Source organism: Anopheles moucheti, chromosome 3, assembly GCF_943734755.1.
Source record: "Anopheles moucheti chromosome 3, idAnoMoucSN_F20_07, whole genome shotgun sequence".
Taxonomy (NCBI): domain Eukaryota; kingdom Metazoa; phylum Arthropoda; class Insecta; order Diptera; family Culicidae; genus Anopheles; species Anopheles moucheti.
Window position 1 is genome coordinate 6017249 of NC_069141.1, and position 69920 is coordinate 6087168.

The 69920-nt window shown below is 45.2% G+C and overlaps 6 protein-coding genes across 7 annotated transcripts; 3 read left to right on the top strand and 3 right to left on the bottom strand.

Annotated features, from left to right (window-relative positions):
- Nucleotides 1-919: 919 nt before the first annotated feature.
- On the top strand, nt 920-15521 carry LOC128302140 (dual specificity protein phosphatase 3). 2 transcript variants are annotated; one of them, XM_053038883.1, is made up of 5 exons: nt 920-1388; nt 14032-14213; nt 14286-14414; nt 14667-14776; nt 14845-15521. In XM_053038883.1, exons 1-5 carry the CDS (start codon nt 1371-1373, stop codon nt 15045-15047), a joined length of 642 nt encoding a protein of 213 aa, XP_052894843.1. In that variant the 5' UTR covers nt 920-1370; the 3' UTR covers nt 15048-15521. The 2 variants fall into 2 exon arrangements, with proteins under 2 accessions (XP_052894843.1, XP_052894845.1); XM_053038885.1 differs by having other exon boundaries at nt 14679-14776.
- A 3743-nt stretch (nt 15522-19264) lies between these two features.
- Nucleotides 19265-24354, top strand: LOC128305372 (uncharacterized). Its single transcript, XM_053042772.1, has 5 exons — nt 19265-19565; nt 21405-22829; nt 22903-23230; nt 23294-23587; nt 23649-24354. The coding sequence occupies exons 1-5, from the start codon at nt 19429-19431 to the stop codon at nt 23913-23915; spliced, it is 2451 nt and encodes an 816-aa protein (XP_052898732.1). The 5' UTR covers nt 19265-19428; the 3' UTR covers nt 23916-24354.
- A 525-nt stretch (nt 24355-24879) lies between these two features.
- On the bottom strand, nt 24880-26393 carry LOC128303774 (protein YIPF6). Its single transcript, XM_053040836.1, has 5 exons — nt 26267-26393; nt 26053-26187; nt 25731-25975; nt 25507-25664; nt 24880-25443 (listed from the first exon to the last, which is right to left on the bottom strand). Exons 1-5 carry the CDS (start codon nt 26291-26293, stop codon nt 25325-25327), a joined length of 684 nt encoding a protein of 227 aa, XP_052896796.1. The 5' UTR covers nt 26294-26393; the 3' UTR covers nt 24880-25324.
- A 108-nt stretch (nt 26394-26501) lies between these two features.
- Nucleotides 26502-28234, bottom strand: LOC128302962 (uncharacterized). Its single transcript, XM_053039814.1, has 3 exons — nt 27854-28234; nt 27458-27785; nt 26502-27392 (listed from the first exon to the last, which is right to left on the bottom strand). The coding sequence occupies exons 1-3, from the start codon at nt 27988-27990 to the stop codon at nt 26970-26972; spliced, it is 888 nt and encodes a 295-aa protein (XP_052895774.1). The 5' UTR covers nt 27991-28234; the 3' UTR covers nt 26502-26969.
- A 5878-nt stretch (nt 28235-34112) lies between these two features.
- Nucleotides 34113-43431, top strand: LOC128304439 (ras-related and estrogen-regulated growth inhibitor). The gene is made up of 5 exons (XM_053041626.1): nt 34113-34218; nt 40005-40141; nt 40274-40432; nt 41857-42214; nt 43129-43431. Exons 1-5 carry the CDS (start codon nt 34113-34115, stop codon nt 43344-43346), a joined length of 978 nt encoding a protein of 325 aa, XP_052897586.1. The 3' UTR covers nt 43347-43431.
- Nucleotides 43432-43508: 77 nt separating this feature from the next.
- Nucleotides 43509-46360, bottom strand: LOC128302453 (armadillo repeat-containing protein gudu). Its single transcript, XM_053039279.1, has 5 exons — nt 45641-46360; nt 45227-45575; nt 44625-45131; nt 44143-44538; nt 43509-44066 (listed from the first exon to the last, which is right to left on the bottom strand). The coding sequence occupies exons 1-5, from the start codon at nt 46348-46350 to the stop codon at nt 43932-43934; spliced, it is 2097 nt and encodes a 698-aa protein (XP_052895239.1). The 5' UTR covers nt 46351-46360; the 3' UTR covers nt 43509-43931.
- Between the last annotated feature and the right edge of the window lie 23560 nt (nt 46361-69920).

The window sequence follows — 69920 nt, forward strand, 5'->3', positions numbered from 1 at the left end:
AAAGTGTACAAAACACTCTGGTGCCGCCATACCCACCCACCGGCCAACCAAACCGTGCCACTATATTTGCAGCAACATCGCTTCACTCTCACTCTCGGTGAGCGGTGAGTTTATTTTTATCTCATCTCACATGCCCGACTGCAGGCCGCCATCGAATTTGGCCCTTCGTACGTGCTATGGGATTAAGTTTAAAATAAAGTAAATGTTTTCTATTTTAATGTGATTAAATTTTGCTAACAATTTCAAACACAAAAAGTGTGGAAGGAGTTTTTTTGCGGAGGTTTGCCGTATTTTGTTCATTCGTGAGTTCATCTCTCTGTCAGTCATCGCCCACATAAACGTTCAATCGCATGCGATACCAACAAGTGAGATATACCACGCAAAACATAAACTTAAACAGACCCACACACACACAATCACCCCCTCGTCTCATGTTTTTCCGTGCGGTGTGGAAAAATGAAAAACCCACCCCCTTACCCCCCCCCCCCCCTCCTTCCACAGACAGGTGTGGAAAATCGTAACCACGCATCATCTAATCGGGGGCGGGAACGGGGATTTGTTTTCGTTCCCCGTTTGACGCGCCGGAGGTCGCCAACCGGACAGGGTGACACGTACGCTCCGCTTCCTTCCTTTCATCCATCGTTTCCCAAAAATTTCCACACCCATCGGGTGGCAAACGCACCGCACGGTTGCAGGGCAAAACCAGCTTCAAACTTTTGTGTACACACGGAACACGCTGGTGCAAACGGCGTCATTACCTCGTTGGTATGGCTGTGTGTGTCTGTGGGTGTGCGGGAGATGGTGCATTCGGGCAAGAGGGATGGGAGGCGTGTTGCTTTGGCGTTTGGCCCTTCCGCCCGGTAGCTGTCAGCATGGTTCGCAGCGAGCAGGTTAGTTGAGCTCAAACCGCGACCGTTGCAGCACGTGTACGGTAGCGCAGCACCAAAACTGGTTGGCTCGGTTGATTCTTGTTGTTTCACAACGTTTCCCATTGCGTTTGTTCGGTTTCGGTACCGTACCTGTGAAGTTCCCAGCACGGAAAGCAGCGAAGCAAATTGTGCACGGCAAAGGTGCTCCTCGGTGTCAATTAATTGTGTCACGTAGTGTATTGAATTGGTGTTAGTTTCGGAAAAAATTGTGTAAAGAAAGTAAAATATCAAAACCAGGTGAAAATTATTCCCTTTCGCTTGTGTGAGCTTTTGAGAATCGAAAGTAGTGAGAAAAATATCAAACAAGCAAAACAACCCCTTAAAGGAGACAGCTCATCGAAAAGGAAAACACAGCGGAGTTTATTAAGCGGAAGCACCCACGGAAGCGTTTCAGTGATTTTGGGCATCGATTAAACAAAACCCAACCTACGACCACACAAAATGTCCTGGAGATACGCGGTACGTCTACGTGTAAGGGTGTATGCATGCAAAATAAGGAGTAAAAGGGTTTAATGGGTTAAAGCAGTTTCAAGCGGTAGGGGCGAGAAGTTTTCACATGACCCCGGGGTTTCGCTTTTCCGATTTATTGAGGTTTGATCGTGGACTACATTTAACGATAATTGAAGTTGAAAGTTCTGCTTTTTTTTTTTTTTTGAGCTCCACTTTGAAGCTTTGATGTTAGAGTAAATTAAAGAGAAAATCAAACATATTTACACTAGAAAGACCAAGTGTTTTAACCATACACATGTTTTGATTTTGTTTTTTGGAATTCTCACCATAGAATGGATGGATAAAAGTCATGCTTCAACCACGGTAGAATTGTTTATCCTCAAAATCTACTGTTAAACCGAGAGTTGGCAGAAGCGCCTAAATGTATGCAATACGTAACACTTTTATACTGTTTTATGCACAACATTAGTCACTTTTACTTTAATAAGTAACTATTAAAACGCATCTTGGAAATCAATTTATTTTACAAGTTTATTTCAAATTAACCAATAAAACCATAATGGTATGCACTGAAACAACCCAAATCGATGTCACAATGATCTGCACTAGGGTTGGATGAAACTAGCTGACTCCCCTTTTATATGATGCTCATTTATTCTGCTTCGGCACAAATCCAACTGATTGCTTCTGTCTGCTTCCTAATCCCATCATTTATCCGGTAATCGGATCGTTCGGGTCCTGTAACGCTGGCCCTGCTGCAACCTATCGGTTGGCACAAATTTTACCCCATCTCCGCCATGGTTAATGGCCCAATTGATTTAGTGTGCACACAAAGAAACCCCCATGTATTGTGCTGATCCCAATAGGTGAACCCGGTAAGGGTGTCTGATTCATAGGGTGATCTCGTGCAACGGTGTCTGCCCGGTAGCAGATAGTTATGAGTATACATTTAACCCGAAGCTCACCCATCGCCCCATTGATCGTGCACAGGTCAAATGACGCCGTACGGATTGGGTTCGCTAGGCAAGGGGGAGGAGGGGGGTTTATTTTGGATCTCCGCCACCATTGTTGTCCGTTCGGGTGAGTGTTCCGGGGAAGGGGTTTGGAGCTGAAGATGATTGCAAATCAGCTACAAAGCGAGCCGGAGATTTGCGACGAGCTGCTCTGCTAAATGGCTAATCTAACCTGGCAATGACATGCATGCCCAGTCGATTGGTAATGCCCAACCCCGAACTCACGACCGGAAATAGATTATCTCCCGGGCACTATCGATGACAATGTGTGTGGGAGGGAAAAACAACACAGCACCGACCATCGATGAGACTATTTGTCAATTTAAGCGGATGAGTCAATTGAAAGGAATTAAATGCATCGTGGGAGCGCTTTATCGAGATGATTCGATACGAGTTGATGATGGATTGGCGTTAGTGCAGTTGAAATTAAAAATAAAACCGATCGCTTCTCCTCGCTTTATGCAACAATGTGTCATTCCCGTTTTATCTCAAATTTGCAAATCTCAAATTTCTTTTAATTTGTAATTTGTTTTATATTTTTAAAAGTGCTGTTACAATTCCTTTCAAGTCATTGTTATTTTTTATGGCTATTTAAACTTTAAGTCTATATTAAAATATTTTGGATCTTCTAGACTTAGTTTATATACTTCTATAAAAAACATGATTATTCTTATCGTCTCTTTAGGTCGTCTTTTTCATCCATTAGTTTTTGCCCTTAAAAAAAGCCACATTATCATCATCCGCCACCCTTCTTTAGCTATGTGCTAACAATATCTAATTATAGCCATTATCACCTATGCACGGGGTAAATCCCACCGGTACGCGATGCGTGGAGAACTTGTCTCGACGCTGGAACATTGGCAACAGCTGTACACTTGACAGCTCCCGGATGAACCTGTCCGGTTTTGGGAAAACAGGCAGAAATCAATTAAACCACCGGACCCGGCCGGTGGCGTTGGCCGTGAATGGAATTGTGCAAAAATATGCTAAACCCGCGTACACGATGCCATTTTTAGACGCCACGCGTTTACCATTCCCGCACCGTACTTACGCGGACTCATCGTGCGAGCGAACTTCTTGGGCGTTGGCGTGTGGCATGGTGACGGTTTACGCGTTTGAACTTTGAGCGAGCGGTAGCACTGTGGTGAGCAGCAAGAGTACGTCTTGGTTGGACATAGAGTTCGGTGCGCACGTGCTAGGAATACCGGATCGAATGCACTCGAATGCAAATGCAACTTCTACACCGGTTCGCAATGGCGCGATGGTAAAGACCTTTTCGTTGCAGAATTGGGAGCTGAATCAGACCACACAGAAATAAACGAAGTATTTTTTGTTTGTTTGCAATTTGCAATGAGGCAAGTGCGATCCGGTCTCGAACGAATGCGCCCGTTCCGTGCCGGACGAAGGCAGTCGTAAAGTATGCCGGACAGGATGTGGACCCGGTTGAGGTCTAGGTTCTATTCTAGGCGCTAGCAGTGTTTTAAAGAGCAAGTGGTTTTTTGTTTCGAAAACAGGCTAACGTACCGTTTAATAATGCAACGAAATTAGCTTTTAATGTGCCCAATTCTATTTTGAGCATGGCGTAATGCACTTCAAGCAGGGAAAGGAAACGAAGTTTGGTCCAAGCGAGGGATTTTATGCACTTGTTATAAGTATCATAAGATATTTCTGTTATTTGGGTGGTTCATATATTTGTTTAGGATATATGGCCAATAGCTACCGGTACCAAAGCAAATCTATGTAGTTGAGCGCCTAATCGTCAGTCCAATTAAGCAACTAGGGAAGTTCTAGGAAGCTGAATTGCTTCGCAGAGAAGAAGAATATATTTATTTCAAATTAAATATTTTTGAACAATAGTGTTGAGTGAATTATTGCGCTGTGGAGCGGGAGAGAGAATAGATGAATTATTGCGTTTTTATAGCAACTGCTATCGAACTCGTCGACCAGCGAACTTAAACAGTCGACCAGCGAACTTAGTTGTATTTGTTAGAAATAAACGAGAGTAGTCATCGTTATACATACGAACCTGAAAGCACGTAGCACTCATTGAGGGTTATACGCCTGACAGTATACAACGATTTACGAAGGGTTGTTTGTCATGTTTCCTATCTAAACGACAAGCGTGCCATTTCATATTAATATACAGTGCAACATTTAAGACGAGCCCCGCCAATCGCAATTCACTACAATAATTCTAAACACAACACCATTTAGCCAAAAATATATGCTCTCATCTCAAATAATCGTAAATAATCTAGCTTTCCAGCTGCATTCATCCCCGGGGCATGCTGCTAACAAACGAATACCAGCTGCTTCGGACGCATCGTATGGCCACACACCCATGCTAACTTTATCCATAAATCCACCACACTAAACTTTCATCCACCCAGCCATTTTTTCCCACTCATCGGCACTAAGCCCACCCACCGCGTGCATTACAACGCGCGTAATCGTTCACGAGATGTGTGTTACGTACATTTTCGCACATATTACTCACGCCGGTGTCAGATTATGGGTATCACCACCACCACCACCACCATCACCCACCGATATTACACATCGACATCCCTTCCGAGGCCTCAGAGCGGGTGGAGAAAAGTGCTAAACCGGCGGTGCCACGATGGGAAGGTCAAACAACCGAACAAAGAAAAAAAGAATGCACAAAGCCAACTGTGCCGTTCTTACTACAGCTGAACGAGATCATAAATATTAACAAACGTTACGATTATATTTACGGCACACTCGATGTGACACCGTGTCCCTGCCGGTTCTGTCAGTTGCCAGTCGTGTGTTATTTTGGGGTCACAAAAATAGAACGCTTTATTGGCCGGTAAACGGACACTCGCCCGACAAAGCAATGGTGGGATGGAGGGATTACACAGAGATTTTTTTGTTCTTTCGTCTTTGAATAATCAGCTTTTGGCAAATAAGCAAAACAGAAGTTGGAGAGGAGAGCGAGGGACATAAAGGGGATTGTTGTCATCGCGATTATTGCAACCGTTACCTTTACGTTCGGTCACAAAAAAAGCTTGGGAGGGTAAGCAAGGTCTGCTTTCAATTGAAACTGACGACACGAAGACAACACCATGATCATGATGATGATGATGAAGATGATGATGCTTATGAGAAGAATGATTGGATTGATGCCAGCAAGGAGCGCGGATCGGAAAGTGTGTCAACCCGCAAAGGAGTGAAACCATTTGTCAGAATTAAAATAAACACTTGTTATCAATTGCAAATGATACAGCGGAACGGCATTTTAATGGCCACTTCGAGTTGATAAATAATGACACCGGGCTTCTGGTACAATGCCTCTTTACGTGCTATCGGGGGTGGTTGTTAATATAAATAATTAATTATTAAAATTCTATTTTATTGAGCTACAAATTTTCATTAAAATTTCTTATTTTCAAAGAAGAGGTTGGTTGTCTAGATTAATTTTACCATAATACCCTCTCAGACCATAAAATAATCGCCTAAAAAATATAAAAAAAAACCCTTAACAATACAACAGCCACCAGGCGTCTCCATGGGAAGCTGTTAAAATGAAATATACTCTCGAAACGGGCATCCAGATGCGATTTTAACGTCGGCCAGCATTGTGACAAATCATGCCAAGCCTCGTACTCTTCAACCCTCTACCCCTCTCGCCATCGCTATCCCGCCGGTACACTGTAAGAATGCCAGATTGGATTTATCACCGTTGTTTAATTTTCCTGAAATCCATTAATTTCCCTTGGTGCTTTATTTTTCCACCCACCCCCTTGATAGCACAAATCAGACACACTGCTACGGGATGCTTTCCAGCATTCCGATGGACACGTTTGTCCACAGCGTAGCGGTGGGATTCCGATTTCCTGGTGCGCAATAAAGCACCAGGAGCGATTGTGTGCTTGATATAAGAGGATCAATACTTCCCTCCTCCACGCTCGCGCTCCTGCGAAAGCCTTTTGAGGGGGGAGAGAGAGAGAGAGAACAGCAAGCAGCAAAAAATAATAGCCAAACGCTTAACTTTTACCGAGCTTTGCACATAAAATTGTGCCCCGCAGAAGGCAAACAACTTCTTCCCATTCACATCTCGGCAAAGAACGGTGCAGAGAGCTAGAAATGCAATAAAGAATTGTGTACCCACAAACACCGGTCCGGTGTGACCGCACTTGTTGTTCGGGAACGAGCGCCTCAAGCTGCACGGGGAACGCGTGAGAAAGAACACCACGCCAACCATCCTAATCCTGGACGTGTTCAGGGCGGAAGGCCGTGTTCTAATGGCGCGTAATTATTCCCGCAGGGGGAACATTTCAGCTGGGTGGAAAATGTGTTTCTTCCCAGTGGAACTTATGCAAGCAGGAGAAATTTTCTTTTCACTAGGCTTTCACGCCGGACGCTGGACGGCGCACACTTACTTTCATAACTGTATCCAATTAGGGCGTAATTTGTCGCTCACCCTTCGGTCCAATTAGTTTTGTGGTTGGGTATTCGTGCTTGCTGCACATGTTGCACTTGGCAAATGTAAACGAATGGTTTGTATTGGTTTAATATTTGCTAATTTTATATTTACGAAACTACTCATGTTGCCCGATGCTGCCTGATCTAAACCTTCAAATCTTGCAACCCAAGCAAAGTTAATTATAATCTATGCGGTGTGTGAAGCTTAGAGACGCAGACGCTCTCACCTTGTCCGCGTTATGCTCCACGGTTATGGATGTATGTCATCACACCCCATCCACGCCAGGTTCGGACGCATTCCGCGCGTGAAGTTTGGCACATTTGCACCGGTACGGCCACTTGGAACGGGAACTATTTTTATACTTCTCGAGCGTGGTTCAAAACCACGCGTCCCACGTTGAGAAATACGATCCACCACCACCGCAGCAAACACACGATCATGACATTGGAAAGCTGGATGGCAGGACTGGCGAACGGCGTACCAGCACTTCATCCGAACTAGATCATCATATTTGATGGTCGGAATGGTTGCCTTTTGCGAGTGGTTTTTACGGTGCTGAGCGATTGTTTTAACGATGCTCTAGACTTATGGCTTATTGGATAGTAAAAAACAGAGCAGACTCTCCACTTGCTTGGTGGTTTATATTCTTCCATGAAACTCGTTACAGAATTCGATTTAAAGCTCATCAATCGCACGTGGTTTAGTTACGTACAGTGGACTCCCAGTGCCCATCACCCCAATATTGACGATGGCAGTGAATTTTATTTCCTATTTTTCGTATTGATTATGTCAACCGCTCAAAGTGGTGCTCTTCGCAATTACTCCACCTTTAGTAAACTTTACGACTCAAGTTTGACCCACGGTGCCCACGTGCTCGTAAAGTACCGCCGAACAAAAATAGTACCCAATCAACTCCAGCAAAAACGCAACTCAAGTGGGGTGCATTCGCTCGGGTGCACTTTGCTCATCAACCTCGTGCGACAACTCGATAAATGGCCTGTTCAGGTCTTATATCCCAACATAACCACTGCATAAAACCAGGTAGCATGATAATAAGCCACTGGAAACATCAATAATTACATGATCCACTCGCGGCAGTCAGCGTACGATCCGCACAGGGTCGCATTGGTTTCCCTTTACTGGCGACGGGAGTAATCAATTATAATCCAATTAATAGTAACCCTTCCGGGAGGGATTCAATTCGCGGACGGGTTCCGGCGAGAACACGCTGGAAACACGTACGTATAATTAGTTTCCGTACCGATGGGAGTGCTGTTCGGAGAAGCGGATATGGTAGGTATGCCGGAATGCGGTCATGTGGCCATATTTCGCGAATCTATCTCACCACACTAACCTCCGCACACAGTATGGGTGTCCCATATACGAACCAAAAGTAAACACTTGCACCATGCACACGCTTATCTCGTTGTTTATATCGATCGATTAAGGTATTAAAAGGGACAGAATTTGCCTACGCTTCGTACAATCTTCCCCCGCGGGACGTCATTCTGTAACACGATCAATTTCAACTTCTCGCCGCTTCCACTCTCAGTTAATTCCCGTAAATGGTATTTATTATTTGCATCCTGCACCGCGGTGGGCTTCATCGTCACGAGAGCTCCAAAACGGGACACTGCGAAAAAGGTCACACAAGAAAAGGGACAAAATAACATCCCGGAATAATATTTGTCAGCCTCGGTCAACCGTACGCTGCTCCATTATGGTAGGAAATGCCCACACGAAGCACATGTGCTACCACGCTATATTGCGTTTTGATTGGTTGCAGTTTTTGTTTGCTCCACATGTAACCGTGGAACGTAAATGCACAACTTCATTCAACGATGCAGAAACGAAAAACATTTTGAACTATTTTTGAACGGGGCAACAGCTAGCGCAGAACAATTTTATTTGCAGGGTGGAATTCGGAAATAATTTATTTGTGCGCAAAACTTTTGATTTCAATGTTTTATACTCTACGGTTTAGTTATTTCGCAAGTTAAACAGAAGGGTGTGCTACATTTCACCAAATGGTTGAAGAAGTTCGTTACGTTGCACAGAGATGGTGTTAAGTTTTTAAAAGTGCAGATCCTGTCAAATGTGTTTAAAACCGACTCATTTTACATCATCAATCATAATTGTTGTAAAAGTAACGGCGAAAAAAGGTTTTGTCGGTTGTGCTAATCGTTAGCAACCACAAATTGGTCTTTATTGCCACTTAGTTTGGAAAAGAACGAAATCGTCCCTTTACCCCCTATTTATACAATTTTCCGCTCTCCTAACGGCCATCATCTTTCTCCAATGTCGACTCGCACACTGTTTCGTCATGATCCTATCTCGCTTGACATTTCCTCAAACGGTGAACTTATTACTGCAGTAAACTTACGCTGTCACCGCGTGCGCACCACTACATTGACGCGTTGTTTTCACAACAATAATATTAACGGTTTTTACAACAATAATAAGAAATCAGCACTCTTCAATACTTTGTATTACTTTGTGCACTTTATAATACTTTACCATAGTTTTAAATAATTAGTAAACATTAAAAATTAAATAACAATATTTGGTAAAGTTACACATTTAAGTAACATATTGTACCACTGTGCCCTAACATAGTAAATACCAATCGTCTATCGCCACCTTTAGCGAGCGTTACGCGACGTTACGTTGTTTACTTCCCACCCGTACAGGCGCGTGCACTACACACCGTTGCTACGTTACACGCGCACATTCCACGCGTCGCACAGTTCAAACATCGGGAAAATGAAACAAACAAATTCATTTCCCATTCTCCCGGACGTCATCGGGTACGTGGACTTCCGGGTGGCCTTGTCCTAATAATTTTCCTTCCCGTTTTTTTTCTTCGTGCCACAAAAACCCTTCAGCACCCCATTGTAAAGGGAATGCATCACTTATCGAGGGTTCAGGTGAAGGACAACGGCACAGTTTCAAAAGCAGAACAAAAAAAAACAGGCATTGAATACGAAGGATGATGAGTTGAGAGACCTTCGTACGGTCGCTGTCTGGCGAGGGCACTACAGGGTGAAACGATACTCCGGTTGTTTGGTTAGCGATGGAGTCAACACATGCAAATTCCGTTTTCCCCAACACGCTTTCCATTCGGCGGTGGTAGTACCTTTGAAATTGCTGGTTTACTGCTGCAGACGATAGTGGATGGAAGGAAATTACTCCGATAAAGAACCGGCCCAGTTGACCGACTCTTGCGTTTTTACCCCCGCCCGAGGATGGCTATGTAAAGGGGGCAAACAAACAAACGGTTTCATGTTTGTGGAGTTAAGTTCTTTTGTTGGGAATTCGTAGCCAGCGTTGATTGGAAGTTTTGCCAACAGCGAGATTTGAAGAGGGGCTTTATTTGATTGGAAATGATTAGCAAACTATGATGATGTGTATTGTGTTTGGCATCGAAACCGTAGGCTCGGAATTGCTTTTCAAACTGTTTAATTACTATTGATAAACTTTTTTTGGGGGGCACGATTTTACAACTCTTCAACAAACTTGTACAGCTTTTTTTTCGGGGAGAAGTTGATGGGCGATCAAGAAGCGATAAAACGTTCATTTATAGCATTCCCGGAAAAGCTTTTACACTCGTGCAGAATCGATTATTTTGTATCGATCGATTCATTGCAGTGTAGTAATTACGCCTGCATGCCACACTGAATCGACCACTTTGTTTGATGGAAACGATCATTCCCTTGGTAACGTCAGCAACTCTGACAGCAATGATACAAAGTAATTCTCGTGTACACTAAGTATAATTAATCCTTTCTGTTTTTTTGAGTGAATTATATGCCACATAGTAATGCTCCTATGCTGCAATATGCTTTTCCCGATTATCTTCACTAACTTTCGTGTCAATAGGCGGGAGTGACACTCACGCTTAACGATATGCTGACCTTGAACTAGGAGCTTATCCATGGGAACACGTGGTATGGTAGATCAGCAACTTTTGCCACCATTTGCCACTGGACACGGCCATTTCGAAAACATTTCGATCGATGACCTGCCACTACGACACAACTATTTCGGTGAAGGTTGACACTTGAATTCCGCCGAAGGTCATCTCACCCGTACTACAATATTTACTACAAAACGGACGACTGGGAGAAATGCCCCTCGATGGTGGCGAGGAAAGATTTTCTCCGAATATAGTTACAATCTGAATAAATTACAATCTGCCAGTGCTACTGGTGGAATGTCAATAGCAAAGGCGTGTTTTGACTGTGTGAGGTCGAGTCACGTCCGTGAGCTTGGCGTTCCGAAAATGAGTGTCCTGCCCAATTTGGAGAATGAACATCACGTACGGGATGAAGACGTTTGGTCAGCTTGGCGCCATTTCGTGTCGTACTTGAATTCGCAAAGTGTAACTTGCTTTTGCGTATCTGATTGCCTTCATAAAGCAATAAAATCACCACAAAAATTATATGGATAATGTCAATAGTGATATAAAAATGAGATAGTTTGAATTCTATTGCCTTGCGTACCTTTAGGATAATAGTACTATTTTAAAAATCCGTTTGAACTTAAGCACATAAATGCTTTACTGAATCCAGTCCAGTCTTGCAAAAAATTATTCATATCAGCAAATCTCCGTGGCTAAATATAGCGTCCTTAACACTTTCCCCGCGGGTGCGGGAGACCATTTGGCAGTGAGCCAGAAAAGTGGCACCAGTGGCCAGAAGGAGCTATTCACTCGCAGCTGTCGAAATGGACATTATTGTAACGAAAGGAAAGAGACGACCTAATTCAATCACACTTCACAGGAACAACCTGACCGGAATCTGAGTTTCCCATCATTTCCGTTTTGCACACTTCACGATAAGAGGCCACTTGCCCAACATGACTATCTCGCAAATCCCGTGTACTGGGTGCACCGAATGGGATTTGTGGACATCTGAATAACACTGGAAAAATTGAAAACTGTGTGTGCTCGTATGAAAGCTTATCTCTCGTAGAGTGTCCTGAGGCGAGGTACACTTTGACACATTAGCATTCTTCCACGGTGTGTGATATGGTTGGGAAATATCATTATGGCCATTTGCTTAAACTTGCACCGCAACGTACATCGACCCCAAAAATCTGTTTTGCCCAGGGCAGGGAATGTCCCCGACACAACAACAAAGGAAAGGAAATGTAGCGTGATGATGAACCGATATCATCAGCAGCTGTAGGTGACAATACCATAGCTCTTCCTTTATACACCTTGGGAAAAGCTCACCCAATCGCGTTGAGGAAAGATTCAAGCTTCAACCCGTGCATGAGTCGATTCGTCTGTATTATTCATTAGCTAAGGACGCTCGGAAATTCACGGGTTTGGTCTCATCCCAAAACCACCTACACCAACGCAAACCCCACCCCATATAGCGATGAAAATTGCCTTCAGCCAAATGGAGGGAAATAAAAACCCGTCGATACGGTGTTGGGACATGGGCGGAAGTACAACACCGGAGTAAAAAGCGACAACACGAAACCCGAATACCATTTGAATACGAATCGTGGATTTTGAATACAGTCGCTACCTGCCGAGGGAGTTTAGGACCTTACCTTTGGACATCCGTGCAGTCATTCGTTCCGTGACTTCGGTGCGAGTTGTCGTGTTTTGGACGCTTGGTGCAGGATTCGAATTTGGTTCAGTGATTTCCACACCCGAATACCCGAGTGTTCTAAGTTTGGTGCGGTTGTTTTCTGTGCGTTAAACCCGGCCAAAGAAGCGAAGTGCAATAAGTGAAGAAGGAATCTCCCATACAGCAGTGTGCAAAGTTTCATTTTTACGATCGGACAAAGCTTGTATCGACTATCAGCGGGTTTTCTTCTTTAGTCCAGGATATAAAATGGCTAAAACCCTCAAAAAGGTGAATGAACTAATCGAACGAGGAAATGGGTCACAATGTTTAAAAAGTTAAATAACTAGTAGTCAAAGTAGTATGTTGGGAATTTTTGAAAATTTTAAGATAATTTTACTTTTTCGATCTCAAAACCAGTTAATTTTATAAAACCGTGAATATCTTCATTTTTTGAAGTTTTCAATAGGAATGTTTTATCTAGTTTTACTAACAAACTTATAAGTTCCATTACTTTGCTGGAGGGTTTTCGTGATCTTAAACTCTCCCACAGGTTCAATCCTCAGATTTAAGATTTATTCAAAACAAAATATTCCCTTGTATTCGAATAGCTTACAAACATTACATGACATTGTTGCATTAGACGCTTGCTTTATCAAACATTCGGTAAACCGTCCATTTAACGTAATTATTCTTCCATCGCAAATCGATGTCTCCGCGATTTGAATATTTTATCTATAACAAAAAACACGCACAACATCAAACGACTGTACAACCGGAGACAATGCATCCTTCGGTGTTGTCGGATCGGGTCCAACACATCCAACGATCCTTTGTGAATCGTTCATTGTTATTCAAGCACCGAGTACGCGGCACACACTGGCTCAACCCAAACCCGAACAGTCTCTTGGAGCTGCATCCATCATGGTAATGGATTAGTTTTGTCATGTTTATCGATGGAAAAGAATCGAACTCACTGTTTGGGGTGGGATTAGCACGGTTGGATGCTTCCACTTTGAGTGCGCACCGAACCGACCGATTGCCACGTGCCGCTCGCTGTGTCGCGTCCGGTACAGGATGTGCACAGTGCATTGTAAATAAAGTATAAAACTATACCATACATAATTCAATGGCTTTATCAGCGATTTATGAAGTGCCAATATGGACACGCGGGCCCCGGTAAGAACACAGGCGCGTTCCAAGTCACTGCCGCAGGAAAGACGCAAATAGGGAAGGCTACACTAATCGATAATTGTGCCTTCCTTTGCCAGCGTGATACTACTCGAACGCGTGCCTTGATGGTTTGAGCTTATCGCCCGAGTAAAATCTCTGTCCACCGTCCATTTGGCCATTTTGATGATTCACTCGTGTCTGAAGGGGTGTATTGCGCCCACTGGCGTGTGGGGGTATCACGAATCCCGGTGGCATGTGACTTTGCGGAACTGATTTTGTGAAACTCGGCACGCAAACGCGAACACCGATGAGGATGGGATGGGGTGGGTTTTTATAATGTTTAATTAGCGCTTCCTGGGCACGATAATCTCATGCATTGTTTCGACGAGAGGTATTAATTTGCCGTCGTGGGCACTATTTTTTGCTGTTTCGTTTTCTAGTATTTGACACACTACCGTAACAACGACAAAATGGCGGAACAAACGACCGGCCGGCAGCTGCAACGGATCCTTCACTACTCGGTCACACCGTGCCGGCCCATGCTGGGCCTTCGACGATCCGAATGTGCATTATATGACGTTGACTGTGATGAAGTTTACCCCAGGCTGTACATCGGCGATGCGTAAGTTGGGCATGCAGGTTCCCCAAATGAAACACCCGAACTACAATACGGCGTGCAAATGTTTCGTTACAGCAATTCAGCTAAGAACAAACAGTATTTACGGTTGATCGGTGTAACGCATGTTCTGAACACGGCGGAAGGAACTCGTTTCGGCCAGGTTGACACGGGACACAGTTACTATCGAGATATGTCCGGTATCAGGTAAGCTTGGACTCTTGCACTACACTGCATCAGGAGTAACCCCCCGTTAAACTGATAGGCAAAATTAGCACCAACTGAAAACTCTCGCACTCACCTCGGTAAATGATCCCCAAGTCTGGAAGAAATCGGTCGTACAATCGAATTTCCGAAGGACCGAATGAAGGAGCCTACCCAAGAATAGACCCCTGCAATAACCGTTGGCTAGTAGTGTGCTAGAGTGTACAGTACTTCTACCATCACTCACAATTCAAGGTGTACCTTTAGGTATATGGGCTTTCCGATGATTGACCAGCCGACGACAGACATCAGCCGGTACTTCTACATCGCCTCCAAGTTCATCGAGAATGGTATCAACAGTGGCGGTAAGCATGAACTTGCGGAGAGTTCGTAACTCCTGACTGATTAATCTATTTTTCGACCCCCAAAACAGGCAAAGTGTTGGTCCACTGTATGATGGGTATGTCCCGATCGGCAACCTGCGTCCTGGCGTACCTAATGATCGCTCGCAAAATGACAGCCGCCGAAGCGATCCGCACCGTGCGGATGCATCGGGACATTCGTCCGAACGAGGGCTTCCTACAGCAGCTGGCCGATCTTGACAACGAGCTGAAGCGTGACCGGCTGTACTATTGACTCGAGTGTGGACAGCGCTTCAGAAAGAAATAATGCCGATTATATTAATCCAAACACGGTCGGACGGAGACGGGCAGGCGCAGAAATAGTGGGAACAGCTCTAACCAAACAGCACTCACGGACATAATCACGTTCGGTGTGAACTAATCTCTAACTCATCAGACACAACGCTATTTTAACTCTCATGTACTCAGCGTTCAGCGACCATAAACACAACACGGGTTGTGCGAAAGCTTGTTAAACATGTTGGTCCCTTTTTTTTACGTAAAATCAGCGCTCTAGCGTAGGTTTCCAAGGTGCTCGACAACGGATGGCAGCTAGTCGGTGGGCAATATTGTGATTTTTATCGGGGGGTGAATACTTATAGTGGGACACTCCAACATCCATTCCGAATTTCTGAGTAAAAGAACTATTTCGAGTACTACATCGCCCAGCTAAGAATTGCGGAGAGTTAAATAGCGACGCACACAAGATGCTCTGTATAACTTTATATTGTTTTGTTTGTTTGATTTAGTGTTTTTTTTGGAATACCCCATTCTACAACACTATTGCAAACAGATTAACTTCACCAGGATAAGGCATCAGGAGATGAAGGCTCTGCATAACTGGAGGATACGTCTAAAACATGTGGAGGAAAACCTCTATTGCAGGTTTTTAGAACTTTCTCTGTACAACAAGATATATCAGAATTTTGCTTTAAGACGAGTTTTAACCGATCGTTCAAAACCAATCAAATGATGGAAAGATACAACACCGCAATCCAGGGAAATACAAAACATACCAAACCTTACCCAGTAGCGATAGGAACGACTTTTTACGGGAAATTCTTGACCCTAGAGCTAGATCTGCTAGTCTGTCGGTAGCACAACACCATACAGCAATCCGATGGGAAAGAGTTTTTCCTTTCTTATGTACAGGAGATAGACAGGATTCCACCGTATGTCAGCTGGGCAATTTGATGAAAACTTATTCCTAACCTAACGAAGCTCTGAACAACAAATTGCAATGTAAAACCTCCGAATCTCAACGAGTCCAGCGAGTTGATAGAGGGAAAATGCTGGATCTGGAACCGAACGATCAGCTGTTGTAGCAGTAGAACCATTATTACTAAAAAATAATAGACCAGTAGATCAGTTGGGGAGGGTATCAACACATTTTTTGATAACAACCAGTAGTGCTAAATTATTCAAGAAACTACAGAAAGCATAAAAACCAAAGCCATATTCTAGCCGCCGGCGGTCGTACGAAGAACAAAACTAAAGGTTGGAAACCAAAAACAAAACAAAACAAAAATGTTGCCAAGGCAGAGCCTATGGAGTTTACAGTTCAGATAGAGTGGTAGGACGGAAATTAGCGTGTTGCAGATGGTAGAGATGGTTGAACGAATTATTGACAGTTTTAATGCAAATGATTGCCCATGATCGGTATGACGAAGGGAAGCAAGGTACAGAAGAGCGATAATCATGATGGATTGCCATATTAGGGTTTTGTCTTTTTGCCTGTATGCCAGCATCGTAGATGCAGGTGGCAGTATTAGAACACTATTTACAGATGCGAAGCAGACGTTGAGAGTGAGGTGCGATTAAAGCAAGTGCTATTAGGAATGGTTTTAAATCATTATGGAATATTGGACAGTTCTGAGGTTACAGATTACAGAAGAAGCAAACACCACACACAAATACACATCAAACACACACGTACAACAACAAGGCATCGAAATGGATGATCTAATAAAGGAAAAAAAAACACGAGAAGAAAATGGTTCTAAAACAGTACATCCACCCACCCGGTGTCTTTCTTAATTGCATTAACTATTCCATGCTGATTAGCGATCGTCTGAGGATAACGTGATCACGACATTACGTCAAACCTTGGGCAGGATGTCGTTAGCGAGTATATGTCCGGAGCAAAACAAAAACCAGAAACTCACGCCACTCAGATCTGACGCGGAACCGTTCGTTAGTAGCATGTCCTATCAAACGCTCCATCTATCAACGACATCCAGCGCCAATGTTATGGAAGCAGCAAGTAGAAACATTTCACGCGTCGCATGCTTCGACTGTCTATTCCGGGATCATCATCTGAATGCTTTGGCGCAATCTCGATCTGTTAAAAACTCTTCCTGCTGTTGGGCCAGCCACACGCTGTAATACAAGTATTGCGGGAGGCGTTCAATCGTTCCAGACTAAATACACCGATTACGGGGCAACAATACGTGTCTAACTACTCCGTAACGAACAACAGAATTCCTTACAATACGAGCAGTTTTCTTCCAGTTTTCTGAGCAGGATTTAGCTCTCAGCAACAGGAAATATTATTAATTTTCGGAAATCCATGTCAAAAGGTAGGTTTTTAATCTGACAAAGCCAGATGTATGTTGCCCAAATCCTAACAGCTGGAAGATTCTAGATAAGGTAGGTCTCCAATCCTATAAAATCTCATGTCAGATGTCAAGATCCTAGCAGCTGAGAACTTCTATTGTATTGTTAGTTAATTCTAGCCACATATTCTAAATAAGGCAGATCTCCAATCCGACAAAGCCACATGTATGATGGGCCGCTGGGAGCTTGTATTATCAACCTTGAATAATTCAAGTCACATATTCTAGACACGGTAGGTCTCTAATCGGACAAATCCACATGATGTATGATGTCCAGATCCTACCCAAAACATGAACATCACGCGTATTTGTTTGCTCAAAATCCAGGGTACGGAAAAAAGTAGTGCAACGTTCTTGAAGGGTGAAGGCCACCCAAAGAAACGTTTCGTAAGAATAAAATATTTTTTAGAAATAACAAGAAAGACCTCCCAATCGTCATCGGTCTGATAATTGCGGTCGTCCAGCATTCAGAATTAAGCAGATTGGCCCTCTTTTCTTGCTGCGCATAGCGTCCTAGTTCCTGGCAGCCGATAACCTCACCACACCCTGTCGAGGCACCTCGAGGCTGCAAGGGTGCCGCCGGCTGTGTAAAGTTCTTTGCCACGTCCAAAGACACTGCGTATGTGGGACCGAACCACACCCCGCTTTGTACCAGATTGGACCGGGCCGTGTGTGCAATCACGTCACGTCATATACCAGTACCGGTGGGTTCTGGCTGGCCGAGAATGCGGCAATTGACCGGGACAAAGTGCGCAAAATCGTGCCCATCTGCTGTGGAGCCGCGGTAGCTTATCGTCGAGCAGCACAAGTAAAGGTTTGCCGATTTGCTGTACACAGTGTGTTTGTGCGCGGTCCCGGGAAGGGGAGATTTTTGTAAACGATTAGCCACGATCGTTAATGGAACGGATCGAACGGAACGCTTTTCGGTAGCTTACCTCATTAGCGACGATAGTAGACCCGATTCGATTCCCAGCAAATCCGAAGCCCTTTTACACAGGTACGTCCAAGATAGGGCACATTTCACGGTACACGGCCCTGAAATAAACAATAACAACCAATCCGGGATGAGTACTTCCCTATCAAAATCCACGCTGATAAGCACTGCTCGTATGCACTCACAGACGATGCGGTGGAGGAAGTTGGCAGGCGAGGAAACCGAGCGATACGTCCTCTATCGGAACGCGCCCAAGCCACGGGCATGAGTGGTACATTTCCGCTTCTTTGGTGTAGGTAATTTTGGGCAATAGTGTACCAAATTCAACAGATTTCGATTTGTTGTGATTAAACAAAACACCCGCACGCACGCACAGCTGGGAAGGAATGGAACGAACACCACAAACGCGCGCCATCGGAATGTCGTCGCGGGGACACGCGTTGACAGATGATCTAGCGCAGGCAGGCAGTGGCCATGTGTTGGTGTCATTGCGAAGATGTTATTATTATTGTAACCGCGCGTTCTGGAACCACAGCGCGATTCGCATCCCACCACCCCACCGAACACCTCAACTGAGGCACGAGCTTGCAAGTGCTGCCTAGAGTGTCCTTTATCAGCTGGCAGCAGACTGTGGTCCGGGATCAGTTGAATCTCAACTGCACAGTGAATAGGCCAGTTCGCTCGCGGTACAGCGAGCAATTCCAATCGGTGGACCGTGCTGTGTTAAGATCGTGGTGTGTTTTCCACCGGAAGTTTACGGAAGAGCAGTGTTGTGTAGCAGCGTTGTGTACTTAGTACTACACACCAGGCTTACAGCTACTATTCCAGCGTGAAGAAGAGTCCAGTGCTTCCCAAGCCTTCCTGCCGTAATTTGGATGTGGTGTGTTTTGTTCTGATGCATAGTGTTATGAGTTAAAAGAAATCGAAGCCACGACCCACGCAAGCAGTGAACAGATCCGTGAAGATCTCGAGTTCCAACCGGAGGTAGTGAACAGTGTCAGGTGTTCTTTTTCTTCCATTTTCCACCCCGGGCGGCGAATAGTATCTCAAAGTGACAAGCGAGCAGGATGTCGGCAAACTGCGAAATTACCATCACTGGACCACTGGAGGCCCAAACCAAGAGCAGCCTGATTGTGGTATCCAATCGATTGCCGTTCGTGCTCAAGCGAGACGCCAAGACGGGCAAACTCAGTCGTCATGCTAGGTAGGCAGTATTTTCCCTGGTTTGTTTTTATAGACCCTTTCAGTGACCCATTACGACACGCACTTGCACGTCATCCCTGGTGGCCTTTGGGCAGACTTTTGTCTGTGGACAAATATTCCGAGATAAGCCGTTTACTTAACTTTGCTGCCGGGCTGTGAAGTGCTACTAACAGGTCCGTGTACCGGATTACAGACAATTCGGTGTTGCTTGCGCAAATGACCCTACGAAGAAGTTGTTTACAATGCTTTTTTGTGCACCGATTCTGTTTCGTTTGCTTCGCGATCGTTTTTTTTTATTTTCTTGGTAATCAAAAGTGTGTCACTGTTGGCTGACCTTTGGCAAACAAGACGCAACGTCATCTCCGTGCGAGGAGATTATGAGAGAAAAATGGAAAATAACGCAAAAACTGAAGAAGCTATGCGTAAACACCAACGAGTAAGCCAACGAACTTAGTACATTTGGGTCATTTGTGGAATTTTACCTGACTTGGGTATTGACATTTCAAATTTAGTAGACGGTATTAGTAAATTCCTAGAGATTACCTGATTGGAAGATTTTTAATGTATCAGTTGTTGAGGAATTGAATTCAGTTTGTCTAAATGTAAAATTATACGTTTCCGATGTCGTCAAGTTGAAGATTACAACCCTTTGTCGTTGAAAATGTCATGTAGCTCTTAGTAGTTCTCACGGCTTTGTCTCTAAATATATGTTGCAATTCCCACAGAACAACCACTTTATGTCTCCCATCGGTCAAAAATGAGACACGCCATTATGAATTTGTGGGAAATTTATTTTTAATTTCTACGATAAGATAACCACGTCGTAGTACGGCAAGCGACGTTATCCGCGTTATCATTTTATTGACAGAAATAAGACAGCTATACAAGATTAAATTAAAGTCACTTCAATTACATCGAACGATTAACAGCTGTCATCGATAGCTTTGTATTACCTTCGGGGAGTACGATTGTCTCGAAACTGATAGCGCTTATCAGAGACCCGCGCTCACGTTTAGTTCCGCGTGTACGACATGATGTACTTGCGTTGCTTACGAAGGTACCCCCCAGAGGGTGCTTATAGTAGGCTAGTAAAAAAATATGTACAGGAGTTACAGAGCTGTCTCGGGTGCAAGCGATCGAGTCTGGTCGATTGCCATAGCAACGACCTGGATTTAAAACCTTGCGCAAAGGTAGAATAAGGAACAAGTACCTGGTGGAATTCCGGATGGTGGAAAAGCAACACCCTTGTCCCTCGATGGTGGATCAACGGGACCTCGCCCACTGGCAGCATGGGTACTTCACGTGATCGATGGATAGGAGAGATTCGAGAATCCACTGGTAAACGCCTCTCAATAAACATGGTGTCGCTTCCTGTGCGCGCTTCTTATCAGTGAGGACGGTAGTGCGACATCGGCTTCGGGTGGACCGTAATCCACTGGGAAAGACCTTCAACATGAATGGTGGGGAAGAAAATGTGTACCTTTACGTGGTGAGGTAACCGCCCGCTCCGTTGCGCCCTTTTACCCCCTTCCTTGTACACTCTGCAGCAAGAATCAACAATTACGAGTGACTTTGACGACGTGTCTTTCGTATCGGTCAAGGGTTCCCTTGTTTACTGTACACACTTATTGGACCACTACTAGGATTAGCCGAGGTTAGCTCGCTTCCCGGCAGTATGCGCTATAGGCGGTGCTGTCATCCTACCAGCGTGTGATAGCGATAGGCACGGGCACGCGCGTGCTATACATTATTATCATCATGTTTCGGGCCCTATTTGCTGCACACAGCGAATCTATCTTTACAATCACGGTTCTTTCTTTACCTTGTACTTTTCCAACAGTGCCGGCGGATTAGTCACAGCAGTTGCGCCGGTCGTGATCAAGGGCAAGGGACTGTGGGTCGGTTGGTCCGGCATTACGCTAACCGATGAGAATGAACCCATCCCAGAGTCGGACCCGACCGATCACACACCAACGGCCGGGTTACTCTCAGAGCAGGTCGTTTCGGTGAACGTGGAGCCAAAGCTGTTCGACAGCTACTACAACGGATGCTGCAATGGCACGTTTTGGCCCCTGTTCCACTCGATGCCAGGCCGGGCAACGTTCTGTGCCGATCACTGGCGATCGTACTACGAGGTGAACAAGGAGTTCGCTGCCCGCACGATTGAAGCACTTGAGAAGGCGGTCAACAACAACACGCATCCGGGGGTGCCTCTGATCTGGATCCATGACTACCATCTTATGCTGGCGGCCAACTGGATCCGCGAAGCTGCCGACGAACGGAACCTCCCGTATCAGATGGCATTCTTCTTGCATATTCCCTTTCCACCGTGGGACATCTTCCGGCTGTATCCATGGTCCGATGAGATTCTGCAGGGTATGTTGGCCTGCGACATGATTGGCTTTCACATTCGCGACTACTGCCTCAACTTCGTCGACTGCTGTCAGCGTAATCTCGGTTGTCGCGTGGATCGAAAGAACTTGCTGGTGGAGCACGGTGGTCGTTCGGTCCGTGTGCGTCCCCTGCCGATCGGAATACCCTTCGATCGGTTTGTGGAGTTAGCTCACTCTGCTCGTAAGGTGATCAACACCAACCAGAAGATCATTCTCGGTGTGGATCGACTGGACTACACGAAGGGTTTGGTCAACCGGCTAAAGGCGTTCGAAGTGCTGCTGGAGAAGCATCCGGAACATCGGGAAAACGTTAGTCTGCTACAGATTTCCGTACCATCCCGCACGGACGTAAGAGAGTACCAGGAGCTGAAGGAGGAGATGGACCAGCTGGTGGGTCGGATAAATGGACGCTTCACGACGGCAAACTGGTCGCCGATTCGCTACATCTACGGATGTGTCGGACAGGAGGAACTCGCCGCCTTCTATCGTGAAGCATCCGTGTGTTTAGTCACGCCACTGCGCGATGGTATGAATCTGGTAGCGAAGGAATTCGTCGCCTGTCAGATCAATGAACCACCGGGTGTACTGATCGTGTCTCCATTTGCTGGTGCCGGTGAAACTATGCACGAGGCACTGTTGTGCAATCCGTACGAGCTGGATGCGGCAGCAGAGGTGATACATCGCGCCCTCACCATGCCGGAAGACGAACGTACCCTGCGAATGTCGCGAATGCGACGCCGTGAAATGCAGCATGACGTGAACAGCTGGATGAGACAGTTCCTGAAGGCAATGGGATCGCTGGAAGAGGATGACATCGGTACCACCACGATGCAACCGGTCACTGTGGATGATTTTGATGACTATTTGCTAAAGTAAGTCCCTTCGTTAGGAGGTTACAATTGAGATTGGAGAATTATAGATTCTTCTTACAACATTCATTTCCAGCTACATCGGATACAACCACAAGCTCGCACTGCTGCTCGACTACGACGGTACACTTGCCCCGATTGCTCCTCATCCTGATTTGGCCACCCTGCCACCAGAGACCAAAAACGTCCTACAACGGTTGTCTAACCATTCGGATGTGTATATCGCCATCATCTCTGGACGTAATGTGGAGAACGTGAAGCAGATGGTCGGAATCGAAGGCATTACGTACGCCGGTAACCATGGGCTGGAAATTCTACACCCAGACGGTAGTAAATTCGTACACCCCATGCCCATCGAGTACGAGGATAAAGTCAGTGGACTTTTGAAATCGCTGCAAGACTCGGTAAGTTACGGGCCATTGTAGCTTAGAGCTGCAAGCTTTGACTTTACACTTTGTTTGTAACAGGTTTGCGGTGATGGTGCATGGGTTGAGAACAAGGGGCCGCTCCTGACGTATCACTATCGTGAAACGCCAGCAGAGCTACGTCCCGCCATGGTGGAAAAGGCACGGCAACTAATCATCCAGTTTGGATTCCGTGCGGCGGAAGCACACTGTGCGATCGAGGCAAAGCCACCGGTACAGTGGAACAAGGGGCGCGCCTCGATATATATCCTGCGGACGGCGTTCGGTGTCGATTGGAGCGAGCGAATCAAGATCATTTATGCCGGTGACGATATGACGGATGAGGACGCCATGATGGTAGGATGATATCCCCTCTAGCTATAGCACTAACTAACCCAATTCTTAAATGCACAAACAGGCTCTCAAAGGTATGGCAGCAACATTCCGCGTGACGAATTCACAGATCATCAAAACCTCCGCCGAAAGACGTCTGCCCTCAACGGACTCCGTGCTGACTATGCTCAAGTGGGTCGAACGACACTTTATGCGCCGTAAGCCACGTGCAAACAGTCTCACGTATCGGGGTAAGAAGAAGGATAGCGTCAAGATACAGATGGCTTTCGATCTGGTACCGAACACGAGTGCTGCCAACAGTGCCGCCAGCAGCTCCGACGAGCGTGATTAAGGAGAGTGCTTTGTAGAAAGCACACCGTTCCATGTTGTGCATGCCAGTCTAGGTTAGCTTTACTTCAAGTTGCATTATTTGTCCCTCTTTTGTTCTTCCTTTTTGTGTTACTTTATTTTCCTACTCTAGTTATCGAAGCGAAAGTATCCTTAATATTGCTTTTGTTAAGTTTTGTTTTTGATATCCTTTTTTTCATGCAACAGTGAAACTGTATGTGCTGTTATAGTTTTACTACTATTGCTATATTGTTGAGCCATACCATATAGTTTCATGTTGAAAACGGTAGCGTTTAAGTTTTATGAGAAGTTTGCAGAGCACGAACAACCCAGGCTGAAGAAACCAATGAACATTTGTTTCGGGAACTACGATGATATTCGAAAACAATGTGTGTAGGGTAAGGTTAGTGAGAAATAAATTCTTAGTGGTGGTACTAAGCAAACCGTGCAAATGTTGAACGAACATTTTTGATTTATCGCATACACTCCAGACACATGTAGGTCATACATGTAGACGATACAAACCCGTCTATCGAGATCCGAAATCGAATCAAATTTATGATCCTTTTGAAACTACAAGTAATCAATGATAAAGTTAGGTTCCATTATCACCTCCGAGATGGCAATCCCGGGTTAACATTGGCAAACGAATGTATTAAAAAAGACAGAAATTGATTACACGCGTTGCTTACGATAAGACTTCTGCTAGTCGTTGTTATTAACAGCACAATCAACGCAATTAGGGTATTTCTTTAATGAACTTTGAACAATGATTCCTCCCTACGATCGGTTTATCTCTTAGCCCGAATGTCCGAGGCGCGTACTACCGCGTTTCTTTTGACTTGAAGCATAAACAAGATTATTCTCAGTCGTTTCTTGTGCCATAAAACAACCCTTCGTGGGAAACAATATTTAGTACATTGAGCTATGTCTAGATTATAAGCATTGAAATGGATCGATGGAAATCAAGGGCGTGCAATTAGTTACAAGGTTCTAAACTTACTGTGCAGACAAGCCATTTCATCTTCCGCATCGGTGCGGCTCCATTCGTTTATTACTCTAATATGTGGAAAGTTTTATAATACAAAAGTTTTAGCCAGCGGTTTAGTACAGTTGCGATTACACTAGGTGTGTCTTGTTGTTTTTCTTTCAGCTTTCTGTTCTTACTGTCAATGTTAACCTGTGATTGCTGTGTGCTGGTCGTGATGTCGTCATGTGTACCCTCTTTTGACTTTGGTGCAATGCGTTCAACTGGCGGAGGGTATAGTGGAAACTCTTTAAAATGCACTACACTAGTGCACATCTGTCCCGCCGGTTCAGTCAATTGCGGGATTCCGATTTGTTTTGTCCCGCTTTAGCTTTTTACACTGATCACAATTGGAATTTAATTGAAATTCAACACATCGCGTCCGATTACACATTGGTGTGCGAAATGACGAGCCACGATATGATGAAATAGAATAGGAATATTGGATACATGGCAAGAGCTTTCCTGTTCCGTGGCTGACTATCACCGAGAAAGATGATCGATGCTGCGAAAGAATTGATAGACCAGCTAGAATCGTTTAAAGTGGAATCCTTACCATAGCACTTACCGTACGTGGCCCAACCGAACCCGGCCGACGCTATGAGGAATCGTAGGAAGAAGAGAAACGTTGTTTGTTCTGCTAGAAGAATTATCCGGCACACTATGAGGGCTAGTGCGCACGGTGTAAGACAATAGCCAAGAACACACACCGACTGAAAAAAGGATCTGAAAAAACACAAAACAACACGTTAGCCTAGTGGAGCCGTAGTGGATGAACAAAATGCAACGTACATATTTCCTCCGAGCAGCTTAGAATTTAGCGTCACGATCAGGGCACCGATCCAAACAATTACAAACACCTGCGCGAACTCGGGCCCTCCATCGAATGTATCATCGGACGAGCCCTGCAGTATCGTGGCCATGAACGTGCACAGCACCAGCGGTCCCCACAAGTCCCATTCCTTCAGGAGTGTGTTCTTTTCCTTCGGTATGAGGACGTGGTAGAATTTGACACCGACAGCCTTTACGTCACGCATCTAGAACAGACCAATGAAAAGACATCATTCAATGTTTTGTCCCCTCGTCATATAAATCGGCTCTTTGCCATCCTTACGATAGTGTCTTTAATAGGTTCATCGAGTGTGTTGAAGTTGGGTGCAGTGGGATCGGACGAATTTTGGGTCCCGCTGGATACGGTCATATCTCCGCTCATCAACTCGGAAGGCGATTCCGCACCCTCGTCGTACATCTGCATGGACGAACGTGGCAGAAAATCAAGTAAGTGCATCGCAGGAAGCTTAAGGAACTACATTTCGAAATTTACTCACCTCCAGCCTAGCTTCTGAAGAGGACATGTTTGATTTTGATAAGAACTACAGCAGAATAAATAAATTACACGAAAAACTACGCTTTACCGCAAACTTTCCGTGTTTTGTTTTAGTTGTTGCACCATTTGTTTGACATTTGTCTATCGTGACATTTCTGGAAAACGCGATGACGTCTGCTCGAACCAATTGACAGCAGCTCGATGTGAGCACGGTGGGACTCGCATTGGGTCAAAAATACGGTTCAAAATTCGTTAATTTTATTTCTGCAGTTATAGAAAATTCGTCATATATATGAAAACAATTGTAATTTATTACGCCAACCCTCAAAAACTTGCCAATCGGTGTTCCTAAATTATTCAAACTTGATGCATAATTTATTGATCACGCGCTGAAATTAAACCAGCGCATTATTTAAATATCCTACGCATGCCTCTAATCTCAAATTAGCAATCTCCAGGAAGTTGAAATGTTGCGATCTTTCGTCATAATCGTTGCGAATCGTAATCGTTTTCGTGGTTTTGTTTGAGAAACTAAAATGATAAGAAAGAGCATCCATTGATAAGAAACAGTTTGTTTACAAACACCGCATGATTGTCACTGGAACAACATGTTCCTCACAAACACAACACTTCAATTTTTATTGAAACTGAAACGTTCACATTAATCCGTTGTCCCAAACGAGTTCTCGCACCATCGTCCGCGTCTAAACGACTCTTGATTCGATCCACTTTAGCAGGTGATAAACCGAATCGACGGAAGGTATTTTAAAGTCCGCATTCGTCGCCAAGTCCTTATCTTTCGTTACCCGGAACGACCTTCCCGTGCCCTTGATCATCTTCATCACGTCCTCGTCGGTGGTATCGTCCCCGGCAAACAGTACCTTGCGTGTGCGCCAGCTAGCATCGAAGCTGCTGCCTAGGATGTATTCCGCCGCTAGACCTTTATTCCACTGGATCGGAGGCTTGCCCTCGACCGATGCATGTGCCGGATTCGCTCGGTAGCCGTACGACTCGATGATCTCTTTGGCGCGTGCAGCCATTTCAGGTACGTATTTCTGTTCAGCTTCGCGGAAGTGGAACGTTATCGATACACGCTTATTTTCAACCCACGATCCATGATGAACGACCTTTTGCGAAATGGAACGAAAACAATAAAACCCAGCATGGACGGTATAAAAGGCCTTCCGCTTACCTCCCGATTGAGATGATCAATCATCTTGTCGAAATTATCCGCCACATCCTTTGGTATGCCCTGGTTGTGGCGGGTTCCGTTCGGATACAGCACCTCCAAACCATGATTGCCCGAGTAGATGATGTTGTTTATCCCGATCTTCTCCTTCACCCCGTCCACATCGCGTCCCGAAATGACCGCCACAAACGCTTTGCCACTGTCGGCAATGTTGCGCAGACTCTCACGCATCTCATCACTCATCTGCGTGAGGTTCGGATGGGACGTTAGCTCAGCCAGTGTACCATCGTAATCCAGCAGAAGCGCCACAGTATCACCGGGCTTGAGATAACTGCAAGCAAAGGGGAGTACAACGTAAGGAATGTGTCACTGTTTAACACCGCTTGTAAAACAACCTACTCGCCGAGATACTGATCGAAGTCGGGCTGCGACATGTTGAAAGCGTCGTTGTCGTTTGCCGGCCAGCTTATCAATGGCTTCAAGCAGTTAAGGAATATGAGACAAGAAAGCACTGCCAACGGCGTACTTCGGGCCATTCTATTTCTACGACAGTGGGCTGTGCTGGTGTTGGTAGTGTGTGGCGCTCTCGGTGGGTGTTGGCATTCACCTCCGAGCCGGGTTCCGTGTTGCCTGTTGCAATGTGTTGTCTACAAACGATGACTATCAACAACACGATCGCGATTATGCGCCAAGCGCCCTTCAAACCCGACTTCACCAAGAAAGCGTTTGTGTGTGTATATATAAGCTTGTCCACCACCTTGTGACTGCACGCGACTACTGCCTTGAGCGGATTGACGATCTGTTATTCCCTGTTCGATTCTCTCTGATTGCCACATCCTTTCCAGCTTCTGCCACCATCATGCAGATAACACAAAAATACCACCAGTGATCACCAAGTAAGACCATCTGAGCAAACCCCTGGATTCTGCTGCATGGCAAGGTGTATTCTTGTTCGTTTTCTGCTTATCACTTCAGCGGTTCTCGTTCTGCCATCTCTTCATGATCGCTAATGTAGGGTAGGCGCCTGGTAGGTCTTGGTCTCCGTGTGCGCAAGTAAACAGATTACAAAAATAGCTAATCAACTGCTGGAACGAAGTTGCGTGGCGAAGTATGAAATCGTTTCCGTAGGAGTCATATGGTAGTACTGCGCTGGCCTTGAAAATAATGCGTGCAGAGTTTATGATCGAACACGCCGCTTGAAGCCAAACACCGTTTGGAGAAGATCGATTATCGTTTGTTTGTGTGGGATGGAAATAGAATAGCAGCTGGGAAGCCTGTTGCTCATCCTTATTTTAAATAGATATATGCTGATGATGAAGTACGGATATTTTTAAAATTGTCTCAATGTTCCGGAACACTGGGTAAGTAATTTTAGTTTGGTAAAAAAGTGATTCATGTTCTAATGATCGGTCATTGCTGAAAAATTTAAGCAAATATTGTTTGGTGGTTGTTCCTTATTCTCTTTCTTCTTGTACTTAAGACGATCTTCATGCAAAGAGGCCTGGCCGTTCTTGTTGAATAACAAAAATACGATTTTCATTATTATTCTGCAAACAAAACTAAATTGCTCTTTACTAGTAACGGCGACAAGTTCAAATAAGATTTGATCTACTTCTTTCGGTGTACTAAATCGAACGTCGACGAACTAGACTTTTGACCTACTCGTGATGCTTTCTCTTTGATTGATGAACTTTTAAATTTAGACTAATGATTTTTTTTTAATTCAGTGTCATTTTGTACACATTTTCGTGCGGAGATTGCAAATTTTGTCATCCGCTTTGTGGTAATTGCAAGTGACTTCTCGGTCAATAATAAACGTTCTCCTTCCGATTCAAATTGAACAATTATTTCTAAATTTGCTTTCCCCAGAAAGATAAAATGGGAACAAATGCTTCAACACTATTCATTTCTCAGGACAAAACAGCAACAGTACAGCATTGTGAGCGATTTTTTATATCCTTGTTCCTCTATCAATGCTTACGGGTAACGCGTTTTCCCACGACCATTATGATAGTGCAGGGCAAACATAAACAGCCCATCCCTGTACCATCTTTCCCTTATCGAAAAGTTGCCCACGAACATCATCATGTGCGGGGAGGACAATAAACTGGTTTACGGTATGGTTTCTCTGTTGGTAGACTGACCGGGTAGCTATTTATGACCAGATTTTCATCGTAAACATACCCTAGCTCCAGCCGTCGGGCCATTTCTCACGAACACCTTCTGTTTGAGGAGGAAAAATCAGCCACAAAACAAGGTACAATCGATCACTCGCAACGAGAGCATTGTGTGATAAGCGGAATATTGGGACTGTGATTTCCGTGACCTTCGATTCGCAAAAGCTGCGTCCGGGTTCCCGGTTACGACCTAGCAACTCGAGAACTTTCATATGCCTATTCATACCTTGTTCGGTCACTTTTTTGTAGTTGTTACCGTTGGTTCGCTTGATTCCAGTGTAGTTGAGCTGATAATAATAATGAACATGCCGTGAAGTGAAGTAGCACCGGGCTAACACGGAGGCGGTGCTGTTGTAGTTTTCCCCACATCCCGGTTGCGGTTCATTGCAATCATAAATCATGCTTCACCAGCTGGCTGATGTTGAGCGTGTCTGAAGTACCGGAGGAGAGGGTTATTTTTAACCTTCGAGATGGGATGCGTGTTGCTAACATTGTGCACACGGTTAGATACGCGGATTAATCAACCTCACCGCTACTAACACTGCAAGCATAGTGATAAGTTGCCCGGCCGTGGAGATGAACGCCAGGACCCAGGTGGGGTGGTGGTGCCCACAAAGATAACCTCAATAGATAATCGTTCGGTATACTGTCACCTGTCGGGTAGAGATTGCATCTAAGATCACGTTGTTCAGTCGATTATTCTACGGTTCAATGATCAGATGCAAAAAAAACGGAATTACACCTGTTGTACCTTACTGTAAGATGAATGAGATTAATTTACATAAATTGCCCACACGGATCATAACGGCGTGCGTAGTGCCCAACCACATGCAGTTCCTTGTCGACGGTTGACTATTACGCCAATAAAGGTTGTGACCCCGTGGAGAATCATAGCCACCCTAACACTAACTCACCCAGACAGCTGCCAAATCGGGCGTGAATCGAACAAAAAGCCAGCATCCCACCGTCAGCAGCGAAAAGATCAAGGACGAGCGAATCCTGCCGGAATGGTACCCAGATGGGGTAGCAGGCTTTTGGGCCACCGCGATAACTAATCCGACAGATCCGCCATCGTCACGGTAGCTGTGTGCAAATATTTCTATCTGTTACGCTTCATCTCCGACGGCACAATAAATGGCGGCCTGCCCTGCATCCGCAACCATGGATGCGCCCGAAGGCACGCAACCGATTAATTAGAAAGTTGATGGCTTTCCGATGGTTGTTTGCACGTCCGATTAGGTTATGGTTTATAAATATTTCTTTGTGCGGAATGTCGCCGCAACGGTTTGTTTGGGCGACGTGCTGGCCGTTTCTTCTGATGGTTGCCAATTGATCACACCCATCGGCGCACAGCATGAATCGTGGCGCGTAATTATGCTAGCCGAGTTGTGGCACACTTTGGCCGACGGTTCTGAGACGGAGGCATAAACCCCAGCGCGTAGTATCTAATCGCGAAATAATAAACAAAACATGGGCCCATAATGTCTTTAAAAGTGATCGGCGAAGTAACGCTGGTAAATAACCCCTAACCACACCAATGTTTCGGTTCTCCGTCTAGGAATAAAGGATTTTCGCTTGGTGGAAAACAAACTCAACTGCTTCTTCGCAAAACAATTTCGCACCAAGACGTCGTTTGGAGTGTGATGTGAGTAATTTCCACAAACACGATAACCGCCACCGGAAAGTTTGCTATTGCGCCGTAAAAATGCGAACCGATCCAGGTAAACCATTCGTCAGCAAATCACCAACAGGTAGGTCAGCGGATGGGGCAGGTGTGTTATTGTGTGCTCAGAATAATTGGCACACTGTAGCTACAATTCATCCCGTCCGTCCGTTGGCGTGCATGTTTACACGGGACAGTTTGCCCGCTGCGACAACGGCACTAATCGTCCTGTGAGGTGGAAAAGTGTACGCCGGGACGCCGCGGCGATGCGCCAAGGGTACCGCATCGCACCACAATAACGTCGAAGCTGATCAATCCGGTGAAGCGTATAATGAAGGGATGGCTTAGAACGCATGCCTTCCTAGCGTACGGTGGTTCCGGTGAAGAATCGATGCTCACCTTTCGCGAGGTGAACTTTCTACGCGACCGGGGAAAATCCGGATCAAAACAGAGCACAAGAAAACTTCCTTGCGGCGCGGCACGACGCGTGTAGGTAGACGATAACGACTGATGTTGGGAAATTGTGAGCGAGAGTGCGGTTGAACGTTCGAGTCGGGAGACGATCGGCGCACTATGGAGCCGCCTGGTGTTTTTCAGTTTAATAGAAAAAGTATGGCAGGAACTAGTGTTGGGTGAATCTGAGTCAGTCTCATGAATCTGATTGAATCTATTAATTTGAATCGTTGAATGAATGAATCTGAATCTCTTTTTGAAAGATTCATGAATCCATCTTCAGCTAGTCCGTAACTCCCTCGATTCATTAGTTGCCGAAAAGGACCAATTATCATTTCGTTTAAGGTCGATAAGGGGTGATGATTCTCCATCATGAGTTCTGATTTTAAATTCAAGAATCTTTGAGGCTTGTTGATTTTTGAGGATCGATTCTTGTAAAAGATTTAAAATATAAATTATATCGAAAAGTGTGCAGAAAACATTTTCTTTAATTTTCTCTGCTTTTCTGGGTATCTGATATTAGAATCATACATAATTGCACAGATAGTCCGATAAGACTTAAATTCTAGCACGATGTCGATTCGGCTGACTGAAGTTTTAATATTTGAAAGCAAGAAATTCAACCACCCCATAGTGCGTGTCTACTTTTCCACGAGAGTCAATTATCGCTCTCTCCACTACGGAGAAGCACAAATTCTCTCCCTGTCTGGTGCTGTACTACCCCGCAGCATTATAAATACTACTGCAAGCGGATAGCAACATCATCAGATCGCAAACGCGATTCAAGCCGCAACAGCATCAGCTCTCAGCACACATCTCCGTCGGTCTTTCCTTGGTTTTTGGCGCAATTCAGCATCCGTATCCGTTGTTGTTTTGGACACGCCGAAACATTTTAAACCCCCAACAAGAAACGTGCAAGCAGGGGAACTCTGCACACTGCCTGGTGGTAGTTTATGTTAGTTAGATTTCCTTTCACATTTTTTGCACTTCGCTGTTGGAGTTTTGGTTTGTTTTTTGCAAAGTTAACTATACTATATAAGTGTTACATGTGCGAAGATTACGCCTAACAAGACATTACGGAACGGTTACGGTTGTGGCGGTGCGCTACTAGCTGCCAAAACGGAGTGACGTTAATTAACCTTTAACAAGTGTCAAGTGTTGTGCCTCGTGTCGTGTTCTACCTGTACCGTGTACCGTGTGTATCTGCATGTGTGTTCTGTGTGTCTTATAGCTTATTCCTCGACGTACATCATCATCGGATGTCTTCCGGGCCAAGGTTGCTGTGGAAGGCATACCGCTGTTGACTCTGTCTCATCACGGGCTGTGGATATCGGCGGCAGTGCATCTCGTTGTCCGCCGTCGATTGCAAGTAGATTGAGTGAGTTTGTGGTTGTTGAAGGAAGTGCTGCAGCAGCGCTTGTCAGCACCTACGCACCCGGGCGAAACAGTGACGATTCTGTTCGACAATGTTCATCGTGATGCTAGCCGCATTCAACACTAAAAAGAAAAACACCATTACCTACCTCCGTCCAGTACACGCACGGTGAACCGGAACAGGCAACAATAATCGGACGGCGAAAGTAAATATAATCGTTGCACGGAAAACAGTGTTTGCACATCCAGCATCCCGGGAGTGTGGAGATGAAAATAAATAGAATCTGAACACATCGCGCATCGCACGGGAGCAGATGTCCTCGGGTGGAACAAAAACGAAGAATAGAAAAGGGAGTAATAGTCCGCAACAGCTAGACTCCTACTCGCACAGCAAACAGTAAAAGTTTACACGCTTGATTGAACACACTCGATGAAAATTGTTTAGTGATAATTGAAATTTACCTCCACAAATGCAATAAGAATAGCTCCCGTGTAACACCCACCGGAGTCCTTCCCGTTGTTGATCAGCTCGCGGCGGAGGCAGTGGTAGTAGATAGCGCTGCTGGTGATAAAAACTCAATAGGTTGCTGTATTTACACACAAAGCTCAGGAAAATCGTTAATCACCACCTTGAAGAAGTGAAATTTGCCCGGCGAGTGAAAATGGAGTGAAACACTGGGCGTACCACTCGGGTCCAGTGTTTCGATTGTGGACAAACCGTACGGGCGCTTAATTAATGTGTCGAACTTTCGGCATCTGTGAGAGCCTGGGTGCTTGTCAAGCACTTATGTTTGTGTGTTGTTAAGCCTGCTCAATATACCACTTCACCATCCTCACGCCCAAGTGGTGCCTCACATTATGTGCAATTATGCGGGCTGTAGTCAATGCCGGGTGACATCATTAGCTCGATTGCTAACGTGCAGCAATTAAGCACCGAAAGCACCGGACATCGTGGTTGTGCGTACTTCCTCGCAAGCGAATACGGAACAGCATGAATACTACCTCACCGAAATCGTCACTGGCCAAGCTGGGTCTGCATCCGAAAGCGAAACCATTCCGCGTGATGGTCCTCGGACAGAGTGGCGTCGGAAAGACAGGTAAGCGTCATTGGGAGGAGTTGCGTTAGGAACTTAATTTATGAATGGAGTTTTTTTTCTCTTCCCACTGGGGAAGATGGAATTCACTTGATTTACGATCGGCGGTGGGATCGATTAGACACGATACGGCATCGAAATCAATTGATCCTCGTTTTGTACGATTAAAGATAATTTATGGATAGTGAATACCAATGTAAACAGAGCACTTTACTGGATCGCTTTCTTTTCATTAGCGGAGCGCTTTAAGAGTGAAGGGTGGATTAGTATTGCTCTAAAAATAATACGTCCGGTATGGAAGGTCGAATTCGGTTGCCCTTCGGTGCAACAAATTTGCTGTGTCGGTAGTGATGCTGATGGACGGAAGTCTAGCTTTTGGACTTAGTAATGTTGTATGTGTATAAAAGTTTTTAGCGCTAGCATAATAATCAAATCAGATCTAAAATGATAAAATAATAAATTAAACTACTTCCATCGTATGTGTACAATTGTGTCGCATGATCCCTTTGTTTCCATATGTCTCCATTGCGGCCCATTAAAAAAGCCCCATTAATATTTCCTCTGACGTGCCATATAAATTAAAGTGCATGTCCCCGGCTTGTACTCCCTTTGGAAGCGTTGGACCAAACGGGCGCCAAGGTTTTTTTCTGTGTGACGGTTAATGTGAGTTTTCCACAACGCCACGCTCCCCGGGGACCAGAGAGTGGTGGTCGCATAAAAGTGAAACCACCGCGTGGTTGAATCGAAAGTGAAACCGAAACTGATGGATGACATGTAAAGGCAGTGGTAAATATGCTTTTGCAAAGAAAACTCTCCTCTCCATGCAGCCGGCCAACACACACGGCACACCATCCGCGCTCTAGGAAAGGCTTAACTAAAGCTTAGAGGGGTTTGAAGAGCTCGTTGACAAAAAAAAACACGATACTACGCAACCGGATGGTACGACGCTGCGTAGACGCATCGGATTACTACCAAAAAAAAAAAGGGCGGAACGTCGGATTTGAAAATGGGCAAAAGATTGATGATGGTAGTGTAAAATATAATCCTTAAGCGGGTAAACTAGAGCCCCGCAGAGCAGATCCGGAAATTAGGTCATCTTAAGACGGTCATCTTGTGGCGGTCATCCTTATCTGTCGCAATCACGTTGAGAAACGGAAGGCTTTTTAAAACCGCTCCACAAACGTCCTTTGTCCAATTACCGGTGTGTGTGGTTCGGTGTGCGTTTGTGTGTACGGATCATGTTCGTTGAGGCTTGAAAGTACCTCCGTATCGTCAATGGGAGCCCCAAAGCCTTCTAGGAACACCCCGCCATACTTTCCAAAGTTCATTCGCCTTCAGCCGAAAGCGGAACTGCGACTAAAAAAGGAACGCTTAAAGCTGGCCGATTTCCATGCTCGGGGCCTTTTTGCAGACACTACGTCACAAAATGTGTCAGAAGGCAAACAGGAGTCGCGAACTGGCGATAAAGGGACAATCTTTCCCTTGAAATCGTCCAACAATGTGCACGATGAAAGGAACTCAATTAGGGGCGCTTTAGGTGTACGGCACGGGTAGTTAGGGTACGTCAAGAATCCATGGGTTGCTTGAGGGCCGTCGAAAGGAAGGCGTCGCGATGGCCGCATGTTGGAGGTGTTGTTTGTGTTGGCCGGAAAGTGCGCAGTTCCCGCGATGTCAAAGGACCGCAAAAGGACCGTTTGCTTTCGTTTTGAACCGAGTGGATGGTGTGGAAAAGAGATTGAGTGTGAAAATCAAATAGGTTTTGTCAACAGTAGCGTACAGCATGGTGCACAATGCCACGCTGTTGCATAGCGCGCCAGTTCCTGGAAAACGGAAGGCGACATGTAGCATACCGAATCGATTGAAATTTGAATTTTCTATCAATTGTTTGTGGTGAACAACAATTCCACGAGTTGTTAAACAAGTGGGAACTGCTATGAATTCTAAGAACTGAGAAATTCAAACGCAAGACGCTGGAATGGCTCCTTGGGAGAAGAATTACCATTTTAAGATGTCGAATTATTTCAAACGAAGTAGTTTGGTATTTAAGGAATTTCATCTGTGCATCTCGTTCACATTATGTGGGCCACGCGTAGTAAGCGACTCATAGTAAGGTAGTAACACTGGCCGGGCTTCTTTCTTTATAAATAAACACAAAATCTATTCCCCGTGTACAATTTCCCGTTCTCGTGTAGTAGAAACGATCATAAGCTGATGCAAAACAGATTCAAATTGCCGCTACAAGCGTGCCCTCGACAAGGCTGCACGTGATACAAATTACGCGATTGGATAGGGGGTGATTTTGGATGTTCCGGTACGCATCAACGCGGTGACCCGGTTTTTGCATGCTTTTAGGCGCAACTAAGTAAGCCAGTGTCAACTGACAGGGACTCTCACACTACCTGTCACACTTGAAAGTGACAATCCCTAGGTCGAATGAGATAGGTGTTGACGGTGGCAGTCGCCACCATGTGAGGGATCAATATCTGGCTTGTGGCAGGAAATCCGAAACACCTCACAGTTAACACTGGTGACACATCATCGCCAGAAACGGCTTCCTCCACCGGATGGGTCTACGGGAAGCTGTCAGCGTTTCACGATGCATCTGACGCTCGCCACCTCGCGCATATCGGAAACCTTGATGACACTGATTGAGAAATTAGAGTCAGCTACTAATCATACTGCTGGGGGTGCTCACTTCCTTTCCCAACCTCAGCCAAACCCGAACCCCATGTGCGAGGGGAGTCATCCATTGAAGCGCATCACTCCACTCTCGTCGATACACACCGCGTTCGGTAGTTCGTAAGTCGCCGTTGGTTTGGTTTGAAATTTCATCCATCAATGTCAAGCTAGTAGGCCTAGTAAGGGTTGGCAAGGTTTTTTTTCCGGCGTGTGTTTGTGTGCGTTATTGGTTTCTGTTGCTCGTTTATCGATGTTCCTTATTTTCAATCACATTTGCACTCGTTGACAACTTGACAAGCGGCATCTAACGTGTTTTTTTTTGTGGACGGAGGTTGAACATTTATTTATTTGTATATTGTTAAAGAGCTTGGCAATCTATTTTCATAAAGCCTCTTAACCTAATATAACTCTTTGTACTGATACGAAAAAAAATAACATCGCTACTCTTTACATACCAGCTGCCATTGCGTTTTCGTTTATCAACGAGAGCGGTCTTAAAACCTGCACAATGGTTTCCCTGTTTGCAATGTATGTGGGTGTGATGGGAAGTATTAGAAGCTAGAACAGTAGCGCGGCACACGTTATAACTTCCCATTTTGCCACTGTCAATGGCGTGGGCTCGGGATCCAATTTCACCGGGCAGGTTCTTTCTTCAAACAACCGGGCCGGATGATTATGATAAATGAATCACTGCTGTCATCGTGGGAAGCGTTCAACTATTCCCCAAATCGGAAGCGGACGAGATAACAACACCTTCTGCTTCCAAACGATGCGAGACAATTTATCAATCAGTGGTGGATTATGAAATTGAAGTCTGGTTGAAAAGAGCTACGGCTAGACGTAGTAAGATCAGTATTTAAATTCTAAAACCGAACGGCACAAGCGCACAGTCAGCACGACATGGAATAATTTAAACTTTAATTCAATAACGTAAAATTTTTGTACTATTTTTAAGTTACAGTAATTTAAAATATATATTTATTTGATTATTTTGTCTTAAATAATTTCATGTTTTGATTATTAATACTTGAATTTGATTTAGGATTTGATCAAAACTCCACAAATCTTCAATCAGAAGCTTCATTTAATTTATATGACAAAACTGCTAATATCTTACACCAAGGAATAGTTAATTAAATTTACATTTTTTGCGAGCAATTAGAAGACATATTTAAAAACAAGAACACTTTCTACACTTGTTGGTCAATTGATCAGTACTACCGCTCACTACCTTAAGCTAATTAAAACCATTCAAGCGGCTAATTACAAAACATTCCTGCAGCGATGTTTTTGATTACCATCGGACATCGTCTTCCGGAGAATTCCGGCACGCAGAAACCATGACGTACGTCAACCATCTTCCGTTCTCGCACACCCAGGGGTTGCAGAACGTCCCACCGAAAGACATGTTGCTCTTTAATTTGTGCCGTTTCCACCCGCTAATGGAGCACGGTGCTGTGCGGGTAAGCGACGTGCCAACGATTTCAAACTTTCTAGCCAATAGTTCTCGCCGGTTGGTGACGCCATTCCCAATCGTCATCTGCTTTCTAATTGGTTTCGCTCGACAACTCGGGGGTGGAAATTGTTGGGAAAATGAGAACTGTATCGTTGTTTTTTTTGTGTGTTGGCTTTCCTTTCGTATCTTATCCGATTCTGCTTCGATTAGATTATTAGACAACTTTTCTCAATTACTTTCACATACACGTCTTGGTCGATGGAGGACGTAGAGCGATCATTGCTAGGTTTCAGCGATGAATGAATGTTCATTTGTGTGGGCAAACGTATTCCCGGTTGTCGATACGAGGATTTTTTTTCTTTGTAAGAAAAACATGTTGTTATTGTCACAAAGTTACAGGCAATGTGTTAAGCCAGTATTAATTTCCAGTCGATTTTTTTCACGAATCAATCTCCTACAGCTACCATCACCATTGTTACCATTGATATCGAGATGTGAATTGCAGAGCTTTCACCTCGCAGGACAAACACGTGCAGCTTGATTTATCTGAGCGCTTTGGCCTATGTTCCATACGATTTACATTAATTGTAAACATGCAAAAAGCAGGGAAAAATCAAATCGAAACAATTGAAAAAAAATAGGCAAAATGGCAACATGTGCAGCGGCGTAGAAATCGATTACGAAAATAAATTGAACTCCAGGTGGGACTCCCGGAAGCCACCAGTGCAGATTGATTTTGCTGCCTTCGCACCTGTTTGGATCGTCTGTTCGATGACGCCGCCTGCCACAATGTACCGGGATGCTTTCACGTATTGTTATCGTACTGTCCTTACTGCGATGATGTCCTGCTGTGTTCCGATGTGATGTCTTTGTGGTGTATCTGCGCACCGTTGGATTTAACTTCGCTATCGTTACGGAATGCTTTAAAGTGTAACTGTTCGTCGAAAAAGAAAAAAAAATCTTGAAGAAATTGAAAAAGAAAAGAAATCTTGAAGAAAAAATATACACCTTGCAAATAATAATCTTGCAAAGCAACAGCCTTCAATGGAGATTTGCTTCAGGAAACGATTTATTTAAAGACCATTTAAAGTTAGCAAAGTTTGTGTATTTCAATGTGGGCAAAAATCCGCTCATTAGCTTTTACTGGCGAGTGATTATCCACATTCCTAGAATTGAACATTTCGAGCTAGGGAATTCAAGGACACTGAAGATTAGGCTGGAATGCGTTTTATTTTTTCTTCCCTTGAATAGATGAGCATTGAGCACGGTATTTCATGCGCAAAACTTTGGGTTGAAGCTTTTCCGGAAGCAAAATGAAAATTGGGCACGAAAATCAGCAGCTTGCTAATTTGTGCTGTTATGTGGGTTAACCGTGGGAATAGAAATTGTTTATTTCTGAGGAATTTTATCGAAGTAGTATTCCCCCGACTGTAACTACTTCTTTTCGGTCATACCAAAGCCTTTCCCCCTTTCAGTCAAACAGGAATGTACAGAGCGACTTTTGCTCTTGCTTACGTTAAAACAATTGAAATTCCTTGCGCATTTTTCATGCTCCATAAATGCTTTTATCGCGTGCAGAAATCAAAAACGCTTTACGCATAGACGAATGTTCACCAAACTTCTTCACTTTCCGTTTTCCACCGCTTCGTTGCAGCGATGGTGGTGCGGTTCATAACGAAACGGTTCATCGGCGAGTACGACCCAAACCTGGAAAAGGTGTACACCTTCAACACACTGATCGACAACGAGTTCGTCCTGTTCGAAATACTAGACGCAGCCGGCCAGCCAAACGTAAACAGACTTTCCTTTTGTTCTTGCCGTGTTACTGTTGCTGTCAGAGCTTTATCGTGAAAAGGTTGCGTAGCGTTACATGTGCACTTTATCTGGTTTTTCTTTCCAACTTCCCTGTCGATCCAAAAATAGGAAGCAGATTGCCTGACGCTGGAGGCGAACATACGATGGGCGGAGGCATTCATCCTGATGTACTCGGTAGCGGACAAGTGCAGCTTCGACGAGTGCAATCGACTGAAATTTCTTATCAACTACAACAAACGCCGACGTCGGCTCGGTTCGTACAACAAGGTAAGGTCCGGCTGGACCCCCCCCCCCCCCCCCCCCCGGTCAGGGGTCTCGGTCAGGTGTTTGATGTTTTGCACGGTACACTTGGTGGCAATTTTCAGCTTCAATTAAAAGCTTTGCTTTCATCTATGAGTGTTTCCTTTTTTTCTGTTTCTCTTTTTTTGTGAACTTTGAATCCCTTTCATTTTGTATTTTGGGAGCATTTTTTGAATTCCTTTGCCATTCACAAAGAAAAAAACGTCTGAAGGTGGACGATTGACTTTGCATTTGTTTTTCGTGGAAATTCCACCCCGAAGCGGTTCTTCCATCCGCTGTTTCGTTGGGTCTTTTTATCGAAGGACCCGCACGCGCGCTCGTGAAATGTTTAGTTTATTTGATTTTGATTGGCAATTTTACTTCTCCGCTTCGAAGGTGGAAATGCCTACCCGGGAAGGGCACGATAGGTTATAAACAGAACCACCGTAAGCTCAAAATCAAAGGTTAAAAGTGAAAATAGCAGTTTGAGACTTTCAAACAGATGAATGCACAAAAAAACAGAGAAGCAAAACCTTTGACTTTCTCTTGTCTCGTGTCCAGTGGCAATAGCAACCACAGCTAAAATGGACATTTCTTGAGGTAGTTCGTCTATCGTTCGGGACGGATGGCGGGCATGCTTCAGCCAGGCATCCATTTTGTTTCAATCATTGTTTTCATGCTTCTACGAAACGGTGGATAGCATTCCGGCAGTCAATTAAACCGTATGGTGATGTGTTGTTTTGCTTTGCGTACGGAATGCTCCTGATGTCCGGGATAGTCCTCAGGACACTGACATCGTTGCTTTGTTGCTCAGAGTGCATTACGATTGGACTCCTGCATTACCTATCCCGTAATTTGTTATTGTAGGAATTCTGAGGACAGCAGAGTTATTTGATTAACAGACGTTAAACCGATACCATTCCGTCTTTGGTCTACAGTACGGATGTTTTCCATTTATTGGGAGAATTAGACATTGTTCCTGGAACACGTATCTGGCCAACAAACCTATTATAGAATACCAACTAGCCTGCATTGTTATGCTTGAGAAGTAATTTGTTTTGAATTGTAGTTCTTATTTCTTCTGATTGGTTCAGAGAAATTGAACAATAGAAAAGGAAATTTATTTATGAACGTGAATCTCTGGAATACGTTTAGAGCTCTAAGAAATATTTAAAAAGAAACTTTTAGAAACTTAGAACTTAGAAAGAAAGAAATTTAGAATCTTGATATCATTTCTTTACCTCAGAATAGTTAGTTGAGGTTTATTTGAGGGTTATCGCTTCTAAATTTCTGGACTGTTTATTGTTGAACCGCGAGACAGACTATCCAGGATTTTTCTATTTTTGCTTGCATTGTGGATTTTAATAACCCAACTTATAATTTGTATTTATCTTCTTTTTTGGATTTCACAGGACCCCCTGCTGGACGTTCCCGTCATACTGGTCGGCAATAAGATCGACCAGACGGGTGACCGCATGGTAAGCACCGAGGACGGTCAACGGCGAGCGAAGGAGATCTCGTGCGCTTGCTTCCACGAGGTGTCGGTACGCGAAAGCATCGAGCAGGTGAATGGCGTGTTCCGGGATGCGTGTCGGTTCTGGCGCGTGCTATCACGCTACCCAAAGCTGAAGCGCTCCACCAGCGACGTGCACGATCTGCACTCGGAGGTCGAACTCATCCTCAGCCCCGACAGTGTGCATCCGTTCTGTAACTGTGATCTCAGCCACGAGAAGCGCCAATCCATCGTCATACTCGGTAGGTGTGTTGCCGGTAGGCAAAGGTTACGAAGGTTATTTCACCCCGGGGAGCCATTTTTCGGCGAAATAGTAGGAAGCTTACGAATTGGTTGTAGCACACAACGGTGTAAGATGTACACGAGCCTTGGCTGCGGTTGGCAATGGCAATGAGTGGTTTGCCTGCGGAAGATGGTGTGCACTTGAAGTGCACTTTCGCGTGCCGTGATGTGACCCACTTTTCGACGCGAGGGCGGATCAGGAATTATGCTCACCTCATCTGCAGCCTGTGAGCTGCGGTGCGTATGTGTGTTGGTAGGAGGAACTGGAGGGTGGGCCGAGTTCTTGGAGGATTGTTGATATTAATTTGTGGCAAGGTTTTTGTTTTAACCGCCAGTCTGTGGTGGCACAATTTAAGTAGCTTGATATTGGGGCCACAAAGGGATGCCCGGAGGATGAGACGTTGTGTTTGACGGAAGAAGGTCGCTGGGACGCTCCTTAAATTTAGACAACCGACAGTAAGCTGATGTGAAAACGCGGAAGAATTTATTCATGCTGCTAAACGTAGACGTAGATTGTTTTGTCCCATCAAATTAGCGACGCAGTTCTCAGGAGGGAAACCAGCGTTTATCGTTTTTTTCGTAAAGTTCCATTGAGGTACAAAAAATACTTTTAAAACCTACTCGTGTGTGTATCTTCCTAGGCTTCTGATATGATTCAAACGTAAGCCGATTTATGGCACAAAAAGAAATCAATTTTGGTCCCATTTGTTTGCTGCTGACAGCCCCACAAGTGATTCAAATTTTGTGCGATTGATTTTTCTCTGGCCCTGTGACGCAGCAGCTCCTGCGGTGTATAGTGACTTTTGATATTTAGGTTCATAAAAGCGACAAAGCAACCCAATATCATGTGTGTTTCCATTTCTTACAGGTCGACATCCGTGGACGGAAGAGGAACCGGACGAAACGGACGAGTCCGAATCGAGCTGCTGTTCGTCGCAGAAGTCTGACATCGATGAACCATTCCGAGGGCGAGCATCTACGGACGGGACGCTGCTGTCCAGGCCTCGCCGATGGAGATTCGCACCGCCCGGATCGCTGATGCCCCATGTAGGACGGGTCGAACGTCGCATGAGCATCTCGATGCGAGGCAGTAACGCCAGTTACTAGAACCATATGGAACTACCATCGAAAACCCCGGCCCTGGAAGGCGGAATGGGTGGGTCGTCTAGCCATATACCACATGCCAACACACTGCAGATATGCTTTACCGAACTGCGATGGAAGAAAAGTGGACACACGGACATACAGACTCTGGTGGTGAACAACATTGTGATTCCGTTTATTTTTGTATAACCGTTATTGAAACCGTGTACACCACACTGAACTGAAATGCCTTCGCGCAGCGTCACCAAAGACATATATTTAAGGTACGGTGGATGCTTTGCGTGAAGCTGAAGAGAAAAATGGTGTAATAGTAATAATCGTAGCTAATGGACTTATTTTACAAACGCCTAAAAATCACTTCACTCGAACGTTATAAGAGACAAACTCAACGAACTGTACCGAATGTATCGAATGTTAATAAAAAAGGTATCGTTTCCACAGCACGGAAACAGTGACATACAATAAGGGTGTGAAGGCTAACTATGAACGGTCCATATCCGAAATAACGAATGGAACAGATTCATTTTCCATTGTACGCCTCACACTTTGACAATTTGAGAAATTTTGAACCAATACCGGATAGTTTTCCTATTCTCCGCATAGCTCGAGCTCTTCTGCACGTAGTGCCAGCTTGCGGATGTTCTGTAGACAACCGGCAGATGCCTCCTGTAGCTCGCGATCCTTGGAACCGACCGTCTCCAACAGGAACGGAACGACGCCACTCTGCAATAACAGGAATTACAATAATAGCTTGCCCTAAATACCATTCAAGAGCGTGGCCATCAAGGGTTCTGCTCACCTGGTGCATTGTGATACAATTCTGAGGATCCTCGGACAACTTCTGCAGAGCCATGGCAGTTGTTCGGTGTACGCGTGGATTGTTGCTAACCATATATCCAACAATGGGAGTGACCGTCTTCAAACGTCCAAGTTCCTGCGTATTGGTGGAGTACGGTGCACAACTCGCAATGGCGGCAGCAAGATGTTCCCGCAGCAGATCATCCGTGGTGTACACAAGATCGGCCAGCATTCTTATCACTTTGTGGTCGGACAGCACCGAAAGATTTTCACGATCACGCGCAATCGTCGCTATTGCCGCACACACCGCCGATAGGACGAAGTTATCGCGAGATTTCAGCAAACCCACTACAAGCTCCAGGGCCCCAACGAAGCTACGCACCAGCTCACCAGAGTCCTGCAATGGAGAAACAACGAGCGGGAAGAGTATTCTGAGGAACCATGGAACCAGCTTGCTGGATTGATCGATTGCGATCGGCTCACCTTCGCGTTCTCGATGCAAGGACAAAGTGCCCACGCGGCGTATGCCTGTACCTTCGGGTTGGAGTTCTTCAACAGTGACCAAATCAGACGAATTGCATCTAGATCCTCCATCAGCGTCATACTCTCCGGATCCGAGGCACACTCCTTGAGGGTGCGGGCAATGTTCTCCAGCAGTGGGGCATGCGTCATGTTGAGCAGATTCACCAGCAGAGGAATACCTCCGCACTGTCGCAAGATCTCCCGGTTGTTCTGGTACTTGACACACTCCGATATGGCACCAACCACGTTCGTCAGTACATCCTCGTTCTCATCGTTCAACAGCTGCACCAACACCTGGACCGCCTTCAGCTGGTCGAGCTTCTTCACGTTGGCCTCACTAGCGGCACACTTCCAGATGGCACCGGTCGCTGCGGCCAGTAGCTGCTTGTTGTCGCGTACCGTCTTGTCCCGAGCGATCCCTACCAATGGTTCGAGTCCGCCCGACTCGCGCACCATATCGCTCGCCGTCTTTGCTCCGGAGAAACGGCAACCGGAAACGGTGCATTGAGAGAACGGCCCATTTGGTTCGCATTAGCACATACCCACCAGATCCCAGTTCTTACCTTGTCGCTGGCACACTTGAAGATGGCCGAGCTGCATTGACGCTTCAGGTCGAGGTTGTCGGACGTCAGGTGGGAGACGATGTCGAAGATCATCCCTTCGGTCGTGATCGCCAGCTGGTAGTTGGCCTGTGAGGCGCACTGCTGTATGGTACCCATAGTCGGAACGACAACGTCGATGTGAACGCTTTTAAGAAGCCGTCCCATCAGTGGCACGATGCCACTTTTGCACATCAGTTCCTTGTTGTGGCGCGACTCAGACAGCGACCAGAGCGCACGTGCTCCGGCCCGAGCCATATCGAGCATTTCTCGCTCGTCCTCCGACAGTTGGTCCCGTTGCGAGCGAAGACAGCTGCAAGCAAATTGATCGTGTGTTTAGTGAGAGTTTGGAGGTGTTTGCCACACCCGTACACATACTTCATATTGACGTCGAGCAGATCCACTAGCCGCGGTATGCCATTGCACTTGCGGACCAGCTTCCGGGCTAGGCGCACCTTCGCAACGTTCCCTATCGTCTCTGCCGCCATAATCTTGAGATCGCGCCCGGGTTCCGACAGTATCTGCACCAGCAGCGGAATACCTCCAAGGTCAACAATGGCACGACGAATATCCAGGTTGGACGAGATCTCGGACAGGACGGACAACGCTCCCAGTCTGCACTTCATGTCATTGCTTTCGAGCAGATTGACGAGCACCTCCAGCCCGCCGCAGTCCTGGATGGCACGCTGGTTCATCTGCGTCGTCAGGTCATGGTCCTTCAGACAGCAGAGCGCCACAATCGTGGCCGTCTGGTTGCCGGCCTTCATGTACTTCACCAGCTTTTGGATGTGCCAGTACTCGGACGGGACGTCGTTCGACAGCTTCGAATCCTTCCACCGTTCCTCCTCGTCCGATGAGGACACCTGATCCGACGAGTCCGACTCATAGCTCTCCTGGGCCTTGTCCGGTGGTTTCTCCTTTGCCGCAGTCGCACCCCCGTTCTGCGGTGCGGTTGGACCACCCACATTCATCCCATTGCCGCCGTTCGTACCATTCGTCGCGCCATTGCGGGCTTTCGCTTTGCCAACGCGGATTGCCTTCCCACCACCACCACGGCCGACATTGCGACGGTGTGCTGTGACGTTCATGATCGGTGCCGTATAGGTGATGCTGCTGCGCGTTCTGTTACTGTTGTCTCACTGGAAATAAATCACCACACACGGGAATTGAATTAGTGCAGCCCTGACCGGCGGTCACTTACGTCAGGATGTGCTGGAATTTGTACACCGAATGCCGTAAGATGGGCTCGAAACGTAGTTTTACGATGAAATGAGCAAAATTTTATTGATCAAACAATCCGCTGTCTGTTCTCGACCTGAATAGCGGTACCGTTGCTAAGCAGCTAGACGGTGAACTTTGTTGTTGAGGGTATTGTATAGATTGGATGGGAATGGGACTACCACCAGTTGCAGGTGTTGTTATTTGACATTCCTCCCGATGTCGGTTGTTTAAGGGGGGAAATTATGCATCTAGCGTGTTTTTGATTTGTCGCACGTGGTGGAATGCATGAGGACGTGAACATTGCGCATGACACGCGTCCAATGTTGTTGATGGAAATGAAAGCTTACATATGACGAGTATGTTTAAGAATCAACAGGTCTTTTCGCTAGTGTATACAATGTACAAGTTGTTAGTACCTAATTGGGGTACGGATTAGGTTGTACAGCGTATATTAGACTGGAAAGCCTCATATAAAGAGTAAAGTTACTCTATTAATTGTTTTGATTGATTTTTTAATTGTTACTTTTTTTATCTTTCTGACACGAAAGCTTTATGTTATATTAAATTTTAAAAACAGTTTAGTTGTCTTTTATCTTTTTACAAACATTTAGTTCCCATAGTTTCAAATCATCCCTTAACTGTAAGCTCTATGAGATGGAGCTTTAAAGCTTTAGCTTTTATATGCGCCTAAATTGTATGCAATTGGTTGTCGTGACTGTTGCGTACCAGAAAGTATGCAATCCGCTAAACACGTTCGAAAATTTTGCACGTGGCATTCGATGTTTTCTTTTGAATAATAAAATAAATTAAACGTTATTAACGAAAACTCTATTTCACCAACAAGTTAATTAGCAATAAGACCTGGTCATTCCTGAGAATAAGAAAACCTATTATATATATTTTTTGTATAATTGTTGAACATTGGGAATCGCATGGGAATCGAAATAGAACTCAAGTTTTAAATGTTCTTTTCCTTTTATTTACTTAATTTTATGTATACTTGTGGTATTCATACCAAACAAACACAAAGATTCTAAGCCAATAAAGAAAATTACATGTTTTATTTATTTATTCATATAATTAATTCGATTAGGACGGCCGAGAGCCGTATGATCGACACCATCAGATAAAAATACGTTACAGACTGTACTATGTAACGTCCAAAATGGATTAATTTCCCAGTCTCAAAAGTTCTGCCTCAATAATCGGCTTACTAGCCTGTGTTATAGATAAGCATGGTTTGAATTCGTGAAGTAAGATTTACACAAAAAATGATAAAAATTGATACGATTTTTGTAAAGAAATGACATCAAACATCTATAGCTTTCAAAGATGACTCATAACAAATGGACAGAACAACATTTTAACCTCTTTATTTTAGTATTCCTTAAGCGTTTACGCATACGCTTATTAAAACACGAATCCCAACCATAATGTTTGCAAATCACGTTCCCATCCACTCGAACCCAGTTTGTATGATCCATTGCATGCAGTGTGGCTGTTTTTATTTATTTTTGGAAATCCCAACCGCGAATCATCCCGTTCGTGACCACAATGGTCAACGGTTAATAGGACTAGCAGTGATAGCAGCAGTAGCTAAGCTGCCGGATTCCGTCCGACGATGACGATAGATCCTGATGTCATCTGCCCGTATGCATGTAGATCGGTTCGACGGTAAGATAAGTACAATCTAACCAAACCATCGACACGAACGCTGGTGTACAATGGGAATGGAGTTCGTGATTCCGGGCTTCTAGAAGCGAGAAATCGGGAGTAATTGTACACCGGTGAAAGATGTTATCGGATTTCCCGGGGTCACGGTGCAGAAGAAGCGCTGCAAACGGGGCAAAGATCCTCGAACTGGGAGGGTGGATCGAGCTCTGAAGCTGGCGGAACCGTGCTGGATGGTGGTTAAACGTTACAGCACCATCTGCATTGGATTCTAATTGCAGGCGAGAGATCAAAGCGTTCTAACGAGCACGCACGCACTGTAATAAAACACATCCAGTTGGAGAGTTCTCTCGGTTGGAAGTAAGCCACCGTACGTCCGCTGGAGCTAGTCCGCTCCACTGGCCGCAGAAGTCTCGCTTCATTAGCTTAATTGGTAACGCTCAAACAGAAGCTTACGCACAACCCCGGCAATCTAACCGGGGCCCGGCCGTACGGGGAAACCATACGTGACATTAACACCTTTCGCACCGGTCAAGGAACCGCCCGAAACCCCCGTGCAGTTTGCAGTGGTTTGAAAAACAAAACTCCCGCTTTTCCCAAACCCGAACGTTACCACCGGTACGGAAACCTGTTTTGATCGTGTCTTTTCTCTTCGTCCAAACGTTCGTTCGTTTCCTTCGTTGGCCGTGGTTTTGGGGTGCAAACGGACGGGCGGACAAACATCAGGCAGCTAGTCAGAAGCTGCAGAAGAAGGCACACACAGCATCAGCAACAGCAACCGCAGCCGGACCAACATCTCGAACCGTTTAATTCGAAACGCTTCGGCTCGATCCCGTCTCTCACTATCGTACTTGGGAGTCACGTCTTCGTCCAGCGGATAGGAATCGAAAAAGAAGTGAAAAAGACACATGCAAAGGTGTGCTCCAAGCGTCGACATTGTCCCGTGCTGGGTTCGGTTACTCCACATCGAGACCCTCGACCGCACACAGGGCTCAGGTTAGGGCTGGGAGGGTTTATGTTAGGTGCCTGCTACCCAGCTCGTTTTCTTCCCATCGGTTGCTCCATTTCGTTTTGTTCGTTTCTGTTGGACACAACGTTTCCATGCAGTGTTCGTAAAGAATTTGAAGAAAGCTTTGGATATTGTAAAATAATCTTGAACTCGCCATAAAATTGATAGTATATATTGCACTTGTAGAACGAAGATTACTACTAGACGTCAAGTAATGGAGTATTTTTGATATTTTTCGACCAGTTTTGACTATCATCATAGCCCACTGTACGTTGGAGCGGTCTGGAACTTGTTCCGTTTTGCCTCAACACTTTGGCCACTACAGCGTGAGGAGTCTTTGGGACACGCTAAGTTCACGTTTATCGTTTTTTTTCTGCTCCGTGTGTGTTGCTGCTCCGCTTACCTCTTATCTCGTATTCTCCTGTCTCGCCTCCCAAGGAACGTCTGTACGAATTTCTACCGTAATAACGTATTTTTAGTTCCTATCGTTTCTCTTCCACCTTCTTCTAGGTTTCGGTCCCGGACGAGCAGAACATTTAACTTAAACCCAACCCCGAGAAGCTCCAAACGGATTTACAATGGAGAGCACCCCCTGTAGGGCATAATGGTCGTATTACGTCGTAGTCTTTCTCCGTCGTAGTCTCACGGGGATGTTATGCACCACACTCCAGACGACGGTTCCAGAGTCTGCAACAAACAATTAAACCAACTCGCCTGCCGTGTGCTAGTTTGTGTTTGTGCATCGATCCAGCTGGACCACTATGCCGTTCTGACGAAGAACTCAGGCAAAATTCTCGCACTGCCCAAAAGATCCCAGGAAACGATAGAGTTTTGACAAGGAAACAGCTCACAAAAGCTGGTGACTTTCTAACTCCCGGCCGGGAAACCCTTAAAAACCACGTACATGGCAGGTAGGTTGACTGCAGGACAAAGTCAGCTTCAAACCGGATCAAGGAAAAAGGACCTCTTATACCGGAGCCGAGAACACCTATGTGTGAGCGGGATTTCAGGGATCCCCCTACATCCTTTCTACAACAAACGCATCGAGTCGGAATAATTGAACGCAAAAAAGGACTCCACGATAATCTGCACTCTAGTTTCACTGGAGCTAAGGGCTTCCGACGTTTCGGTTGGACAAAAAAGATAGTTAGATGTAGGAGGAAACGGTAAACCAAGGATTGGACAGTTTTTTTGTTGACAACTTTTGAGTCACCTTCATTGATCTCTAGCATTAATCAAACGAAGGGTAAAGGGAGAGATTAAATTGGACACTAGTTTTCCATTGTACTCTGTGAAGGTTTGTGTGTAAGTGTGTCACTATGGCCTTGTATCTTCCAGCTACAGGACATCAAAGAGGTTTCGAGTTGGACGTTTTCGATTACGATTCTTTTCTGTGTGAATTGGTTAGTATCTGTTCAGCAGAAACTCAATCAGAATTTGATTGGAATGCTATCTACTTAAGTGTAAAGCAACTTGCCAGAGTTTGAAATTTGGTGTCTAATCTATTCAATTTATACTACACGTTCTTGTTATACTAAAATGGTGTAAAACCCACATTATTCTTGCTTGACAACTTTATTTCTTTTCATGAATTTTACGCCCCAAATCTATCCAACAAAAGACTCACAATACATGTATCAAATCGTTCAAGAATTCATTTTGTTTGCCTCCACCCGACCGTGTGGTATAAATTTTCGTTTTGTAATACGCTAGAATGAAGTCTTGCGCCGTGGGTATAGCGATATGAAGGGGACAGTTTTTGCTTCGCATGCTTCACAGATTGACCGTTGTCGAAGTTAATTTCCGGCTCGGAACAGCGATTGATTTAGGGTCTGTTGCGAACTCTGCATCCCACCCGTACGTCACTTCCAGCTACACACGACACCAAACGGTTGTAAATTTCTCTCCATAGGTAGACTGGACAACTCTCTGACGCTAAGCGGTTATAAAAAAGGCACATATAATACACTGGGTTCGTGTTTGTGTGTAAAGCAATCTGAGCAATCGTTCTGAACGGTCGCTAACTTGCATAAAGTTAGCGATCTTCGCAATAATCCGTGGGCAAATTAAAGTCAACAGCAAACGGTATGTCCTTATTAAACTGTAAGTGTTGGCCAGCTATTCCCTTGCGAGTGTCGTAAAACCAGAACAAGCACAACCTTCGAGCGTCTTATTGTAGGCTCAATCTCGTGTAACCTTCGAGCTGAAGGACTCGTAAATATTGGAGTTTGAAATCATTCGTCGGGATTGCACACGCTCGAATTGATTCCACTCCCGGAGCACACAAACACACTCCGACTCCGACGCGTCCCAATAAGAACTTGCGTCCAGCAAGAAGTGCTGCTCGGAACGTCCCGAGTCTCTAATTAAATTATGCCCATAAACATCAGCATTCCGGTCATAAAAAGGCCTCAACGTACAGATCGCGTATCGCGCCCGGTTAGAAAAATATGATCTAGTCGGCAAGATAGCAACCCCGAACACCGAGTGAAGGAGAATGTGAGAAACCGTGCGGGTTTATAGAGCACACATTCATTACTCGAACTCCCGTTGTGCTTTGGGGCGGCCACTATCGAGATGCTGTGAGAAGAAATCGTACGATATGTTGGAACAAAAAGCGGCCAGCTCATCACTGATTCGATACGTGAGGGTCCTCCGTGGATTTCGGACCAGCTGGGAAATAGTGTCCGTGGCTTGTATCCGCGTGTGGTGCTAGTGTTACGGGCTCCAAGCTGTAGCAGAAGCATTCCGTGTACCGGCCAGCTAGTGAATGTGATGGAATGATTTGTGCGTCCAGCATGAATACTGATGCACAAACTATTTCCACCACAGCGGTCTGCGTTGGTGACTCTGATGGATGGAATGTCTTGAGGTAACCAAAAAAAAAAAAAACCCATCCCCACTCCATCAGCGAAGCAAACGGAACCACTCACAGTGGATGTGAGAAAACTAATTCACATTTGTGGCAGATCATAAAACGCAGCGGGTGATAGTAGCTTAAATTTGATTTGGCACTTTTTCTCGATTTCCTCTTGTCGGCCACGTTCGGATGGTTTCTCGTTCGCGTGAAGTTGGGGCTTGTTTGGCTTCTCCAATTCTAAGCTTCGACGTAAAGCAAGTCATGCAAATGATGGATCGGAGGAGGCCAACTCAGTCAAACCTGACGTTTGAACGGGTCACTAACCCTCTCTCTTTAGTGGCGGGATCTTCTTGGGGTCCTCGGTGCTGTATAAAACCTTTCGGGTCGAATTAGGGCTCGATGGAACGTTAATGAATTTAATTGTACGTCTTTTTGGGGGGTTTGATTGTGGTATTTTGGTGGGTTTTTGACGCATTCAGGTGATATTGTCTATGATAAGATGTGGTAAGATGGAAAGGGAAACATTTTGAGACGTGGCATTTAGAAAATTGAATACGTGAAATTGGGAGAACAAGACGCAAATGGAATGCAATAGATAGTTGTTATTGTAGCTTTTATAATCAAGGAATAGGAAGAGTTGTAGTAGTTGTACCAACTACTAAGCGCTCTCCATGACATTAACTTCCCTTCTGAGCTCCTTGATTTCCACCTCTCCACCATCTCTTTTCGTTCTCGCATATTCTCCTTCTTGTTTATATTTTCTGTTTTGTTTTTCTTATCTTTTTGGCTACTTTCTGTGTAGGCTAGGTTTAGTTTAAGTTAATTTACAATATGTTTATGTTTTTTTATGTTCAGCCTTTGTATCAAACAAATTTATGGATTGAAATTGAAATTAAATAAGTCATTACTAACAAATCTGAATCTATAACACGTGCCGTACCACGTCACCCGTATATGGGTGACGCTCCTGTGCATTTGTCGTTTGTTTTTTCGAGACGGAATCAATCAAAACTGATCACTAAAACTGGTTATCCAAAATAAAAGTAACACAGTATTAATCAGACTTGCATAAAGCAAGCTTAAATTAGTAATAAGAATATCCTTGGGGTGTCAATTTAGCCAGCAAATATTGTATTATCTTAAACAGATAATAATTTCATTAATATTATATACCCAACTCACACTCAATTTAATAAAAGCAAAGCAATAAAGTCCATGGCACATGCCTTGTTGCATTCCATTTCCCTGTTTCGTGTGTTTGCATTTAAAATTCTCTGTTAAAGTTTCTGCGAATCGTTCCGGGCTCGGTGGGATGTAATTGTATGCGCCGGATAAAATGTAAAAAAAACGCCATTCATTTCAATGGAAATGGTAAAAAACACACATTTACAGCGCTTTCCCTGTCGGCCAGTTTAACCACACCACTATTTGCAGTACCGTGTCAGCGATTTTCTCCACCAATGTGTCCAATCGGTGGAGCCGTCGGTGCATGTTGCAAACATTGCTGCTGCCGACCGTTTTAGCTGACACGTCTTCACACCCAAACATCCTTCCCATACCCTCCTTCCATACTCATTCACCGTGGTGAAGGGCTTGCGCTTAAATAATTCGATTTACGAGCTACGAAAATGTTCATGTGCGTTTTTCTCGCGCTCGCGTTGTGACATAATGTGTTTGCCATGTTTTGTCCCTTGTCCCTGTGTGTGGCTGTGCAGGATATGCTGTAAAGGGGGATGTCGGTGGTCCGGAATCGAAAGGGTAGCAATAAAAAAAAAGAAAAGCGAACCATTATGCGCAAAACGTCAAACCAGTGACGCTGGTGGCCAGTGGCGAAATTCGGCAAACCGAGCTGTGATCTGTGGTTTGACCGGGGATGTGGCACTGGAAGATCGTAATGGAGGGCTGTGTGGGTAATGTATGCAAATGAAATCGGTTTGGGCAGCGTAATGTTAACATTTATCGCTTCTCATCTTGTCCAGTCTCCGCGCCAGAACGAGCGGCACAGAGAAGGTCACTGCTACCTTACCTACCATAACTCGTGCACGATCAGGACTCATCAATTTTATCGTCCAACTTCATCGAGTGCCCGCCGAGCGTGTGACATGACGGCCGGATGGTGGCCAACTGGTTCGGAATGGTGAGCGAACATGAAAAAGTGCGGCGCATGAGACAACTAACGTCCAGACTTTCATTACCCCTCAAGTTGTCCAATTTCATCCAGAAGGGCCCCTTTTACGCTAGGCTCACTTTATTTGCCCGACCGAATCTTCTTACCACGCCTGCTGGCAAGTGTATGTGTTTGTAGCATTTTTGCTCATTTTACTTTTCGCTTTGTAGCGTGTAACAAATCTAAATACCTCTGCCCCATTCGTACCCAATTGCTCTGCTGGGCCGATCACAAGAACGTCCACTCGTAAGGTTCTTGTGCTCGATACCTGTGGTCAACCTGGAGCACGCTATCGAAAGGGCAGACCACGAGGCGTGCGAAGCGCGTGGCATGACGAGCAGGAGAAGTTTTAAATTACACGTACTTTCGGTGGTACAATGGAGTAATTTAAAATGTTCAAGAGCCTATTCGGTGTGCCATGTACGACCGTACAAGTTTGCAGTGGCCTCCGTGTGGCCTGCCGTACAACAAAACGGTGTACGAGCGGAGCACGACACAGCAACCAAAAAAAAAAAGGAAGAGAAGGCGCAAAACAAAAGCACTTTAGTTTGTTCTTCTCCTTGGAGATGTACCAAGCAATGGCAAGAACAGCACACCGTACTGGACCGATTTTTTGGACATGAAATACCACACGGTGACACAGGCATACACGTATTCGGATGCAAGGAATAAAAAAATGCCTGGACGAGGACAAAATGAGCCACATAAATCTACCGCAGTGGTTGTTCGTTCTGGGTTTCGTATTTTGCATGAGTGCGACGAACCAGAAGCAAGTTAAGGCGAGGTCACTTTGGAAAGAGCTCAGTTGCAATTGCAAAAATGCAAATCGAGCACCGACGAGCGCATGGGAAATGGGAGTGCACTTGGGTAGAATTTTCCTGCTCCCAACGGTCAATACCGAAACGAAGCAATTGTTGTTACGCCCTCTTATATGGTGCCACAATTCCTTTTTTGAGACTCTTTTTTTTATCAGATTTCATTGCGGGTGTGCTTCTTTTGTCCAAAATCGAATGAAAAGATGCTTGGCGTGGGCACCGTTTTGCGCCGGACAATGTTGGGTCCTTCGCACAAATGAGTGTTCCATGTTGGGAAACGTTCATCCTGTCGAGAGGTAATCACAGAAATTGGATCCAATTCGGGGTTTGCCTGTCGCATGTTATCAGTGCCTGTAGGACCGGGAATGTTCGGACTAGTGGCTACCACACGCTAGAACACCGCACCATGGCATGTAACGTCGGACGGTGAGACGGTCCTCATTTTCATTACGCTTCTCCACATTTTCCATGTTTCGCACCGGCCGGTAAGTATGGACCGTAGTTGTCCCAACGCTTAACGAGATGCCATGAATGTTGGTGTGTCTGTTAAAGGGGGTTTCTCGCTAGGACGATGTAATTATGTGTCCGGAAGGTGCAGAGACTAGGATTCGGTGAAGTTATTGGGTGACAGAGTCGCTCACATTCGGCCGGCTCCCGTAAGACCGGTTGGTTTGTTTTGAGTTGGGTTGCCCGTGTTGGGATAGTGTGGGATTTGTGTGGTCACACGAACCTTCACCTTTTTAATGTGGTCTCTAGATTTTGTTTGCGTTTACGATACCCTGACGCGTTGTGTTGTAAGTTAATGGGGCACTGCTGGATCCGTTGCAGGTTTAGTCTTCATAAAGACATTACATCCGAATGAGTATGGGCGAATGAAGTGCATCCTCCGCGTGGACGGAGTGGCACACAACGTGTCACCCGCTCTTAGGGGTGTGATATCTATCGACATTAATAGAAGCTTTGCTTTGATGATGGGACAGTGATAAATGTCGCAGCTCGGTAAGGATCTCTTCAACCGGAAGACGAAATAGGGTCGTTTAACGCTGTTCGTTCACAGCATTACTGGGCATGGTTTGACACATTTCTGTACCGTGGCCTCGATAATCCGTTAAGTATCGTCCTTATTCTGGTTATAATTTCGTAGCTCTATCTCTTTTGCTGTCTTCTTACCATAACACAAAAAAACTGTAGCTCAACAGCCAAGTCATCCTGAGCTCCAATCGTTCGCGCAGTGTTCGATCATCAATTCTACCTGTCACATCACCACCGCAGATCGAGCATTTCGGGAGACTGGGCAAAGAACGTCGTGTACGCTCCAAAACTATCGCAAACGAAGCGTTCATTTTTTATCAAGCAAAACAGAGGAAAGTTTTTGGAATGGCGTGGAAAGGAGAAGCATACAAACTATTACAATAGAAAAAAAAACACCGAAATCGAAACGATTGCAGCTGATAGATGATGTCATACGCTCGGAATGACTTTGATTGAAAGCTTTCCTTCGAGCTGGAGATCTTGCTAAGCGTACCGGACACACACCGGTACGTTTCACAGCGGGTGCAGAAACAAGTTACGAAAAATGATGTAGAAGATTTCGTTTGACGTTGTGAGTGCACTGCGATTCCCGAACTTTGGATCAGGTCAGGTTGGTATGGTGTACGGAAAGATTGGAAAGTTTTGGTTTCAATGGGGATGAATAATTCGGAATTTAAATTTTTTGGGATTGCTGACAACAAATTCTAGTGACTGACCTTGTGAATTAGACGGCGAAACTCAGTTCTTCCTTCGTCGCACTTAATGTGCACAGTTTTCTGCAAGCGCAAACTGGACACTGCACTCAACCAGCGGCAGGTGCAATTTGCACACACTACAATCAAGCTGTACGTCACTCACATCCTACGCGTCTCTTTGGAGGTAATCTTTGGCAAGTAGCTCTTCCCAAGATCAGAACACAACCTGACGTAATGTCACTTCTGTGCGGCTGTGGAGTGTGGCAGCAGTTTCTCACGAAAAAATGGCCCGGACCAGGGTCACATTCGGCGATCGTGGGATTGTCCGATCGATCGAAACGAAACGAGACCGATTAATTGACTCGGCTGGCCAGGGAATGGTCAAAGATGAGCCTCGGACGGTGCCGGGCCGCGCCGAGAACTGCGAGTGAAAAGTAAATAAATAATGAGATAACATATTCGCTGTATAATTTAATCCTACACTAATGATAAGTAATGGCGAATGGGTTTGTTGTTTCGTTTTGAAGCGTTCTCCGCCCGGGAGACAAGCTTTTTACCGCAATCGAAAGCACTTGTAAAGTTACCTTATTCTTCGCTGCAATCGTCGTCCAAATTGTCTCTGCTGCGTGCTGGTACCACCTTTGCGAAGGGAAATTGGGCGCGTATCTTTTATGTGTCTTCCGAGAATGTTTGCCTGTTTTTGGATTTTGGACGTGGGACATGACATCGTTAAACGCACGACCACTTGACGTGGCGAAGGTACGTGGAAACGCACCCCGTACACTATTACGGCCAGCGTCAGAAGCGCTAATTAAGACGATGGCTCGTTAATCGATATCGGTACGTGCGTGCTGCTGCGGAATGTTAAGGATGTGCTTTCGGCGGGGTTTAGTGTTGCCTATAAATATGCGCGTTTAAACGATTTCACTCCTGCACGCCGACCCAATCCGAACAAACATTTACCTTTTCGGGGCTGCAGAGATTACGGGGACTGGTCTAATTAGAGGTTCCCTGATTGTCAGGATGCCGGTTACGATGGGCAAGGTGAGCTAGGCTTCAAGATTACTCACTCGCGGGGGAAAATTACGAAGTGCTTCGTGCTACCGGGAAGAGATTGTTGTCAGTGTTGGATGTGGGTCGATGAAGATGTTGGTGTCAGGACTGCTTGCTGTGAAATTGTTTATTACAGTTCTATAAATAGCTCATAATGTGATGTAATTTAGGTTTAATGGAGCTTAAGGCAAAACATTTCCGAACAATTGTCGAACAATTCGAGCTTAATTGATCAATTTCATGTTTATTACTTCTTCAATTCTTTCATAAAACATTCAGAATGCATGATCCTCTTCTTAAATAACGAGCCAAAAAAGGGTCTTTACCGTCCCTTTTATTTCTGTTCTCAAGTTTAAGATCTTGGACGACTCGATAATATATTAATGTCTAAACAAAACTATGTGTGAGCATTTAGTTCACGTATGGTTTGATGCCATTGCTCAAATGTGAGAACTGAGTTGATGTTTGCTATCGAGTACTACTAAAACAAGTCAAATATCATCCCGAAGTACTGCTTACTTTTGCCACTGTTTAACTACTTTATCAGCAGTTTAATCGTACCAATCTTTTCGTACCGCATGTACAAACTGTGTCCCAAGTGTTATCTACAAACTCCTGCCGAGTGACTCATAATCGAAGTACGGATAACAACAATAAATACCTCCACGAAAGCGTCGTGCCCTTTTTTCTCCATCCTAATCGGTCCCAAAACGATCCAGAACCCATTCTATCCAGCACTGAGCTTGATTAATTTTTATGTCGAGTCAACCGACCGAGGGGCCCCCGTTTAGGGGAAGCGTTTTGTCGTGCTCTCGGGCTGCAGTGTCCTGCGATAAATTGCTAGACGTAAACAAACCCATTAAAGGTTGATAAAATAAAACACAGCGCTGGATGAAACTGAGATACAAATAACAAAGCAGCACTATCACCGGCAAGGGATTCCCTTTATAGGAGGAATGGTGGAGGAGCTTTGAACCCGTTACCCCGTCAGGAGACAGAGGGAGATGGACGTGTTTTCTTTCTCGTGTTGGAGCCAAATCTCACCCAATCGCTCCCTACTATCCCGAACCATGGGTTGATGATGAAAATGAATCTAATAAAAAAAGAACTAGCTCGCCGCATCTCGCGAGATGCGTGTAGCGAAGTACGACCATGGCCACTTGGCAAGAATAGTGAAACCCCCAAAACGAAAGAGACAAAACGGTTTCGGGTCCATGTTGGGCTTTCCTTTCACTTTGTTATACATTTCATACCTCAGTTATGCTATAAATCAAACTTAAGAGTCCATAAATAATCGTTCGATACTTCATCTTCGTCTCCCGAGGGGAAGGTTTTCGCTCCAGCCCCGGTCCTGTCACTGTCTTGGCAGCAGTTCCCGGCTGCTGGAAGGGATGGATAGGAGCGTGCGCAAGTCTGAGCCGGTGGAAGGCATCTCGGGGTACATCTCGGAGAACCTGTTCCAATCGCTCGCTAATGTCTACGATCCGGACGAACCCAAAACGCTTTTAGATGGCGTTCGTCAGCAGTTTTGCTCTTTCTCCGGTAGACCGAAACAAATCCTCTATCCCCGGGAGTTGTATTAAGTGGATGGGAAGCCGATATGGTGGAGTTGGAAGGGAAGCTTTGATCAGAAGTTAAGATTGTACCAGTGGACACGCAGGAGTGTAGCAGGGTACCGCGGTCAGCAGTAAAATTATGCAGAATCGATTGAAAATTCCATAATAAAAGTCGAGCAGTGAAGGCCTGGCTAACGAGCGAGAACACTTTGTTGCGTGAAGGCATGCTGGAATTCTTAAGGGCAGGAGATAGGTGTCGATCAAGCTCTATAACGATCGAACAGAAACATCATTACGATGACAGTTGTCTCTCATTCGGGGGGGCAAAAAAAAAAACCAATGGATGCTGCATGAGTGCTGATGTTGATGGCTTCTGGAGGAGGTATCCTTATACTTTCACCTCCGGGTCAGGTTTGTTTTACATGTAGTCTTCTGTTTTGGGGTGCGAATGCAAAGCAGTGAAACGAAAAACAAAACGCTCCTCGTATGATCGCGGTTCATTTGTCATCCGTTTTTATTGCCCAATTAGGTGAGCGTAAGTCGATCAAATTAAATTTAATTAACCGTTGTCGATGTCGATTCGTCGCATCGCATCACCAGTACGAGTGGCCTGGCAATAAATATTTCTGCAGGAAAATTGAGAAGAAGTTAGCATACTTCGCCTCCGTGTGGGTCTCCCATTCGCCTTCGCCATCCCGCCAGTAGGTGTACATGGGTTTCGCGCGCGCCAGGAACAACTTCCTGCTGCTGTAAATTTGCCACTTTACGGCACAATTATGGAAAGTTTTCGCGCGCTAACATAAACGCTGACAGATGGCGGGGGTGGTGCGCGCCCTCCATTCCATGGTTCGCCACCACGTCCTTACATCTGGCAGCCGAGCAAAACCGAGATCGTGCATTTGATGGAAAGTGGTTGTTTTTTTTTTTGGTTGGTTTGATTTTGTTCCACGCTGCACATTGTGGAACGGTACCGATTTGAGTCCCGTCCTTTCAACGCAGGTTGAGCTTTTTTTTACGGCAAGTGTATTATATTTGACTTGCACACTTGCCTTGTCGCTGCATGATAATACTACCGACCGCACAGATTTACGACACGACTCCCCGATAAATCAGGTCGGCCGTGAGCGGCACCGATTGGAGGAGGGGGTTTTGTCGACGTCGTGCTTTTATTTCTGCCACCGGATGTGAAAGTAGCTTTAGCGTTTCCTTTGCAGTTGGGAGACGACAACAGGACAACCCAACCGATGACCGGGATGGGTCGCCGGGTTCCCGCCGGGAGGCTGCATTAATTCCCTTTTGCCACCGCCCGAAGAAGGCTATCAAAACTAGGATATCAGAAATCGGTCGGACAGTTGGCGGACGGTGCGCTCAATCCTGCGAGATAAGCCTATCTGCTTGGGGAGATATTTTTAAGCTGGCTCAAAATGAGGTGGTCGTACTGCGAATGGAAGCAGTGACAGTCACTCATTAATGGTTAATTAAGCTGCGCCCGACATCCTGATGTCTCGGTATGCCGGTGTCCCGGTGACAATCCTGCTCGCCACAACTGCTCCACAAAACGACAAGTGGCTGTCGTTTGGTGAGACTCGGGTCTTATCTTTATGTGTCACGACTACTAGCTGGCAGCGGGCGGCGCTTTACAGAGTGACATTACGACGGTATATGTATCGTAATAAAACGATAATTAATTGGTTACTACTTAGCTGCAACTGGTTTTTCGGCCAACCAGAAGCCGCTGGCCGGTTGGGTGGGACAATCAAACAGTCGCATCGAGGCAGATCTGCGAGAGGTTAGTAATTCGGTTGCGATCGAATTGCGAATTCCTCTCCTGCACCCATTACAGTTTATCGTGCGGAGATTGTGGGAGCTCTGCAGTGAGCATGAGCTTAAGCTTAAACAGTAACCGTGGACGAGCGGTGGGTCTGGCATTACCCCCGTCTAAAAAGGAATATGGATGTGATAAAATGGAACATAAAACCACTGCATGCTGGAACGGGTGACGGATAAAAACGGGGAGCATATTTTGGAGCACGTGTTGTGTGCTCTTGCGGTTGTCAGAAACAAGTAGTCTGCACGCAAAGTCCCCGCTACGGGACGGTTTTTGCACTGGACCGTAAAAAAAAAACACCAAGCCCGAACCCCCAAAGCTTATCTTAATGGATCTACCGCTTGGTTGCAGCACTGTGATGGTCTCGCGTGACACATACCCGGAGATTCCTCGGGGAAGGGACGTGGCATGTAGGTGCAATATAAATTCCTAACCTCATAAAAGCACACTCAAAACGAGGAAAACACAAGCACACCAGCAACTGAACTCTGGGGGCACTGTGGATACGAGGTTTTTAGTTGCAACATGCCACACGGTGGACGGTGGAGGTTATGCATTCGGCCAGGTGGAAAAAGCAACAGTAGCTTCTGTTTCTGTATCAGGCGGTGTACAGCTTGGTATCCTGAAGAACCAAATGAGCTAATTTAAATTTCATGAAGTCATTGATTTAATTATGGTGGCGGTTAACAATTGAAGAAGTTGCGATTCTCTTAGGACTGTTATGTAGATATATCAATATTCTCCAACTTTTGTTATAGCCTATCACATATGTAGTGATGTAGTCATGAAGTAGTAGTACTAAAAATGAGTTATTTAAAATGAGTCGCTCAATAATGGCTAATCTTCCGAAGTTTGAAATATAAATTTTAAATATTTAAAGCCGTGTCTCGATAAGATATTTTGTATGACCTTTATCCATTCTTGGAGTTTAGCTGTTGTGTCTTGAATATCTGATAGATTTAATCAGAGTGCATTGAGAATGTTAATCGACAGAAACTACATCGTATTATTCAAGAGTCAAGAGTCACTTTATTGATTTGCGACCTCTGCACACAAGCGCCGCAACGATCGGTCGTAGTTTTGCTCTCCCCAAACTAACCTTCATCCGATGAGCTCAGCGATTGAGCGTTGCCATCGCGTTAATCAACCAACGGTATTTATCCTTCAAACAACAACACTCGAAACGATTGGCCCGTACCCGTACTGGCGGAAGGTGCTGCGAAGAAATTGCGTCAACATCCACCCAACCCAAAATCCACCGCTGGCCAATTCGCGGAATCGCGATCTCCCGCATCCAACGCTCGGGGGATTATTGTCGTTCGGTGTCACGCCACGCACCACTTCACCCGGTCCTCAAATGTCACCGGCAGTGGCAGTAAGCGGACGCCCGCTTTCATATCAATGCCCATCGGCAGCGGTTGTCCGGTGGTTTGGTGAATATTCAAATTAATCAACTACCGAATTTGTCCTGTCACGCCACCCACCGTACCCCGTTGGCACTCATCGCAATAGGTAGATGATTTCTCGAGAAAACCACAGGCCACATGCCGTACGGCTTAAGCGGGTTTAATAAGCCTCTTGCCATATTTTTTTTTTCGTTATGTTGCTTGTTGTTATACCCCCTAATATGTTCCCACCAATCCACAAACACAGCACGGCGATCGATTGCGAAGTTGCTCTCATAAGCCTTCTGGTTTCGGCTGGATGATCATTTATTTGCAGGCTTTGCCAAGAAGCTGTCTAGGGTTGTCCCTGAGCTTCGGCGTTGCAACCGGTACCGGTCAAGTGGCTAACTGGGCGGATTAAGATGATGTATGTCTGCGCGAGCGAATTGACGTTGTCGGTAGAGTGTGATTAATTCGCGCGCGGCTCCGTTTAGTGGCGGGAATTCCGGTTGCTCGTCTCGTTGAATCAGACGATAATAGTGACAATAGGAGACGTGCGTCGAAGTAGTCCAAAACCATGACACGCAGCGCGATCGGCACAATCGCCCGAACGAGCTCGTAAATTATGCACTGAACATGCGAAAGTTTTGCGGAGCGTTGTGAGTGTATTCACGTACCAGATGACATTTGCCGACACGCAGGTCGAATGTGCGATGAGCAATAAGTGATTTTTAATGGAAAAGGTGAACTTTGGCTGTTGCAGCTTGCTGTGGTGATACGAGGGGATCATTGGGGAACATAAATCTTAATTATTGAAACAAGATATAACTGTTGGAGTATGCCATGGAGACTGAGGAAAATTGATGCAAAAATATTTTTAAGGCAGAGACATAAAAATTAAAAAAAATGAAGAAGAATGCTGTGCCAACTTTGTTAAGAATAAACCATTACAGTTCCATGTCTAAAGAAGATAGAATATCAATAGGACGTGGAAGATTACTCGTTCAATGATGATTATTCTTGCTTTTCATCAGAGAGCTCCTCATAACAGCTGTAAGCCGGAAGCAGTGGCTAAACTCACTATCATCCCCGTCCGATTATTCATTCCGCGTACGGTGTACCCTTAATTGCCGGTTACCGCTGTCGATAATTATTTAAATCACATTCAAAGCTTATCCTTCTCGAATGGGTTTCCGTTTTCGTTTTCACCATCACACGAAAACGGAGATGCTGAAAGAAAATTCATCCATGTTTGGGGTGGAAAATCAGAGCTACTCGAATGGTCCGTCTGTACTTCGTCAACCGTATGCCTATAATCTGTGCTGTTATACCATTCCGTGTTGAGAATGGTCCCCAGGAGACACCCCGGTCGTCTGATCCAGTTCGGTTAGCGGCCGTTAGGCGCTGGTCGTCGTTAATCCTCACCATCCTGCCGGCCGTGTTCGTAGAGCCGAGCGGTAGCGGCGTAGTAAAATGCCTACGCCTAGCCATCCGGCAATAACAGCCCGAAAAGGCCAGACAGCCATCGTCGAATCTTAATTATGACGATATTTTTTATCATATTTTCCGATTAAATTACGCGCCCCAGCCGTGGCGGGTGGCTTCTGGAACGGGGGTGTTGCAGTTGCGTGTAACGGAGCCTGCAGATCAGATAGGGTTCCACAGCCCCAGCCTGTCACACCGGGAGCTTGCGATCGTTAATAATCTTAATCCCGGTAGAGTTGCGTCTCGCGTCTACGCCGCTTTGGGATCGTATCGCGGTTCGTACTGGATGTTGGCTTTCCTTTGATTTGTGTGTGCGTGTTTTTTTTTTGCTTTCTCGTCTAACCAGTGTTCGGTAGCCGTGTACTTCGTTAACCTTCACTTCATCTCCACCGGCATCATTCGTGGTACCCTCCTCCGGTTCCTTGACGCTTACTGCCAGCATTTGGCGTCCGGCTAAAGGTAAGCTTAATTTATTGATAATTAGATTTGATTCGATAACGATTAAATTCAATGGTTTCTGCTGGTGGGACGACATAAATTTACCGATTAGAACAGTCCTGCCTTGCTTGGCCGGAGCGTATCGCACGATAAAGCTTCGCACCGTCCACCTCGATCGATCGTTTGCCAACGTTGATGGTTGATTTGCTTGAGCCGGTCGGTTCGTCGGTGTGAAGCACCTACAGGGGGTATCGGAACCTGGCGGCTAATCCGATCGTAAGCCATGGATTTACGAGAGATATGTACTGGACCGCATCGTCTGCCTTTATGCAAGGCATGAGTTTGCTTCTTAAAGCTCCCCTGATGGTGTGACCCCCTTGGGTGAAGGGTGGGATTTAACTGGATGTGGATTTAAATAGGACATCGAGCGGGTTGTGACCAGACCGGTAGGAATGCAATCTTTGCTTCTATTGCAAGCGAAGACGGCTTTTTTCTGTCCACGTACTGCACCTGATGCTTGCATACTGGTAGCGCTGAAATAGCGTGGATATCCGACCCGACGGACAAACCGGATGGGCCGGAGATCAAGGATGGATCTTAAAAATTCATTAAATCGCAATCTTGCTGAAAGCTACCTGGTACGTGCAAGATGTGGACCCCGCATCTGTGCAAAGAAAACGCAAGCTGACAAAAAAAATATCTTGACAGGAAATAGCAACAGGGGTTGCCCTGACCGGCATCCTTACTATCGGACATTTTTCTTCAACGTGCAAGTGGCTTCGCTGCGAAAGACACTCGCTGTAAAAAGTTCGCTCAGCAAAAGGTTACACCAACACTGAACGATTTTCTTTGTCACAGTTCGCTCATCACTGGGACATATTTTCCTGCACGGTGAACAAGCACCCGGAATAAAGGAATCGAAACAATGTTTGGTGTGTACTGGTCGGTGCTGGTGGTCGCCGGATCGGAACAGATAGTAGCACGGTTGGATGGGTCAGTCCGTGTAGTGGGAATGCGTGTGTGTACCGCAAAAGGAAGCTGCTCGATAAGAAAATCAATTCTTAAAAGGTTGATCCACTTCAAAATTGGCACAGATTGCAACACAGAAGGTAGTTTGGCTTTGATCCAGACGAAGATGAAATCGTTCACTGATTTCCTTGAGACAGGACATTTTTTTGACTTTGTTCATCTTTCGATTATTCGGAAAGGGATTCTTTTACTTTTATCTTTTTATCATTTTTATCATCATTATTGTGTTATACATTTTTGGATATTTCGATTCATTTGTAGCGATTTACAATTCACGCAAATAAATTAACAACATTTTTTGAACAATTCAGTTTAAATTATTTAATTTTTTGTTAATTTGAAATGTTAGTTTAAATCTCCTTTGAGTTTGAAATTATTTTCATACTTTTAAGCAAACTTTTAAAATTGATTGAAATGAAAAATTATAGCAACACGCGTGTGTCAAAAGTGTCTTGTGTTTTCATATCCGTTTTCTCGTTCTGTATTGCACTGCATTTCAATCAAACAAAGTATCAACTTTTTGCTGATGTTCATACCTAGTACTTTAAAATCTTCACGATGACTGCACGGGACAGTGTTAAATAAAACATGAGCTGCTTATAGAGGGACAATCATTTTCCTCTGCAACACTGCCCTATCTTCTAGCTGAAGATTTAGCCATCAAAAAGCTAAAGTATCCGACAACATATTAGCATGCAACAACCGACTCCTGCAGCTCACCGTTATGTGATGTCCCTTCTCAGTCGCTCGATCACTGCAAAGAAAATGCACTTTCCAATTCAGCAAAACGCACCATTTCGGTGTCCTCGCCGTGTACCAAAAAGCAGGACGAAGCTGTGCTCTCCATTTTGAATAACATTTTGCGTTGGATGTCGCATCACCCAGGGCACTTCGGGCTCGGAAGCGAAAAGTTTCGCTTCTCGTTGATAGATCGAATTACAAACTGCATCCACAAAATGTGAGTTGTCCCGTGTCCCGGGCCCGTTCGGGTGAAAGTTTCCATCCAGCACGGCCAGCACGGTGGCACTCGGGTAGCACTCGGGGCATCTTGGCGAAATGGAAGCCGTATTGTGTAGTTTTCCGTTACGATACCACTGTGGGATGTTGTTTCCTTCTGCTGATGCAACCAACACGAACTCCTTCGAGAGCGTTCGAGAAGGGTTGGTTTGTGTTTTTTTGTGCCATTTTGTTAGTGTGAAATGCAATTTTCTCCATTGATAAATTCTTTGTTTCCGGTTCGATGCAGTTTTAAAGCGCTGGTGGTCGTAATGGTGGTGAGATGAAGTTTCTTATCGTGATCGCCAAACAGCAGGACAGAACACTGTGTCCCAGATACTCTGCCATCGATGCGCATCGATCGCAATGGTTATTGCGGTGCACGATGGGTTGCGCGTCCCGAGAGTGCTAAAACACCATTTACAGTCCTTTTAGCATCGACATCGACCTCGAGCCATTGTCCTGGACGCTGGATCGAACACCAACCAGCCCTGGATACGTGGAGGTGCTAATTGTGTCTCGATGGAGCGTAAACCTATTCCCGAGCTAATGAAAGTGACCTCGAATGCATGCTGGCCGTCCCCGGCATAGTGCCATTCGGGGCGTAGAGCTGCGTTGATTATGCAGCAATATTTGCGCGTAAGAATGGTTGTGTTGGTTTTTCAGAGTGCGCGGTACACCCGGGCGGGCTTTCAGGTGCGTTGGTCGGAATGATGGAATGGGCTTGCCAGTGCTGTGAAAGCACAGCCGGCCGCAAGTTCATCGCAACGATCCAGCAATTGTTACGCATCGATGCGTCAGATGCAATACCCTCCGGCTATTCATTTCCATAAATCAGTAAGCAGTTAAGCTGCCGAGTTGGGCATCGCCATCCATCCAAACCCCTCCTTACACCGACTGTGCGGTGAAGCCACGTGGAATCGGGAACGCACGACGACGATCAGTTGCATTAAGCTCTGGCACTAATTAGCCATTAAACGCCAACACGCACCACGTTGCAGTGACATTAAAACGGGGTTCGTTTCCGCCCGCGTACATCTATCCTCGTGTGAGACGGCAACGTTCATCCCGGACGCCACGGGGGTACGTACCACACTTTGATGAGGTGTACACGAAACGGAAGCGAACCCCGTAGGCAGCAAAAATCAAGATGTCAACTGTTGGCGGTGGGAGAAGGACGCATTAAAATGTCCTCGGGCGACACAATCGTTAGCACATACGCACACGCAAAAAAAAAACGCAAATGCGCTGCGACACCGTACAACCGACGAGCAGATGCATAAAATTTAATGAAAATGTTGAAAAACGATTACGACCCTCGGTGCTGGCATTTTCGGGTTCGGACTGTGGCTTTCCACTTCTTGCGTCTTGCGATGGTACCAGTGATTGTAGTAAATTCTGATTATGTCCTCTAGGGGGACTTGTGGTATTCGGGGCATGTAAAGTAAGTGTCCTGCTTTGTCGCACCTAATGGTAGAGCTGTTTGCCTTACTCTGGCTGTAGTGCGGAAAAATTGTGGGCTCGGAAATGTTGGTTAGGTAGCAAGCGGGTGCGTGAATGAATGTTTCAATTTTGTGTTGGTGAGAAGATTGAAAAGGTATGTCGTAAAAGTATATCGAGCAAATAATGTTGAGTGCCATACAAAGCGTATTCTTGAGAAGAATTCGGCTTTACCATAGGTGAAGTAGTAGAATGATGGTGTGTATAACACTGTGTAACTGTAAGTTGGATTGTCTTTTTTGGCCTACATTAATAAAGGACCTTCTAATCTTGGAGGTTAGCTTACTATACTTAGGATCACCTGCGAAGGTAAAAAGTTCCATCCACAAATTTCATTATTCAAAAGAACAATACTAATACCAGTCCGAATAACTGGAAACATTAAATAATAATTTCCCGAGCATCTTTTGGTCGTGGAACATATCTTTTGGAGCATTTTTATAATAATACTTAACGGGAAATCCTTACAGGAATATCACGTGGGGTGTAAGTTTTATAATGTCATCAACAAATATATGTTCAACATATATTCTCAGAAAGAACTGCAGAAAACCGATAGTCAGACAACGCCCTACCGTGAGCGGGTTCGTATGCTAAGGAAGTAAAAAATATTTGTCTTTTTAGTCAATTTTGTTGGAAACGCAACGCCATTCGCATAAGCATAAGAGCGTAATTTCTAAATGAACACGATTTAACAACGTCCAATATTATCCAAATGAGGGGGATCTCTTTAGTTTAGTAACAAAAACATCCTTCCATAAATAACAGCCACGAAATTCACGAACGTTACCAAACGAGCTAGACTTTTAAATTATGAGTCCTTTGTTCTTGCAGTGTGCTAACCCTTTCAGAGCTCCAGTCCGGGAAAGAGATAATTTGGCAAAACAGAGAAAAGAAACATGTTATGAGTTTGTTCTTCCCAAAACTATCGACACCTCAAACAATCGATGAGTTGCTTTCGGTAACGAACCCCCTAATCTTGACCACCACACGACAACACCGCAAGTCGTTGGTCTTTTTTTCGTTTCTTTCGTAACGAAATTTTTCTCCGTCCCATTGAGACAAAACAAGGGTAGAAGCGAAACCCCATTGGACGACGTCTGAAACACGAGATGACAAGAAAAATGACCTCGATGTCACGTTTAGGCGACAAAAGTTGGGGACATCGTACCGTGGCCGCCGCAGTCACCATTCCATTACATTCTTGTGGCCGTTTGGCTGGTTCGAAATACGCGGATCGTTTGGATTTAGAGCTGAGGTTGATATTTTTTTCCTTCTCTCCTACCTTGAGCGTTCATTGTGAATCTTCCCGTCGTGTTTGCTTTTCGTACGCTTTCCTTACGTTTTTTTTCTTAATCCTTCAGTCAGACTTCCTTAGCGAAGGTTCCTTTTTTTCATTCTTCTCTGTTCACTCTTTCTCTCTATTTAAACTTTATTGCCATAATCGGATTATCTGTTAGGACTTATGGGTTACTTCCTTAGCTTTTCTTTCCGACTGGAACGTTTCGTGGAATCGTACACGGACACCCCACGCTTGCTTCCATCCCCAAAACGAACAGTTCTTTATTTTTTGTTTGTTTTTTCCATTCGTTCATTCTTGCTTCATTTTTTGCTGCTTATCAAAACTTCTTCCCACCTCTATCGGTGGCTTTTTTTCTTCCTATCAAACTTTTATCCACTCTGTTTTTGTACAGCTTCTTTTTCTTGCTTGTTTCTCTCCATCTGCGAGGCTTTTCACATTAGAACGACTTTGTGTTTCTTTCCTGTTTTGTTTTATCCATGTTGATGTTGTTGTTGTTTTGGTTTCAATCTTTCGTAAACCTTTTTTGCAGGTTCACCATTCCATTCGCTCCTTATGCTCGAGGCTCAATTTTCGATGGTTGTTATCCGTCCAATATCTGCTACACGCGATGTGTTG

Bases quoted from the DNA above. Each gene is read 5' to 3' on its own strand.
- LOC128304439 (XM_053041626.1), top strand. From the start codon at position 34,113: ATGAATACTACCTCACCGAAATCGTCACTGGCCAAGCTGGGTCTGCAT. The intron at 34,219-40,004 runs GTAAGCGTCATT...GCTTCGTTGCAG, and splicing joins GAGTGGCGTCGGAAAGACAG to CGATGGTGGTGCGGTTCATA. The intron at 40,142-40,273 runs GTAAACAGACTT...ATCCAAAAATAG, and splicing joins ACGCAGCCGGCCAGCCAAAC to GAAGCAGATTGCCTGACGCT.
- LOC128302453 (XM_053039279.1), bottom strand. From the start codon at position 46,350: ATGAACGTCACAGCACACCGTCGCAATGTCGGCCGTGGTGGTGGTGGG. The intron at 45,132-45,226 runs GTAAGAACTGGG...TCCGGAGCAAAG, and splicing joins TCAAGTGTGCCAGCGACAAG to ACGGCGAGCGATATGGTGCG. The intron at 44,539-44,624 runs GTGAGCCGATCG...TCTCCATTGCAG, and splicing joins CTTGCATCGAGAACGCGAAG to GACTCTGGTGAGCTGGTGCG.
- LOC128302962 (XM_053039814.1), bottom strand. From the start codon at position 27,990: ATGGCCCGAAGTACGCCGTTGGCAGTGCTTTCTTGTCTCATATTCCTT. The intron at 27,786-27,853 runs GTAGGTTGTTTT...CTTTGCTTGCAG, and splicing joins TTCGATCAGTATCTCGGCGA to TTATCTCAAGCCCGGTGATA. The intron at 27,393-27,457 runs GTAAGCGGAAGG...ATTTCGCAAAAG, and splicing joins TTGATCATCTCAATCGGGAG to GTCGTTCATCATGGATCGTG.
- LOC128302140 (XM_053038883.1), top strand. The intron at 14,415-14,666 runs GTAAGCTTGGAC...TCACAATTCAAG, and splicing joins CGAGATATGTCCGGTATCAG to GTGTACCTTTAGGTATATGG. The intron at 14,777-14,844 runs GTAAGCATGAAC...CCCCCAAAACAG, and splicing joins GAATGGTATCAACAGTGGCG to GCAAAGTGTTGGTCCACTGT.
- LOC128303774 (XM_053040836.1), bottom strand. From the start codon at position 26,293: ATGTCCTCTTCAGAAGCTAGGCTGGAG. The intron at 26,188-26,266 runs GTGAGTAAATTT...TCGTCCATGCAG, and splicing joins CTTCAGAAGCTAGGCTGGAG to ATGTACGACGAGGGTGCGGA. The intron at 25,444-25,506 runs GTAAGTGCTATG...ATTCTTTCGCAG, and splicing joins GTTCGGTTGGGCCACGTACG to CATCGATCATCTTTCTCGGT.
- LOC128305372 (XM_053042772.1), top strand. From the start codon at position 19,429: ATGTCGGCAAACTGCGAAATTACCATCACTGGACCACTGGAGGCCCAA. The intron at 19,566-21,404 runs GTAGGCAGTATT...CTTTTCCAACAG, and splicing joins AAACTCAGTCGTCATGCTAG to TGCCGGCGGATTAGTCACAG. The intron at 22,830-22,902 runs GTAAGTCCCTTC...ATTCATTTCCAG, and splicing joins TTTGATGACTATTTGCTAAA to CTACATCGGATACAACCACA.